The 63,313-nt window shown below is 44.1% G+C and overlaps 1 protein-coding gene across 1 annotated transcript; it reads left to right on the forward strand.

The window, feature by feature from the left end:
* The first annotated feature begins 995 nt into the window (after positions 1 to 995).
* On the forward strand, positions 996 to 35,307 carry LOC107188449 (homeobox protein abdominal-A-like). The gene is made up of 6 exons (XM_015576747.1): positions 996 to 1,461; positions 13,818 to 13,994; positions 29,579 to 29,719; positions 31,836 to 32,228; positions 34,241 to 34,425; positions 34,708 to 35,307. Exons 1-6 carry the CDS (start codon positions 996 to 998, stop codon positions 35,305 to 35,307), a joined length of 1,962 nt encoding a protein of 653 aa, XP_015432233.1.
* The last annotated feature ends 28,006 nt before the right edge of the window (positions 35,308 to 63,313 follow it).

Genomic DNA, 63,313 nt, shown 5'->3' on the forward strand with positions numbered 1-63,313 from the left:
TGATATAGGTGACGGGAACGGCGGGAGGGACGTGGAGAAGGGCACACACGTCTATAGGTAGTCACGAGCAGCATCGACGAAGCGCCTGCGCTCGCGAGCACACTCCTCTCGCCCGTCGTCGTCGCTCCGTTCGCTCGCTCGAATCGACCACGCTCCCACACGTAGGAGACGAGGAGGAGACCGACAGCCGACGTGAAAGCTCGCGGCCACGATGAATCGCGCTCGCCGTCGGCCAAACGGTGGACAGGATGTCATTCTGCTTCGCTAATCGGACGCCAGGAAGCCACGACGGACCGTGGCGTCGATTGCGCTCGCGCGCTCTTGCGCCAGCGCCGACACACCGACCGACCGAACGAAACTCCTGTTCCTTGTGACCGTTGCTGCTTCTCTCTGTGGTTGTGTGTGTGTGTGTGTATGTGTGTGCGCGCGCGCGCGTGTGTAGGTGCCACCGCCGCATTCGTGAAACGAACCCGTACCGGAAGACGTTGGTCGGGACCACAAAGTCTTTTTCTCTTTTTTTTCGACTGTTGACTCTCTTTCACGCGTGTCTGTGCCCTGGTTCTTCAATGTGAATCAAGTTCTCGCGCGCGCGTCTGTGTGGAGAAACTTTCAAGTCGTCTCGAGGGACTTCGACGACGATCCGATCGTCGCGACTTCGGATGGATCCGTAGCGAACTCTGAACGTAAAAGTGTAGAACGTATTCCTACGAGAAGAACCGCACGAGACCAGAGAAGGGTTGGTGGTAACTGTGGAGGGAGAAACGATCGGCGCGAATTTTTTTTTGCGTGAGGGCGTTACGTTGGATTGGGCCGATCGTCTGGGTGAAGCTGGATACCCTTGTGTAAGTATACGTCGGATGCGAAAGCAGGAAGAGAAACGCCTCGAGCGTACAGCAGGGTCGTAGCGTAGCTGCAGAAGTGGAGCCAGAGGGGGAGGAAGAGGAGGAGGAGCTGGTGACCGGTGTGGAGGGGGGTGGAGAGGTGATCGTCTGGTGATGATGATCGGTGGCGGCGTCGCGACCCCTCCTGGTACTGCCAAGTCGGCGGCTGCGATCGACAGCGAAATGGTGCAGGTCGACGGCATTGGCAGTGGTAGTGTCAGTGGCAGTGCTAGTGGTAGTGGCAGCCCTGCGACAGGCGCGACTACTACGCGTCTGACCGGCGGCAGCAGCAGCAGCAACAACAACAACGGGGACGTCGCGAACAATAACAATAACAACAACAATAACGATGTACATCCGGTGATGAACAGCGGCTCCACTGCGGCCACTGATAAGTTTTGCTGCCACGACGACGATCCACCGGTTAGTACCGGTGTCGCACGACCTTGGGAACCACCCTCGCCGACCTTCTCCCAGACGAGGTCGCATCTGCTGCAGGTACATCCGCCGCATCATCATCAGCATCCGGCTGCGCATCACCATCAACAGATGACCGTGCCGCCAGTGTCTTTGATCGACGGTTAGTCCTCCACGATGTCTGATTATTATCGTTTCTTTTCATATTATCATAAACAACTTTTACATGTTTGAAAGCTACTCGAGTGCAGTTGCGATTGATGTTTCCGTAGCGTCAATCTGCATCACGGTCCTTCCGTTTCTTTGGAACCGAACGCTTGTCCCATTCTGTATTTTGTAGCGGAGAAACATGGATTGAGACAGATAGTTCTATATCGTCAATTCCTTCTGTCTTTTTCCAGCCAAATGCTTCTCCAATTTTCTGTTCTTCCGCGACGGGCTTATATGACTCAAGATAGATGGTTCTATAACGTCAATTCATTCCGTTTCTTTGGAACCAAATGCTAGTCCCATTCTATATTTCGTGGCGAGGAAATTTGGCTCGAGATATGTGTTTCTACACCGTCAATTCCTTCAGTTTCTGTGGAACCAAAATCTAGTCTCATTGTGTATTTTGCAGCAGGGAAATATGGCTCGTGATAGATGGTTCTACAGCGTCAATTCCTTTCGTTTCTTTGCAAGCAACAAGATTCCGAGTATCTGCGGTTGCGGGGGAAAGGGTTGCTCGTGAGATAAACATCTCAGTCACTGTTCGACCGACGTCGTACCTGTGTTTTTAATAAAAATGCTCGCGGTTAACTGCGAACACGAGTGAGAGATAAGAGTTCAAGAGGAGACAAAGACGAGCCAATTAAGTCCGCCGTGTAACGAACATCGGGGGACATGTTGGGATACGCCTGGTGTGGTCTCTTTATTAGACGGAATTGCGCGTCTTTTAAATTCCCCGTTTAATGGACATCCGTGGAACACTTGAATACACTGTTCGCGATAATCGAGAGACGGGGTGGGTAATCGATGAAACACACCGGCGGCGATAGCGTCACGGTTCGCCACCGATCGGTGAATCTGAAAGTTTTCCATGAAACGCAAACAAACTTCGACAGCGTGCTCGCGCGAGCACGATTCGTTTCTTTTTCCTTCTATCCCTGGTCGGGCGATATCGCGTACAATTAAAATTAATTGGACAAACGCTTGTCGGTCGATGTTACGATCGGGAATCGGTAAAGCCATTCCGAGTTTTTGTTCGCCCCTTCGCGACACGTAGGTATATTCGCCATTCGGGCGAAGTGTCCAGGGACAAATGTACGGTCGCAAAAAAAAAATAAAAACGAAACGAGCTAACCGATCAGGGGCTGAAAAGAATGCGAGTCTCGACGTCGTATTAGTGTAGGAAACAGATTAGCATTTTGGTTGCTGATATGCAACCGTATTATTAATTGTGGTAGAGATCGTTAGCAAACGTAGTATTAACACTGGAGCTACCAAACCCGTCAAAATGACGGTTTGCAGGTTTCTTATTTTACGATCAGTGAGATCGTAATAGTGCTTTTCGCGGAATTCATGTTGACTGCTAACCTTTTCGCTACGGCGGAGGTGGCTGCAGGAACAGATGTTAAAATTTTTTATTCTGGTAAAGACCTTCGAATAATGAATGGAAGATAAGAAAAGTATTCCGATATTTTGAATTAATTAAACGTGGAAATTTTTATTTTATTTTTTGAGAAGAAATATAAAATATTGAATAATATTTCTTTTTAAATGTGCAGACACTTGCTAGACATTTGTTTGATCTTATTAATTGTTTAAAGGTCAGAATGACAATCGTAGATATTGATGCTTTTCACTATGTATTATTCTCTTAAATTTATCGAAACTCTGACCACCAGTATTGTGCCCCTGAACGGAACAGTTGAATCGGGGGACTACATTTTGCCGCAGAGTGTATAATGACATCAGTTTAATTAATGCATATAATTAAATTCATTAATTCATTTTAAGTATATTCTTAATTAACGCAAAATTTTGACGGGTCACTATAGTCGCCATTAGGGGACACAAGAAACGCTAAGCGGTGAATGACTATAGTCATCTTGGTACACAACGAACGCTGGTCATAGTCATCTTTAGTAAGGAAATCATAATTTACTACGCATTTTTTACTATTCTATATTATGCTGAATTATATTATACACTTTCATATATTATACAATTTAATTTAGTATAGTGTTAAAGGGTTAATCCAACGTTAAACGTTTGACGCCGTTATCGCAGATCTGCATCACGGTCCAAGAATTTTAAGGCCGTACAAGCCAAAGATATGTTGCCAACGTGTTAACACTGCTATTAACCCCTTGCCTTACAACATCCAGTCAGACCCGTGATAACGAATTCCAACTAAATTTAATAAACCTGTATATTATTCGTTTTCTTCGAGTCAATGTGAAATGCTGTTTCGCTGGTATTAACATTTAAGGTTTAGAATAAATGTAACAATTGCCATAAGAATAGAATTCCTTTTGCGTCTGGGAAAATATTAACGATAAATTAATTTTTGAGAGTGAAGTCTTAAAAAAAATCGTATGGCAAGGGCGTTAACTTCACATTTCCGGCCTTTTGTCATACAAGACTAGTATTTTTTGTCAAAAATTTCTATGTATATACATAACATACGCACTGCGTCGAATTTCAAGTTTCGTCAATATCCCAAAAGGGATACTCCCGGCAGCCTAAAGATTAATAATGCCCAAACGTGTTCGACCCACTACGACGAAGAGCATCTTCCCACCTCGTACCATTCCCTACATACCTACCCTCTCCTCTCAATTTCGATCCTCACGAGAATGGTCGATTAAATCACAATCGCGAAACCAGGAAGCGCAATTTCAATCTCCGCGCAGACCATTCCATATAACCGCTTCCTCCTCGAGCCTCGAGCAAAAACAAGACCAAAGTGGGGAGCATCGTAAATCGCGTTAAACGAGCGTAACAACGTCGTTTCATGGTTCTCCAGGTGTCGAAACCGGCGTCGGCCGGTCTCAGGGGCCGGATAGAAGGCACCGATCCTCAAGGGGATGATACGATCTTCCCCTGTCCGGACGATGACTATCTTCCCCGCGGGGCCCCATCACGGGGCCCCTTCCGTTAACTCGTTAACACCGGTCGAAAAATCACGCGCAGCCCACGGAATCACCTGGCAATTTCCCTTTCGATGTATCGCGTGGCTCTTGTCACGGGTCATTTCAGCAACAGGAACAATAACACATTCAGGTCTTGAGATGATCTCTCCACGGATTCTGTGATCAATTCGAAGGGACATTATCCAGAGGGAATAACAGATTGCGTGCGCGCAAGGCTCTCCCCAGCCTGGATATATTATTCGTCCCATGGAGATACACGTCGCGTTGTAGCACGGCTTACGACGATGTTTATTGGCCGGGACAGTTAAGTCATCGGTAGATATTACTGGCGAAAGAATTACACCGTCGTCGCCGGGCGTGGACGATTTCCATAACGCGAAACCGCCAGCGGAACGATGTGTCGCTCTCTCGAGGAACCGAACAGCCAGGTAATAAACGGGTAGAAATATAATTTTCCGTTCGTGCGTGATATACAGACGGTCTTACGGGGTGCCGCAATGTTTACCCGCGGCGTTATCGTCGCGCTGGAAGACCATGACGACGAGTCTTTTCGCTCGAGGGACAGACTGTTAATTGAGAACGTTCGAGGGGCAGAGACGAGTAGACGACGCGCGTCGAACCTCTTGTCGTGTATGGTGTACCCCATTGAACGCCTACGGTTGTCGGTCCACGGACGGATACGCGGCAGTTTCGCGGCCACGGCGGTACCTGGGACACGGGTACGGCCGAAACGACCCTCTAAACGGACCGTCGACCCTCCCACAGACACAACGACCGATAAGACCGTTGCCCCCTCGGGGGCAACCAGGCAATCAACGCCCGAAGTTGATGCCCCGCTACGTATTCCAACTACTGGGTATATAATCCGTGATCCTTTCCGTGGTTTACACTTGCCGGAGACGAAACGACGGACAGCTACCAGCTCGTACTCTCGTGTCGGGAACCGGTTTCAATACGTCGGCCAACAGTAGGTACGTCTTTTTCGCGGAGTAGCCGCCGCTGGGCTCTCGTTGGTACCGTCCGTATTGTTAGGAACGGGAGACATCAGCCATCGGGCGGTGGTTGTTTACCTTGGTGGTGTTTTTGATTACTTTGGACGGTACGGTAAATCATCGGTGAGTGTTTGAAAGCTCCTTGGCACTGATAAGGAGGGATCCTCAGGTGTAAAGAGAATTTTTTTATGAGGTGTACAGCGGTAGAGCTTGGAATTCTGAAGTCAATGATATTTGTTTCAGCCGCATATGGCCATTAGTTTATGAAATATTTAATGGTCAGAGGTGCCTCCGAACACTGATCGATGATACTGTAATGTGTCTCGGAGGTAGCTTTGACGAACTAGATATGTGGCTTGGTAGTATTGTTCAATTGACGTGGGTCATTTTCATGTGGAAATTCGATTAGTGGCTATATTGTAGAAACGAGTCATCCGTTCTGGTTAGTTGGGAAATACGTGGCGTTCCTCGTCAGGGTTCAAGATCAGCAATGAGTACTAACTTCGAACGATTAGAGGAATAATAAGACGGTTTCGTTGCACTTAAATAACTAGTGTGCAGTGATAGGACACAAGTAAGGATTAGGAAAAATTTCATACTGTAATACAACGAAAAGGGTGAGATTTGGTAGACCTAAAAAGTAGGTAAACTTAAAATTTCTTTTCTCAGGTAATTATTGAATAAAATATTGGGATCTTCTTCAGAGATGTTATGCAATAATTTAATATAATAATCAGTGTATGAAAATACAGTTAGAATGTTATCAAAAATATCGTAGAAAGGTCCCAATATTTCACTCAATACATACATACCCGAGAAAAATGATCTCAAATTTACCTATTCTTTTGAGGTTGTAAGGTAGTGTACCTCCATGAAGAATCTGACTCGTTTCGTTGTATTACAGTATGATATCTTTCCAATCCCTTCTTTCTATTTTCCATCACTACATTATTCTCCTTCTCAGATTGTCACATATCCTTAACCGGTTGTAATAAAATCAAGAAACCCTCGTTAGAATGGTCCTCTTAACAAACTGAATCACCGATCCCCAAACATCATGAAATCCATTATTTATTAAATCCGACATTCTGCTCGTAATCCATTCGTGACACTCCCATCGTCTGGCAGAAATAACCAAAGCCTCGAATCATTTCGTGATCACAGCCAAGCCGGCCAGTCGAGGCCTTGTCTCGTTCCTCCGAGAATATGAGAAAGCGAACGTTCTTGACAGAGCAATTCCGTCGGCACTTCTTCTTCCCCCCTTCTTCCCCTCGCACCCAAAAAAAGAATTCGTAAACAAGATGCGTTGTTTATGCAGGCGAGATAGGAAACGACATCACTTACGGGGACGAGAGGCCGATACTCGGCCGGCTCTATCCGGCAGATTTTACTGCCACACCCAGCAGGTATTTCGAGGCGCAGGTATATCGCGGGGCCGGTAGTTGGCGGGTATCTTCATCTGTCCACCGCCGCCGGGCCACTTTGTTTCCCCCGTTTCGCTGTGTAGCCCCGAATACGTATCCTCTATTGTGGCGTAACGAGCAGTCGACTTCGTTCATCGTCGTGATCGCTAATTAGAATTGTTTGATGGAAAATGATCGACTAATCGATCATTGAATGGAAGAACTGTTAAGACTTTACACTTTACTGACCGGTAATCTATTTTACACTGTTGGCATGTTTTCATAAAAAAAAGATGGTTTTTTGTCAAAAATTTGTGTATACTTATATAACATATAGGGTAAATATCCTAATTAGATGAATGCGACACGAACAACGGCGTTACTCCCACCACTGTGGGGGGGGTCCCCTTCTGAAACTAACAAAAACAATGAAACCAGAAGCTAAGCAGAGGCTCAACTTCGTGCAAAAAAACAAATTTATGAGGGGCTGAAAACTTTTCTGCCTTGCCACGATTGCTCCGAAGCGGACCTGAGTACGTCGCATTCATCGAGACATTAATGTATCTCATTAACATATCTCACCAATTGAAATTGAAAAATTCACAAAAATTTTGACTTGTTAAATTAGGTCTAGTTAAATTAAAAAAAAACGTCGTTCACCGCACACTTAACACCGCTGAACCATAAAAATTCTTGAATTTCCCTGAAAATTGATCAAACGTGGACACTTCGTGAATCTGGAAGCGTCCGCCTTCTTACCAGTTTCGAAGATTGTATTTCTTGAAAGAACCCTCTTTCCAAATTAACCCTCTTTAGAATAGTCTAGTCAAGTATATACAGTAAAGGTGAGCCTAGATTGAAGAATTGCACACGAGGCAGTCCCGTTAACTATCGTATATTCACATAAACATTTCGATAATTTGGAGCTATCTTCAACGAGGTTTCACAAGGACGAACTAATTTTCATTTCGCCACGCCAGACAGAGAACGTTGCACTCACCGAAGCACAGTCACATCCGCGATTCCATACCTTGCACGGTTCCTGCTCATCTAACGTTAATATCGTTCGGCGAACCGTTTCGACTAATTAAACAAGGGCAATATTTAATCGTAGTACGCGCAGGCTAATTGGATCTCGTGTCCATTCGTCTCCAAGCCGCGACGATTTATCCTCCGTTAGTCGTGGATAACCTAAGTATCTCGTTCTCCTATCCGGCTGAATTTATAGCCACAACCTGCGCGGTCTCGAGACAGGTACCCAGTGCTTCAGCGTGTTCCCTGTTTGCCGCCTGGATTGCCTACGAGAGTTCCTCGTTGATTTTCGGGACGAATCCGTGGCTGCGTTTGTTCGTATGCGCGCGTGTGAAATCCCATGTCGATCTTCCGGGGTCCTCAACTGCCTCTGTATAATCCGTTTTTTAATCGTTGCATCGATCGAACGATTTCTCGTCGATCTCGCCTAAATTTCAGTAACACCCAAGACCAAGTGGTAAAAGGCCCTTTCGATACGCCTCTTTTTTATCTTGGCGGAAGTCGAATTTGCTCGTCGGTGCGTACTCGCGATTATGCTATCTATCCTTCTCCGCGTCGTCGTTGACGATGTCGATCGGTCCTGGAGCGATTCCGTGGTGTACGAAAAAGAATCTGTTAGAGGAGGCCACGGATCCCAGAAACTCGTTCAGAACCGGTTCTATAGACCAGGCCTGGCCGTCGATGCAACGACACACGACGCGTTTCGTTCGGTTGCATCGGCTGCTACTTTCGTTTTCACGACATCCTCTCCCGGGATAGCTTTGACACGAAACGAGCGCGGAATGCGCGTCCGCGCGCCACGTCCAGAAAACGCGTAGGTTTCGCCGCGAGAAACGACACGAAACGGATTGCTCTTTCTCTTTCTCTCTTTCCCATCCGTGGGGAACAGCCTCGCCCGCTTCGGGATCATTCTGTGCCCTGTATCTCTCGAGCGGTCGATCGGAAACGAAATTGTCCTCGGGAGGCGTTCCTCGGGCCTTATACAGCCACCGAAACAGAGATATCCTTCCTCGTTACGCTACGATACGATTCTCGAGGACTTCTGGAAAATCGGTCGCATCGATTGCGCGGCGAAACGTTCGACGTGTGAGAAAACACGTTCTTATAAGCGATTAGGGCGCCGTATAGTTAAATCATTTTATGTATTAGAGCGTTCGGTAAATTCGTGACGTTTTATGTCTGGTGTATTCATTATTATTTTTAATGAATGGGACGGATAATCGTTTCATACGGTGGATATGCACTGCCTTCGAAATTCATTTCGTGTGTTTGTGGGGGAAGAACGTTATCAGTTTCGATTTGTCTTATTTTCATTAATCACTGCATGCTAAGACACGATACCAATGGCGTGATAAAAGTTTTGTTAGGTGAGATAAACACGAGTCTAGGTAATTAAAATATCGTTTATTTAATTCGTTTCCATCATTTAATTTCATCGTAGTAATTATATGAGGCCAGTCCACAAATCCGTGTGCATTTCTATATTTTTCGTCATTATCATTAACTTGTTTTGTACAATTTAACGGCGGTTATATCAAATCTATTTGTGTAGAAAGTTTTGTAGGTTGTGTGAATACCCACGAATTTATGGGCTCACGTGTTAATTCACTATGCGAGTACACGTGTTAGGAATATAGAAACTTCAGCGAATTTAATGCAATCGTTTTGTAGTTTCTGAAGTTTTAAACTGGACTGTCAGAACTGTACGAAGGCTTTGAGAACATATTATTACATTGTGCTTCCACCTTACTTTCTGCTTTATTGCTTATAACCACGTACCGACGTGGAACAGCAAAGTTCAATAGGTTGACTGCCAGGGCAATATCCATAAATTCTAGCAAACAGAAATTGTACGAGTCGATTTTATAGCGATACTTACATTGTCGACTAAAAGTTCACAATCATTCTGCGAATCAAGCGGAGTTGACTGCACAAACTTGGATTAAGTTTTCGACCAACTTACGGCTGTGTCTCGTCTTTTATTATAATTAAATATAATATTTCTTTTGTTTCCTCTGTTTCACGAAGGCCTACTAAAAACACTATAATAGCGACAATAGAAAATACGTTCACGTAGCTGTACAGAATAGCGTATATCGAAAGCAATGAAAAATTCAGAGAAAACTATATTACAAGCAGGAAAAAGGTTTAAAGGATCAATTTCATAAATTTCCTGAACATCAAAAAATTTATTTAGCGTCTCACCCCACGGAATAACGTATCATCCCGATAACAAAGATTATGTTATCCACACGTACACAATATGGAACCCGTTGCGTTAAATGCAAACATCCCCGAAAAAGAGAGAGCGTCAGAAAACGCATCGATATTTATTAATTTAAATTCGAGATCCCCGTACAAAGACTTTTATGTTAAACACGAACCATTTCTTTCATTTCTGTATCGTCTCTCGCGCTCGGTAACACCGAAACCGTAGAATTTGAATTCCAAATTAGAATCGTCAGAACTACTCCCTGCGGCGGCGTAACGGATAGAACAATACCAGTGTTACGTCCTGAAGCCTATCATTAGAGTCATGACTGTGTAAACGTTTTCGGTGACTTTACAATCGGACGTGGAAGAAAAAAAGAACGTCTTTTCAGAATTTGTCTCTACGACTCGTAAGCGAGAAGAGGTTGCAATAAATTGTGCGCTATCTGTTCTCTCCGTTAAGGGAGGATTCTCGTGTTACGACGGTAAAAGTAAATGATTTTTATGAAATTATTTGTTAGCCTAACTACTGATAATAAGGGACTAGAATTTTTTGGGATTCAAACAGAAAAACTCATTTTTTCGTTGTAATTCTTTTTATTGTTTATTGGATAGTATACAAGTCTTGTGATCCTCTTCGACGATGTAACTATTGTTGGGGTGTTGTATAGCATCTGTCTCATTAAACCGTTTAAGACAAAAGTTACACAACATTGAAAAAGACCCTTAGATAAATTGCAGTAATTTTAAATTTTTCTTGTGGACCACACACAGAGCACTGATATTCACATGGCACTTCGAGCAACGACTAGTGACGTACGGGGAGAACTATTGTAAAACGACATTACGATACAGCACCACTAATAACCACAGGGCAGCCAGGAATCTTTTACCCCAAGGGATAGTTTTAGATACTTTTCCCCTAACACTTCGATGTATCTGAAACGTGTTTGCTTTATAAGATGAAGTTAAAATAAGCTTCTTTTGTTTTTGAGTCATAGATTGGTACTGTTCCACAGTGGTCTAGGATTATGTGAAAAATATAAAAATGTATCAATCCTCCCCAGACTCCCCTACACGCACACACCGGGATGAAACATCACGGATAGCGAAAGTATCAGCGTAAAATCCCTATTCCCCACGGGGGGGGGGGGGGGAAACGAGCGGACGTGGACGCGCGCGCGCGCGCGCGCTCGCGTTCGGGCTCGCTCGTAACCAGTCGAAACAACGCGTTACAAATGAGCACTCTCGCTCTCCGGGTCCCTGTCCGGTCCGGCCGTTTCTATCTACCTCCGGAATTTAATTTCCCGTTCACGATACCCTACCCATCCTCCGACCCCCGGCGCCCATCAAGACCAACGATCGTTGTCGACGTGGTCCACACAGCATCGAGAGAGAGAGAGAGAGAGAGAGAGATCACGACGACGAGGCGACGGCTGCTATTCCCATCCGATCTGCCCCGTTCCCGCGAACGGTTTAACATCGTTTCTTTAACATCGTCGTTCCACGATCGTAAACTATCGTCCACGGGGATCGTACGAAACATCGTTAAGATTATCCGCCCGTAAAATCACGGACTGTCCGCGGACCGGACGCTAATTACGATTATTCCAGGTTGGTCGTGATTCCTCCTGGAAATTAATTCGAGATACATGGGACGAGAGACAGGAGAGGGAAAACACGCGCGAATGTGCTCGAGGTGCGAGTAGGTATACATATATACAAGTGCCACGGGAGTATCGTCTGTAAATCGCGTGATTATTTCACGCAATTACGGATTCTCCATTGGTATGAAAAAGCCCTGACGGAAAGGGGCCTTGGTGGAAACAGAGAGAACGAAAGAGAGAAAAAAGGAACAGGAAAACTGGAACGGATCGGTAAAACGCGAACTGTCGTCAGCGACACCCTTTTCGATCGTTTGGCTCTCGTGTTCGCACACCCCGCCACCGCACCCCTTCCGAGGAAAGATACGATCTGGATGTTCGAGACTTAAAGTAAAGGTCCCCCCTCCCCGCCCCTGTTTCCCCACGTTCTGGACGAAAAATGGATCGCACTCAATACACCGTGGCCCGTTCGATCGTAAATCCTCTCTCGCCACTCGAGCCCACGGAGTGGCACGAAACGGAATCGTCCTCGAGATTAGCCGCCTATAAAATCACCGAGGAAGTCGCGAACCGCTCCCGAGGTGTCCTTCGAGGAATTACGAGGGTCCTCGCACCTCCGGTGATTAATCGCCGCGATTTACACGGGCAGATGCGCGACGCCTCGTATCCGTGCTTCGATATCCCACTCCCCATTCATTCCCTTCGCCTTCAGGCACCTAAGAAAGAGATCGCATCGGGGATGAGATCGTCCGCGACTCTTACGACGATCGGCTGCCGCCGCCGCAGGCTCGAGTAATTTAAATTAATTCGCTCGATTACGCCGGCACGTCCGCGCGATCGCTTTCGACACGCTCATTATTGACTGGCCATTGTTAATGAAACGAACCGTTCGGGCCGGCTCGGTTCCGATTTTCTGCGGGAAAGATCGACAGATCGGGGCCCGATACTGCAGGTCACTATGGGATCGATTCGAGGTTTCGATGCTTCTTCGCGTGGTTATACGACGAAAAACACCAAGATCCTAGTGTATATGGTGATGGCGAGCATTTGGATTTTCGCGTCGATCAGATTTTAGTAGAGAAGGTGAGGTCTATACAGGGTGTCTCACCCGATTTTGACATCTTGATTTTTTTGCTATTGTTACTCGTAGCAAAAAATGTTTCAGCGGAGGCTTGAATCGTATCGAGTGGAGCATATTAAAGTACGACAGTAATGGTATTTTGAAATATCTCTGATTCGAACTGTTCCACAGTGGCACAAAATCAAAATTTAGTAGATCAAATGGTCGAAATCCCACGCTCTTAGCTTCCAAATGATTCACATCAATTTATTATCAGCCATGGAAGATTTGTGCCATGCATTATTGTTCTGAAACCCTTTCATATCTTCAATCTCGATTGGAAATAGAAGAAAAATTCCCTCAAAATTCATACGTTCATAAATATCTTGAGAACGCATTTAGTGAGCGATAACGTCATCGAAGAGGATACTTAAGGTTGATAAGAAAATTTTCATTCATGGGACGGGATCTAAGATCGTTCATTGGTAAATGACCAGCAGAGCTAACGAGCTACAAGCGATCGCATGGGTCCGAATCGGCAGTAGTGGGAGGTGCGCAGATCGGTCGAAAACTCGTCCGAGCGTGAGGTTATTCTTACGTGGGACAGAGTTTAGGTACCTATTATACGTTTATGGTGAAAATAAGCAAAACATTCGTATGCTAATCCCAGTTATTGCCTGGTAACTGTCTCTGTCCTTGTCCCACCTGAACGGTCATCGGTAGACTGCGGATTTTTATGCAAATTGAAATTTCCTAAAGCAATTTATACAGAAAAGAACAAACGTAGGAATTTCTTTCTATTCCCAAGTATCGTATTCGGTTTCAAATAAACCAAAAAACTTATTAGATCTGATGAAAGTTTTGTCCTTTATTGTATTTTACAGACACCTATAGGCTTTAAATGCATAAAATCCGCAGTCTAGTCATCACCTTCCTTCGTTTATAGTTACTGACTCGACTAGTTGGATGAGATATAGGTGTGTAGGCCGTGTATAAAGACGAGTCCTGTTAGGCGGCAAGGACGTGCCTCTAGCGTCAGGTCAGACACACCACTAATTAGTTACGTTGTTGCAATTCCAGGCGTGAGCTTGCAAAATTGCACCGCGGGGCCATTTGCCAGCGGTAATGGCGGCGGTGCGAGCCGACAACGATTGCTGGAACTGTCGCACGGGTTGGGAGCTCTCAGGCACTACAACGACCTGGCCAATCATGTGCTTTCGCTGAATCAACAAGGCGCAGTCGTCACGAAACTTTTGGGTGAGTGTTTTCTTTTTTCTTTTTTTTTTTGTTACGATTCTGATCGGGTAGGGATACGATTTTTTTTTTGGTACAGGCAACATACCCAGTATAAAGGCTCGTTTACAGGGTTAAATCATTTGCGCAAACTGCCTTGTGGGATTATGTTTGCGCGAACAAAACGTTGTGTCTGAACGGAAACTTAAGATGTTTCCGTTTTAGAAGTATTCAGATTCTCGTAAGCAAATCGTTGCGTTTAAATTACTTTCCTTATTATTTAATTTGTGGGAAATAATTATGATTATAGAATATTTTTTACGTGTAATAACTGTCCAAGATGGGCAAGTCAGTTATATACAGATTTATTGTACCTGATGGGACCCTATAAAAGAATCTTAGAATGTATGGATCTGATTATTCGATCGCAGTGTTAAATGCACGATTAGTGTGCCGTTTAATCCACTGGCATTGGACGTCTTGCCGCTTACTGTCGGAGGTAGGTATCGCATTAAAGATTTACAAGTGCCTGCGAAACAAAGCGAATCATGTCTTCGTCGATCCGTAATTGCATACCTATCTTGCGGTTAAAATTACGTAATTGGCATAGGGGAGAGTGGGGTAATCACGAATATCTAAGCAAAAATCAAACAGGACGAAAGCTGAGTGAAAAACGAATTTGTTTATTACTTCTAATCATACTTAAACTGTTCATCTACAAACTACAATATCCAATTCTGGAAAAATTATAATAAAATTCAAACACTAATCACGGACACTGTTTGGGGTTATTACGAACAGAGTGTTAATAAAAACTATGTATCACATAAGTCGCACAGAAAGTCCCTGGATGTGCTTTCAGCTCTGCTGCATTTTTCATTTGCCCGTAAGTTACACTTGTAACACATTATATAGTCTTCAGTAGCCTCCATTCAGTTTGTTCGCCAATACCTCACAACGTCAAAAAATAAAAAAACATTATTTTAGAGGTTAAACTCAGTCAGCAGACAACACCTTGGTTATAAAATGTTGTTTAATATGTGCTTATTTCAATTTGAATAAATACGAAATTATCATTAATGCAACAGTAACTATATGCAATAGCGGATTACCCCGCGTTCGTGTTTACCCAACTCACCTCTATTCACATTTTCAATCCGACGGTAACAATATGACGTCGAGACGAGGGAGTATTCTTTACGCAAATACAATACTAAATGTCGCGGCGCATCCGTAAGAGGGTTAAAAGAACAACGAGAGGTCCATAAACATAAACGGTGAATTAGCCACTGTATAGAGATAATCGAAGAAGAACATCGTTATCTATGTCTGTCTAACACGGTTAGGAAGAGATGTTTAGAATCTATTTTTATAAATCAAACTGAATCGTTATGACCTCTAAACTACGCTATATACGATTACCACGTTATCTTCACGAACCGTAAGTAACATAATAGAGCATAGAGTTATGTGGCTTGTTCCCTATAATGACTCCAAAGTAGAATTCCAAGTAAGAAACCATAGTGTTCGTTTGAAGGGCGGAAATATCGTGAATAAACAAAATAGACCATATTTCTAAGTTGCCTTCTAGCGACGACAGCTTGCTTCTCCTCGAACAAAGATTATTAAGGTCAGAGGATGAAGTCTAGAGCGAAGACCTTCCATCCAATAGCACAGTAAATCATCTATGAATGTTCGAAGGCTTCTGAGTGTTCAGATGTTATCCCCACCACTGGGGGAGAGGTCCTCCATAGAATTAGTCAAACGCCCAGTGGTGGGGATGACGTCTGAACACTCAGTGTCGAGGAGCCTTCGGACACTCATCGATGTTTTACTGTATTCCCAACTGAATTTATGATATTTATGTATTCCCAACAGAATTTCCCGCAAAACGGTGAGTATGCTCGAACGAACGACGAATCGAAGTGCCTTCCACCTGGTGGTCGGTCCATGAACAAACTGCTTCAAACATGTTTGATTCAAACACATGGCGCTAACGCGTTAAACAGTTCAAACCCAGTTTGATAGTGACCAGGCGTTTCAATTGCTTTCGTATCGTCCGATGACGTTTCAAACTTCAAACTCTTGAGACGTTTAAGCATTCCAAACAGTTGCAAAATCTTGGGAAAACAATTCCACAAGGATACGGCTTACAACCGAATGCCTCAACAGTGAGAACTGTCAGATGCCGCGACGTGAAAGTCTCAAATCTCTGATAGTACGAAGTTTCAAATATTATCAAACTGTTTGGAGTTTCAAATATCAAACTGTCTAGAATTTCAAATATCAAACTGTGTGGAGTTTGAAATGCCATCAAACTGTTTGGTGTCTAAAACTACTTTCGAATTTGAAACGCCATCAAACTAAAAGTGATCTCCACTTCAAACTCCTCGCCTCGATCTAACTCGGCTCGAACTTTTCGAACTCCTCATCGGATGTTCAAACACGTTCGAATGGTTTGATTACCTACTACAGTAAATCCTCGATGAGTGTTCGAAGGCTCTTCGGGACTGACAAGGAGAAGTCCCCAGGTGTAACGCTGACTTTTTAATAAGATTTACCACCTTGATAGAGCTTGGAATTCTGAATCCAATGATATTTGTTTCAGCCGTACATGGCCATTAATTCATGAAATATTTAATGTTCACTGTCGAAGAACCTCCAAACACTCATTAAGGATTCACTGTATACTATTCCCGTCGCGAGATAAATGTCCGCGCGTCGGTTACGTGCACGTCTAGGTACCGATGCGTGACGCGAATCCGCGAAGTAAGCCCGTTTTCTCGATCAAATCCGGGAAAGGTTAAATCCGCCTTTAGGTAATGATAGACATCGCGAATCCTTCTCCTCCCGTTTCTCTCTCTGTGTGTCTGTGCATGTATGCGCGTTCGAATAGCGACCGTTTAACCGAGCGAGACCGTCGGGGCGACCGAAATCAGTTACCTTCCGCTCGTGTTCCCCGCTCGCCATAAGAAAACAAAAAAAAAAGGAGAGGAACGATTTCGTACGGAGAAGCAAATAAACCACGGACAGAGCCGAATGGCTCGCGGCTATCGATTGCTATTATTTCCCTCGACGTCCAGCAATTATTTCCTCGTAATTGCGCCTCTGCCCCCTCAACCATACGCCTCGTTAGACCGTCCAACAGATTCGCGGATACCGTTCTAATCGCGTCTAATGCGCCACAACACGGAAGCTGGGGCCTGATTCGCCCATAGCTTGGTAACTAAATGCTTCTAACAGCGCGAAATTACGGTGGTTCTCGAAAATTTTCAGCGGGTTTAACCTCGTTGACGTGGATCTCGAACGATACACCGTCAGATGGCACGGATCGTTCGTCTTTTACGGACGCGTGCACAAGGTTCGACGATTAATGGATGGACTGGCCGGAAATGGGATTGTATTATGTAGATTTCGATGATTCTTGATCGGAAAGGTAATTTAGGAATGGTTTCGTTTGGCCAGATAGAGGATTATTGCCAGATACACGATTCTGTGTATTTTTGTCCTTTAGAAAGTTTGATGGCTGGAATAGTTTGGGTTACAGTTTAACCACTGCCCATGCAAGGAGTGATTATAGGAAATCTTTTGAAAAAGAACATACAAATAGTAAAAAGATGTTCTTCTTCATCCTTGAATTGTGTCTCGAAATAGTAAGCTAAACTATGACCGTCATGGAAAGGAAATTTCGTTAAAACGCTCTCACAAACAACTTGTAACTTTCAAAAAATACATTGTTTTTACTTTATAAAAATATAGCATACTTTATAAATATTATTTAGTAAACTTATGTATTATTCAAATTGATAAGTTCGATAGTTTTTCTTTAAAAAATTCCTAAAAATTGCCTTATTCTATAGCCGTCACACTAGCATAGCCCTTTAAACTATTAGATACTGAATTGCATTCATGACGGGAATCGGAATCGTCGCAAAAAGATGCCTATCGTTGGACACACCGTCGTTCAGATCGCCACGCTCCAATACTCGCCTGTAGAACTTGTTGTCGATCGCTTGCTAACTTTTCGACTCGCTCGGACTCGTTTACGAGTCAATTTTGCAGCGATTTTCCGTTTTTTTCACCCCGGTCAGCACCGGGCTCGAGCACAACGACGTTAATCGCTGCTCGTTGATGTCCGTGGTGACCAAGAAAACGCGCGGAGCGGATCGCCGCGGTATCTCGAGCGTTATCCGAAGCGTTCTACTCGGGGGAAATAAGAGGGAGACGGCTCACCGTATCGGGCGGTGCCAGCGCAAGATGTAACGACCGTCACGAAGAAATGGCTACTCTTCCGAGCTCGTTAGCCGCCTGAGATTAACTCGTAACAGCTGTTTCTTTAGACCGTAAAACCTCCGGTTGCTCGGTTTCGCGCGTTCTCCAATAATTTGTCGAATAATTGCCACGATCGCCGGCCCTCTCGGCCCTTCCGTGTTCCATGCTACTGTGGAATTTTCTCGTGTAATTCACCGGAAGTGCCGAGCAATTCCGCGGAAAACCGACGAAACAGAAGACGGTTCGGAGAAGGTTAAGAATTGGACCGTTTGATCGAACAAGCCAGTAAATAATCTAGAGGAGTCCGCGAATACAAAAAATCCTAACAATGCTCAATTAAAAGATAGTTCTGACTGTACATTCATTGATTGTGTAACAAGTCGCAGCGAGACAAACGGCACGTCATCATCTACTAGCTCTTCCAGACACCCAGAAAATTGCGGGTAATCCATTCCAGGTGACAGGTACCGCGGCACTCGCCAACTCAAACCGATTCCACCTTACAATTTCCTTCCGTGGTCGAGTGCATCAAAGTTACTTAAGGAGTTATGCTCAGTCAGGAGGCCGAAAAAAGAGTGTCCTTTGGGAATTTTTTCTCAAAAACTATAAGACCTTTTTAAAAAAATGTGTTTGTGTTTCAAAGATTGCAGTTTCTAGATTATAAGGTAATTTTTTTATTTAAAAATATTTATTAGTGAATAAATGGTGAGCGATCTCCCGGATGTCTCTTCACAAAAAGTGGTATGCCGTGATCACTGTAACTTCGTAACGGTTCATCTGAAATTAAAAATTCAGTAAGATTTATTTTAAGAACGATAAAAAATCTTTCGTTCAAGGACAAGTTTTTCTGATTTGAAATAAGGCGCAAAAGGTTTCATGTAAATCGACACAGTAGTTTTCGAGAAATATTGATCACCGATTTGAAAAATGTAGTTTCGAGCAAAACGCGTTTAAAGTTTCAAGTCAAGCTTACACTCATATAAAATGTTCATTATTTAACGCCTGTAACTCTGTCATTTATAATTGGATTACCTTGAAACTTGCACAGAAAGTGAAAAATCGATTTTATGAAAATTTCTGACTCAGCATGACCCCTGAATTATTTTCCAACGTGCGCTCTGCACTTCGTCGATCGAGAATATCTTCTTGTCTCTCGATCCACCTGGACGAACAGAATTCACGTCGATGCCCATCGAACAGTAACATTTATCGCGACTCGAGGGACTCGTAATTCCACGACAGCCAGATAAGCTATGACGCGGCTGTGGCTCTTTATATCTCCCGATATATAAAGTTCTCGCCGAGGCGTGCGCGGATCCACGAGGCGGATGGGTTTATCCGTGTTAGGCGAATTCAGTTTAGTCGCCGCAGGTGCGTGGAACGATCCACGGAAAATGCGGTCCGCGCGGACAGGAGCCGGGGCAGGTTCCTTCGAAGAGGAACGCAGAAATCTTGCGTACGGGACCAGACCGGACAGAGAGAAAGCAATAAAAAAAAGAAAAAAGAAAATAGTGGCGAGCCACCGAGAGAGGATCCAGCGGGTACGAAGCCTGGTGTTTCTCTCTTTCTCGACTCGGCTGCTGCTGCTGGCAACTCGGTCCTCGTTAACTTTACGAGCCGCTCGTAAAAATACCGTTCGGCCTGCTCTCTCAGCCCGAGCCGGTAATGTCTTCATCTCCACCGGATACGGACTCCTTAGGACGTCCCGAGGTGAATATAATGTACCATAATCGACCGGCCAATTACTTAACAGCGGCAAACAATTAATCCACGCGGCTTCTACGTGGTCATCCCCTCCGCTAGCTCGGTCCAACGATTCCTCTTGGTCCCCGGCGGAATCCGTTTCCATCGAGATCGCCCGAACACGGTGCTTCGGCTGTTCAGCGATGGGACGCGTGCAAATATCAGGCTCAGTTCTGGATCCCACCATAATCGTTCTGGTGGACGATTACGGTTTTACTGGTCATTGGCCTGCTCAGCATTCTGGACGTTCGTATTTTCGGATTGTACATGGAAGAAAAAGGAAAGCTGCGACGCAGGTTTCGCCAACCTTCCGATTGCAAACTCCTTTGGGTTCTGGGTCGATGGAGAATAGAGGCTCGTACTGGTTGCGCTGGAATTTTGTTCCTACTGATCCGCGATGACAGGCTAAAACCTGATTCGACGACTCGAACGAGTATGAACGATTTCAGTTCTGGTCTGGTTCACCCGACAAACATTCTGCTGAACGGGGGCAGTTTCACTGACTGCTCGACGAACATTTGGATGTTTGTGGTCTGATTGTGATCCCGAGAGGAAGACAGTTATTGCGAAAATTTGTCACTTTGAGTTACACTCCCGCTCATAAGGATTAGAACAATTGTGGAATATTAGGACATGTTACAAGGAATTATCTTATGCTACTATGAACTAATAAAAGTTGTCTAAATTATATCATTTTTACGAAACTGTGCATTTTCTTCATACAGGCCAGGTGTCCTAATATTTATGAGCGGTAGTGCAAATCTGCGTGATTTTGGGTCGTTGGGGAATCGATTTCTCGAGATCACAATGGAATCTGTTTCCCCAGTTGGCATAGACAGTTCATTCGTTAGTGATAAATACGTTTAAACCGTCGAGTTCGTTCCTGGTTTCCTCGACAATCATTCTATCGAAGTATTACGGTGTTAGTAACTCGTCGTCAATCGTCTTCGGATTCTAAATCCAAGAGGAACAAAGCAGCAGCACATCGTGCAACATTAGTACATTTGCTACCAGACGTCTCACATGTGCGACGCTCCAATTTCTAATTCCGCATACATTATTCCATAAAAGCAAAATGTGCTTTGCAATATTCGCCTAGATTTAATGTTATTCATTATCTCTGTTTTGTGTTCTTTATATATTTAATTAACAAGGTTAGAACATTCCACTGAAAAGAATGGTGGAGACTTAGATGGGTCTGTGACGAACGTTTTCGAAACGGTATAGTAATTTTGAAATGTTGATTTGTGCAAAAAAAGAATTAATTTTTTGAACTTCCACTAGAATACCCCCTTAAACACATAATGTTGCTATCACATGAACACCTACTGCATGATGTACTCAAATGCTCTACATATAACCAACATAAATCTATGAAATATATTATTCAAATTTTCATTAGAGTCTCAGATCAAAAAGGTTGTAAAAAGGTGATCTTTACCATTATCTTCACAATTTCCACCGATTGCAACTGTTTCAAAATTTCCTTTGTACGTCATTTAGTAAACTAATCCGTCTACCTTCACAAACACACTCAAGTTACCTGGTCAAAATTTAAAAAGTTGTTTTAAAAGGTATATGCCTTTTTCGACTGTCTATATCTTCTCGTCTTCTACATCTCCCCGGTTCCAAAGCCGCTGTAAAACAAAATCCCCCACGATCGCGTTCGAGATCTCCTTTCCTCGATCGTTGAAGTCAGACTTCTCTACTTACGAGTTGGCCGTCGTTAGCTACTCCCGGTAACCATCTCCCGGTGATCGTTACAGTTTTATTGACTCCATCGACGAGCACTCGTGCATTCATCTTCGTGGTCCAACGTCGAACAAAGCCGCCAGCGGATCCAGCCACGCTAATGCACCGTTCGCCAATGGTGTGTAGTTGTCTTACGTAGGGGCCGTGTCGACGGAACGGAGAACAATAAATTTCGCGAAAAGGTAGACGCCGAGAAGAATGTAACGCGGAACGATATCGTCTAATTTCAGCCGGCGCTATGCTGCCTCTCCCTTCGATACGATTAATTCGAGCGGTCCGCTATCGGTCTTCTTATCCTAGGCTGCGTACCAAGATCGATCGCCGCGATCGTCGCCGATGGAAATACCACAGAGCCAGGCAGCGGCGGCGAAGGGAACGGCGAGGAACGCGTAGAGGCCAGTATGTAGTCGACGGCACGCTTTTGTTGGTAACGATTGAATGGCGCGGGCTGGGGACCGTTTCCATCGCAATTACATCCATTTTCTATTATGAATTCGTAATGGCGAATGTTTCCCGTCGATGTCGGCAGCCACGGCCAATACGAGTTAACTTGGGCCACCGATGGTGGTGGCCAGGGCCGTTGCTGGATTGTTGGCTGCCTGGGTCCGATTGGAAATGTTTTTATCAGGTATAGCATGGTTTGAAGAGAGCTTTAACGTGATTATAGCAACTTTTTTGTCAACTCTTTTTTTTCATGATTTTTCAAGGTCACCTTCAATTTTCTTTCAAAAATTCAATTAAAAAAAATTTAAGATCCTTAAAAAATAAATGGTTCAATTTAAAATGAATATTGTATTCCACATATAAGTACAAAACTAACGTATAATGTTTGCAATAATGATGCTATGATTGATAAATAGTGACCATTAATTACCTACACTAATTTAATCCAATAAATGTAGATAAATGTCACATTTTAGAAAAGTAGTAATCGTACCGATTGGTTTGCGTTTTCCCTTTATCGAGTGCGGTGAACTCTTGTAGCAATGTCTACATGTCTGGGGGATAGTTGGTTTAGTTCGAGGAAAATGGAAGTCGTGATTGGGTACAGGTTTGAGACGTAATCGAACTGAGTTATTTTAGAGTAATGTCTGGATGAGTGCGACGAACTCGGGTCTGTTTCGGAGTCTCTTCTTTCTGATGTGTCGTTTGTATGAAATAGTGTTGGAAGTTCTTCAGTATTTTCTTTGCAACGGTACAATGAATACACACGAAATTCGAATTATTTTCCTTTACGAGCTTAAAGGTGGTTATTCTGCTGCCGACGGTGCACGTAATATGATGTAGCTTTTGAGGAGGATAGTGCTAATGAACTTACTGTCCATCGTCGGTTTTTGAAATTTTGTTTTGGTTACCACTTGTTACAAGTGCTATTTTGGGTCAAGATATTTGAAACAAATTGGGAAAGTGAAACGACTCAAAAGTTTACATTTACTTATGTAAATACACCTGAATGATTTGATTACGAAGAACTATTAAAAACTCTGCTAGCACCGGACATTTGCTAGAACCTAAATCACGTAACTTTGTTATAACAATATAGTTATGGAAACTTGTAGTTGGAAGACTTCCGTTGCGGAATCTATATAGTCCCTTTATATCTTATTTAAACGAATCGTCATAGTACTTCACTATTATGTCACGATAGGCAAAGTTTCTTTAACTTTGTTTTACGTAAAATTTATCAATCCAAGTTCTTGTACATTGTCTAATGCATATTTAATACAAGCCTAACCCAAATTACTGTATAATATCGATCACTGTCACTGGAAAATCAGAATACCCCTATGAAAACGTTAAGTATATTCCCAACGACAAATAAGTCGCTGTATTTGAAAGACACAAAACCTAATAGGAATTGAGAAATAACTTGTCAACGCAATGGATGTAATCGCAACCACGTGTCCAAACGTCAAACGTCATTTCCAAACAGGAAAATTACTGGCAACTGCGTTAGTTAAATAAACATTTGAATAGCTGATCGTGATCGATTGCAACGAGCACAACCTGCATTTTGATGTCCATGTCGTAACTCTTACAAACTATTTACGATTCCTTAAGTAAGTACTGAATTTCATTGTACATATAAATTACTATTAGAAGAATTATGCTACCATATTTCATGAATGTAGCAGACCATATCAGGAACAACGCAAAGTTTCGAGTGGAACAAGTCTGACCTCAAGGTATTCACAATAAAATAGACCAGTAGTCTAAATAATATTCCAAATTTCGAAGCTACGATTATCTCCAAAACGAATTACACTCGCCTAGGTTTTCTTTCTGAATTTACATTGCAGTACAAACTGTGCAGACTATTGCAACGTATACACCGATGAAACCCTCCACCGTTTCCCCTATACACGTTCAGGTCGATATGCACAAACCGATCACAGACAAACTATTGGTTCCACTGAAATATTCGAGCGACTTCTGTCGACAGTTGTCTTCGGGCGCTCCACCACACAACTAACTTTAGTTTAAATTTTAAAAACATAGTTATATGGTTATTTGGTAGCTAACATTACAAAAAATTGAAGATTTGTTTCATAATTTTGGTTTGATTCTAAAGATCCGAAAGGTGCATTTACGACATACTTTCCTGTCCTATACCACAGAAAGAAAAATACGATATTCAAACTTGTAAAAAGTTGTACAAGGTGTCCAACCAGAATGCCATCAAAGAACGCGTATGGTAGAAGCAGTCTGCGATATTTCGTTCCAAGGATTTTTTCCTTCAACATGCATCACTCTGACTGTCCAAAGAAGATTCACACCGACCACGTGAAGTGTTTACTCGACGATACACCTTATTACACAACGCATGGAAACAGCACAAATCTTCCCAGTATCGAAACCAGTCGTAGAAAACCGTTTGCATCGATCGTTACATCACAGGAGCAACTGTTTGGCTGACCCAATAGTAAAAACGTACAAACTAATCGAGCACAGCCCACTCAACATTCACGACCAGAAAGACATCGTCGATTCGTTCGAGAAACAAGGTCAAAACAAGATAAAGCAAAAAAAAAAAAACCCATCGTTCACGCACAATGCGTGCTCCCAGAGGCCGACCTTTCGGTCGGATACCTATCTGTGTTTGGACACAAGGGAATCCGCGGGAGAGTCCTCGAAACTGACGGCGACCGGCAAGGTAATGGAAACCAGAGGCGCAGGCAGACTTAAGCAATTATCGGTCGTTACGTTCCATTATTAATAACAATAATGACGGCTAAAGTCGGCAGGATATATCGCGTGCGCTCCCACGGGTGAAGTGCGTGTCGGGTATATAAGCGATGTACCCGGGCTAATAGGTATCCATGCCTCCGAGCAAATTCCTTGCCCCGACCCGGTGTATCTCTCTTCTCTCTCTCTCTCTCTCTCCCTCTCTCTCTCTCTCTCTCTCTCTCTCTATCTCCATCTCTCTGTTTCTCCTCTTCGTCCCCTGTCTCTCTCGGTTTTTCATTCTCCGTTCGTCTGCACTTTTGTTCCGTGCGCGCACACGTGTGTGTTGTACACGTCGGATCAGCTAGCGGACAGACCACACTCTTTTCTCAGAAAAAGGGTTGAAGTCCGATGAAAGGGAACCGCGTCGGGAGGTTCCTGTACCTTTGGCGATGGTCGGCAGCTAGACGAGGAGCGATCGTTTGTGTATGGGACAGTTGATGGCGCTATTGGAATAACATTGATGGAGGAAGTGGTCCAAATGCGGGCTAGGGCATACTTAGACAAGGCTATAACCCGTATATAGATAGGGGATAGTTGAAGTATACAGGGTCTTGTTAGATGGAATATCATGAAACAAACACGCTTTAGATACACTACCGCTCCTAAGTACAGTAAATCCTCGATGACTGTCCGAAGGCTCCTCGGCACTGATAAGCAGAGGTCCCCAGGTGTAATGCTGGCTTTTTAATGAGTCTTAGCATAGTGATAGAGCTTGGAATTCTGAAGCCAATGATACTTGTACGAGGACACCTTGTCTGTACGAATGAAATGTGATGTGTCGTAAGAATTACATATCTTAGCTCACGCTTTGTTACCTCATAGTAGCATATGTGTTATCCATCGAGCTTTATTATCCCTTAGGCAATATTTATTTCAGACTTTCAGCAATTTCGTAATGCCCTGCAACATATACTGCACCCATTCGATAAGTGTCCTAATACCTATAAGCGGGTGTGTAAAAAATCTTCAACAGGTTTGACAATAATTTCTGAAATAAAAATGTTGGTCCATATTTAGACCACCTCTTCTACAGATTTCTCATTGAGAATGGACGACCTTTTTGTATGTAAATGAGTGGTCCTCGTCTATGGTGTTCTTTGGAGGATCAGTTTGAGGGGACCAGGGTGCGTGCGGGTAATCGTTTCCCATCGAGTGATGCGATGCATCAAGCTGTTGTGACGGGCGATTGTGCCCGGAGTCATCGATGCGCTATGCGGAACTTCGGCTGACTTCTAGTTGCCTGGATTGTGAAAGGAAACGGATTCTTTGTTGAATCTCGTAATAGCGACTTCGGCGCCCGGGTCGAGCCGGACCTCTGGCATTTCTATTTCAACTTGCTTCTGTATTAGTGGCACGATTAACATGTTTCGTGCCCAGTGAGCCGTCGCCACAGTCTGTCTAGCGAAAGGGGTTTAGGGACAGAAATTACATTTCGGAATTGTATGATTCATTTAGGCATATTTCAACGGATTAAAGCAACCGGAGTATTTTTTTTTTACGAATGATCGATATAGTTATAGTATTACAAAATATTATTATATTAGAAATAGTGTATTATTTACAAATATTATTATATTATAAGAACAAAATTTTTCTTTCTTTCTCTACTCCGAATCTTCGTCATCGGTTGTCCTATTAATCACGCCCTTCACCAGTCAATTTTTATCGTCATGATCACCCAAATGTACAAAAATTTTCGTTCAATTTTTAGGTGTAGTCGAGGTCACCCGAAATGACGATTAAATTTACTATTTCTATTTTGATTTACAAAGTATCATTTCTGTATACTCTTTTCCATAGGATTGGAAGCTCAATTAAGTTGGACTTTAGCTAAGTTTCCATCTCTGGAATTGTTCTGGCAACTCTACATTGAAACTTCATGACATCCTGTAGGTGGCAAGAACATCAATGATAGATTTTAGCAGTTCATTACGTCTCGATTCGTGGTATAGCCTCCAGACGCGTAACACCTGCGCGTCCCCAGCCGCGTAATTGTCAGCGTTACCGTTGTCACTACCGATTGCGTGAACCATTCTATAATTAATTGGATCCTGTCACGTCCACGGGCCTGCATTATGCACTTTCGAGCTGTCCACATTGAGTGCTCGGATTCTCAAGGGACGCAGACAGCGGCGGCGCGGCTAGAACGAAGGGTGAAGTAGTAAAATCAATGATAACCGACGCGCTGCCCGCCGCGAAAGACGCATGCACGACCACTCTCGTCTCATCCCTCCCCACAAATTGCCATTGCCTAGTGTCTGGGGATAGAGTCGTGTGAATTCCAGACAACCAGCCATCGTAAAAGCAGCCGGACATCACCGCGGTAATAAATAAATCATCGAACTGCGAACAAGTCTCTGGTTAGAGAGGATAGGAAAGTTGAACTTAACGCAAGTTTAAATCTCGATTTCACTTTAGGTGGTTTGCATCGATATACTGATCTGAACGAATTCCTTCTGATTTTTATTCGTCAATTTTATTGTACCTAGATTGTAAATATAGAGTCTTCTTATAAAGGTTTCTACATTGAAATTACTGTTAAAATCGGAAGTTCGTCTCCAAATGAATGTTGATTAACGTAAATATTCGAAACACATTTTGGAGATTTATGCGGCGAAAATTATGTCGTACGAATGTTAACGATAAAAATGATACCATAAGGTGGGGTAACTTTGACTCGGTCGGGGTAACTTTGTCCCGAGTCATAAAATGATTATTTTTGATTTTGGGGCTTTGTAAACTGTTGAATTAAGTTGATTTTTAATTTAAAATCACATTGTGATTTTAATCTTCACATCTGTGATTTCGATGTTTCAAATGTTCTCGCGATCTTGTCCTCAAGAAAAAATCGTCCGAACATGAGAACTTATCAGTTTATATCGGAATGTAATTCCAAAACGTATAGGTCACTTAATTCGATCTAGATTCACGATAGATCGCAACGAAAAACAGGGGAAAATAACGTGCCGATTAATTTCGCAGGAGTTTTCGACTTTCGACGATCGAGATCCTTGGCTGATTAGCTAACCCGATGTAGCCGTATGCGCGGTGATCTCGTGCCGGGAGAGGCGAGAAACGTAAACGAGCCAGCATGGCAGCCTGTATACACGTATCGGAAACGTTACACGGGCGTCTATTCCCCGATCGAGTCATATTAGATATCTCTCTGATTATCGCAGGCTATCGCATGCCGGTATCGTTTCAAGCTTCTAATGACTGCGCCATGGGTCCGCCCAGACACGATAGGATTAGTATCCGATGTCGCGCGCAGCCTATGCTCTCCCCGAGATTTCAACAGGGGGATGAGTCGTATCGTTTCGTCTCTTCATTTTGTCAAAACACGAGTCTCACCCGCCGCTAGGATCTTCTTCCTTTCTTTCCCCTACCCTCGAAAGAACAGATCCGATACACTTCGCTACCCCACCCTTTCCTGGCGAAGTAACACGTTCGCTGACCCTATCCGGTTTGAAGATTCTCCGAAGCCACACTAAATTTTCGGCTCGTTCATTCACGTAAAGTGGATTTTTATAAGCGCGAAGTTAAGGGCGCAATAAAGAGCTCCTACGGGTTCTTAAAGTGTTTCTTCTTATTCTCGAAGTGCAAAATCGCTGGCGTTGAATACCAATTTAATTAAAATGTGAAGTTGCGTGTCCCTGGGAGGGAAAGAATTACTGGCGATATTTGTGTCCTGAGATTTTTCACGGTCATTTAGAGATTGAACCATGGGAAGATTAATAGAATGAGAATTGAAATTAATTTTAAGTAGTATAAAATTTAAAAAAATGTCTGTCGAATGGTGGTTTAATGAATGTATATTCGATATTCTCGAAATTGTCATTCGAACGTGTCTGTTCATTACGTTCCGTTTCTACTTATCGTCTACGTAGATGAATGTTCAAATTCGATTATCTCGAAAATGAAGCATCACCCGAAAAAGTTGTATTCTACATATTCGACCCATTTTTGGGTCGAATCTGGATCCCGAAGACGAATCCCGTACAACTGAACAAAATACGTGATATAGAGTCCAATAGTCCCGGTCGTGTCAAACAGCGTATTACTTGTAATTTTTACTTGTAACGACAACCACCAACCATAATACATTTTTCTGAAAACCGCAGCCATCAAAAACCATTCCTTTCCCGATCTTGTCTCAAAGATCCAAATAGTTACGCCGTTTTGCTCCGAATATCACACCATAAATAATACTAAAATCGAAGGACCAGCTACAGGTCGTACGTAGCTATTATCCCGTGAAATCAAACGTTCGAACAGTCCTTGAAGCACCATGGCGATTTCTGACGTACCGTAGAAAAATTCATTCGTATGCTCGAAGCATATTTATAAGCCCCGTTTGACAGACCGAAGTGTTCGCCGTCGGCCGCGAAGACCAGTCCCCCGGGACGTTGTCATTTGGTTTGAGATACCGTACGGACTCGCGTGATTTTCCAAAATTATGCGGGTTCAGCTTCGAAACGCGGCACGAGGCGCATAAACGCGGCCCCAGCGTCGGCCGTTTACGAGGCGATTTTATCGCCGAGCCCCACCGTGAGGAGCCTACGGTATTACCCAAAGCACCGTGTCCTTGAAGCTCGTTTTTAACCGTGTTCCAGGTACGCTACGCCCGCCCGGTTTAATCGGTGGCAGCAAGCCAAAAGTCGCGACGCCGGCCGTCGTCGCCAAGATCGAGCAGTACAAGAGGGAGAACCCGACGATCTTCGCATGGGAGATACGGGAGAGGCTGATCTCGGAAGGTAAGCACAAATGCTCGGAACGCGCGATTATTGCGTTTCCACGAATTTTATTAGGATTGATTCGATGGGGATTACTATGACGGTGATGGGTAGTTAGCGTTCGGCTTAGAAGGGAGGAATCTAACTGTCCGACTTTCGATTTCATCATTATCCCTTAATTAATGGAATTACAGGGAGCGTTAACATACTCTCCAACACGACTATATATAACAAGATCAAAATTAATTACGGAACATCGTGAATTCTCAAAGTAAAAAATTGTTAATGAGGACAGAATGTATTCCTTTGTATTGGTTGTCCAAGCACAGCTGACGGATTTACAGCGTAAGAGATACGAGAATAGGGGACTCATGGGCTGTTTTCACTTTTTATTTATTACCACTCTGTCGGTATTTACGAGTTTACGGCTTTAAATCATTTCGAAGGTTATGTGTATTACAAAATTCGAGTAGTAAATACGTCGGAGGGAATTATACAATAAACCTACAAAGCGAAACATGCCGGGTTCACACCTAGCATTTTCTATCCAACGTCCTATAAATATTTATTCGCGACGTTTCCATCATAAATCAAACTTTTCTTCAATAATAATTTTCTCTTAAACTCTATTAGATTTATTTTTCTTATTACATGGGGACAATTGATAAATTCCGCTGAATTCAGGAGCAAAATCACAGATCTGTTACAAATTTGTGTGCCTCGTAACTGAATAACGCAAGCAACGAGCAATTATGCTAGTATAGTTCGTGCAACCGCGGTGCAAATCGGTCGTAATAATAGTCGTACGTTCCGCGAACAACGTGCAATTGTTGCGCGATGGAATCAAGAAACTTCGTCTGCGGCCTTGCCCGCCGACACACATTGCATTCCATTTCAAAACGAACACACATCGCTGAAGACACGTTCTTTAATTGTCAAAAATTCACCGCGTCGGTGTCTGTCCGGGAAGACGACGGACTTTCTCCTTTGAATATTATTGAACCGTTCGAGTATCGTCACCCACATCATTTACATGAAAATCGAGAGCACGCGGAGAGACCGTAAGAAAAAAGAACCGGATGCCAGTCGTATCGTCGAGGTTTGAAAAGGAACGAAAATCTTGGAAACATTCCTTCGAGGAGTTTAAGAATGAACGGCCGTTGAATTATCTGGGACAGGAAACGCGATTTCAAGAAAATGTGGCGACGTGAATCGAATTGCATGTCTTCCGGGAACGTCGTGGAAGATGAGTAAGACAGTAATTTTCCAGAAAGATAGTTAAAATCGAGAATTTAAATTTATAGTCTAACAGAATGACGGAATTTGACTTGTGATTTCATTGACGAACTAGTACAACGGTGGTGAACAATCTTTTTATGGACGTGTCCCACAAGATTTATAAATATTTAATATTTATCGAGTTGCTGAGGTGCCGGGTAATTTTTGATAGGAGAAAAAATTTAATAAGAAATCAATCATTGCAGACTTTTCGACGATGTATGATATAAAAAACGAAATAAATCGTAGTCGGCTAAATACAACCTTTTTTCAACGTGGCAGTCATCGTGTTAAAAGACATTCTAACGAGTGTCAAGAAAAAGGGCGTGCATATGTTACAAATCTTTCGAAAGGGGTTCTCCTTTGATGTAGAGCCACTATCACGTAGAAAATTCTTTGGCAAAATTTTTAGTACACGACAATGGCACTAGAGGTCAGGATTTGCACAGAAACAATTAATTACCATTATTCCTTTATTACTACAGTGGACAATGAGTTATTTTTACGTTTCACGAAGTATACCATACGTCCTTCATCTAAACACCCATTCGTTAACACTAGAACTACCAAACAAGTCCAAATGACTTGCCAACACATTCTTCCAACGATGATTAAAATGTCTTAACAATCCATTTCCTCAGATCTTTTGTAACTATCATTACGATACAACATTAAAAAAATTAGTCAATTTATAAATTCGTAAATTTGCAAAAATTTGCCATATGTATCGATCGTTATTATCGTTGGTAGTTCTAGTGTTAATTTATCCCTGAATCGTTATGTAGTCACCGACGAAAAACACTGAACGAAAGAAATGAAAACAAGCGTTCCAGAAGAAGCACCCGTTTGTTCCTTCCAGGTGTCTGTAGCAACGCGACAGCCCCGTCGGTCAGCAGCATCAATCGTATCCTGCGGAACAGGGCGGCGGAACGCGCAGCCGCGGAGTTCGCGAGGGCGGCCGGTTACGGTTTGTACGCAGCCAGCCCGCATCCGTACTTCAACAGCGCCCATCAGCATCCGACGACCAGCCACCATTTGCCCGCCGGTTGGCCGGCGCCTGGCGCAGCCGGTCACCCATGGATGTTGCCGCCGTTGGCTACCGGAATCACCGGCGCGGCTTCCGCTCTACTGCTGCCCCCGTCGCTGAGCCCAGGAGCCGCAGCGGCTGCGGCTGCGGCCGCCTCCGCTTCGGCTGCTGGCGCCGCGGACCACTCTTTGCACGCCGACGCGATCGCTCGAGGATACTTGCAAGGTGATTATTCTCCATCGATACCCAAACAGCACAAAAACGTCCTATGTACGTCTGATGGTGTCCCACGTAGAGTGTGACAAGCTATTTTCTGTGAAATTACTGCAGATATCGAAGTGAAGTTTCTTTTAAATTGAACGGGGCTACTATTTTGAGTGCAACAATGTTGGGTTTCGTAGGAAGTGTATCCACTCCCTCCTTTTTTAAATGAAAGGGGCTATTACTTGTTTTTTATTTGGATAGCTGTTACCCAATATCATAACATTTGGTTGAAACGTTTTCTCTCTTTTTCACTTCTGAACGATAGTTTTGATGTCATTGATCACAAAGAACTGTCGTAACTTCAATAAAGTCAGATAGACATGCAAGCTAGGTCTAAACAGTTGTATTGTGACAAGTCCTTGCGAAATCGTATTCCAAAGTCAATTTGTTACTTTCGACCACGGTCTACCCTACGTTATATGAATTAGGAGAGGAAGGATCGTGGGTGACCAGTTAGTTCAGGGAAAATAACGATAAGTCTCAAATAGTGTAACGATCTGGATTCAATTCCCGACCCAGTAGCCGGATCGGACGATTCTTTTTCTCCTAGGATCTCTTTATTAGAGACACCCTTTGGCACTGTAATAATTGAGTTGAAAAAGGTCGATATAAGGTTGTACTTGAAGGTACAGAAGCTATAAAAAAGAAAAACGAAGAGGGACGTTGATTTACGAGAAGATTGCATGCTATTTTCATCGCTGGGTTCTTAAACGAGTACGGGGAACTGGAAAAAAAAGGTCGATTAAGTACTCGACGGTGTTAGCGGAGCTGTGTAGTATACTTTGCGATTGTTGGTTTCATAGTTTGCCGCGTGCCTATGTATTCGAAGTGAGGAAGTATTTCTTAATAATCCCACTGTGATATTAAATTCAAGTAGATAATTGTAAATTGTCTGGATAGTTCGTATGATTCTTTAGTATCTCCAAGGTGAACAATTAATTCATGGTCTGAATTCAACTCTAACGCCTTGACTGCTGTTTCTGAAACTAAAGATCAATATTTGTAATAATATTAATGACAATACTGTAACAATTGATAATACAAAACAGCTTGCTGGTTATTACGATGAAACTTCAGAAAGAGTATACGGTTAGACGTGGGAAATGGAAAATATTGTGTCCATCTCTTCGATTCCTAACATTTACCTTTTCAACGTATCTATGCAATGCAAAGGTATGTAATTTTGCCAACCAGTTTTGTTAAATTTCCACCAGTTTTCACCTCAGTTACAAACTCATCTGGTCAATTATTTTATCAGTTCATTGCATAATAAATGTCATTTCCCAGCGAGCTTCATTTCGTCCACCTAAGTATCGTTAAACACAGAACCAACAAGTTTCAGATACAACTGAATCTTTCCTCGATCGAAAATGATCACTCAATCATAATCGTTCAAACTCTGCAGTTAAAAACTGACATTTATCATGCAACGACACAGTATAATGCCCCTTTCACTATGATAACTGCTTCGCATTCTCAGAAAAACATTACGTATAAGACGCCTACACACGCACCTGCGCGGAACACATGTGCATAACACCGTTATTAATTTACTCGCGTCAATCAGACATTTTCACAGGCCCTAGATCGTGGCCGTCTATCATAAAATATGAATCGTCCATTAGACTGAGGAATAAAACTCGTAGAACCGCGCACGTCAGCGTGGACAGAGGATCGATCAACGTCCCTCCGTATATCATCCAGAACAATTACATCGAAAACAGCTTCAGTTTGCATTTTCCTAGTTCGAAAACGATTGAGTCAGATTCACACTGGCCTCACGGTACAGTCCAATGAGAGAAATATAGTCTAAATTCAGACTGATCGTGATCTGACCATGCCTTTGATCGTTAGCGTGAATCTGGCGTTATTGTCACGCCGTTCCGTGTCAGTTTCCCGTTGACCGGCCCAAGGTGAGATCGTTAAATACACAGGGAAGGCGGTAGCAAATACGTAGTTGTTTCTCTGCGTAGACGGGGACGGTGACGATGGCAGTCTGGACGGTTCAGAGCAGCCGAAGTTCCGCCGGAACCGCACCACCTTCAGTCCGGAACAACTGGAGGAGCTCGAGAAGGAGTTCGAGAGATCACATTATCCTTGCGTGTCCACGCGGGAACGTCTAGCCTCGAAGACTTCGCTCTCGGAGGCCCGTGTACAGGTGAGGATCAATTCCATCCCAGATATCGGAGGGCTAGCGCTCGGTGCTCCCCGCCAAGGGTCTGTTCTAGATCGCAGTTCCTTCTTTCTTTTTCTTTATCTCTCTACTAGTAGAACGAAGTTACCATCGAACGTCCCGAAGGACGTGTCCAACGTGCGAAGAGTATAATTAGGCCCTTGGTACGGCGCGTGCGCGCAGCCCTAGCCTAGCCTCACAGAACAAAAAAAAAAAAACACGATCACGAGCTAACTCGATTCTAACGACCTAACTCGTGACTCTTAGGTTTGGTTTTCCAACAGACGGGCAAAGTGGCGGCGTCATCAACGCATGAACCTTTTAAAACGTTCGCCACCGCCACCACCGCCGCCTCCGCCGCCGCCGCCGCCGCCGCCACCGCAGCCGCAGCAGCCGCCGCAACAGCATTCCGCTTCCGGTATGGAAATAAACCGTACGTCAAGCTGCTCGATCGCCGGAATGGGAGGAGAAAGTAGCGCGTTTCGGGCGGTGGTCACCAATTCATCGTCGAGAGAGACGACAGATAGGAACGAGAGGATCGACAGGATCGATCCGGTCGCGAACAAACCGGAAAGGAAGCCAAGCGCTTTTCGGATGATCAGTCAACTGGTCGGCGACGACTCGCCGAGCACGTTGAGGCCCTCGAGCCCCGCGTACGAGCAACAGAGGCACGGCGCGAACTCTGGGCCAGGGATCGGCACTGAATCGGCGAGCAAAGGGGACTTCGAGCGACCCAACGACGAGGACGAGGACGAGGAGATCGACGTGCAAGACTCGGATCAGGATGTTCCATCTTCGCCTACTGTCGCTTGGAGGGACCACTGGACGGATCAGCAACCCTTGGAACTGACCAAACACGATCGCTGAGACTTCACCAGTTTCGAACCAATCGAAGGATAATACATTCGACGTGTCTTGTGATCGAACGTTTTGTGTGTGTCCCGGAGTGTACGATACTCTTCGTCATCGAACTAGTGGAGCAGACATTGAAAGACGATTCAAAGTGTCTATCTGTTTGAACTCTCGTAATCCTTGACTAGCGAAGCAGAATAAACTCCAGTAACTCGAACGAATCGAGAGACTCGATCATGGAATTCGTATGGGCGCGTGAATATTGCTGGAACCGAAGGAACTGGACGGATACCAGCCGTTCATTTTGATCCCACTCGTGGAATCTCGTCGAGGTGCGCGACCAAACGCGGGACAGTGCCGTCCGTTCGTGCTTAAATGCCTCTCCTACTTCTTTCTTATCGCCGCTCTATCTCCCGAGTCGTCGTCGTTTGAATCGGCTAACGACCCTAGTAACCCATACAGCTACTTACTACGATTACGGTCCATTTATTACGATTAAGATTACGATAAGTGCATACGAAGAAGATCGTTGCGTAACGTTCATGCGCGATTACCACAGCGTGTGTCGTCGCACGGAACCGTGTTCCGTCACCGTGCGTACACACACCATTTCGAACCGTGGACGACTTTTAGATAGGTAAATTAATTGCTTGGTCGATACGTATCGCGCGCGCTCACCGGTTACCCTACCCTGGAACGGTTGCGCTTCTGGAAACTTACTTCGACAGATCGAACGGAGAAGGACGCGCGCGTTCTTTGTATAGGGTGTTGATAAAAATGTGGGATGTTATCACGTGTACACCCACGAGCAAACTCGGCTTCCATTAGGGGAAAAAGTGACGTAGGAGAAGGGCCACTTGGTAAATTTATTTCAAGTACTGAAACAAATGTTAAATTCAGTGATAGGTTGGCATAAATTTCAATAATTCCCAATACTATGTAGTAGGAAGCCTTTTCGCTACGTCACTTTTTCCCCTAGTGGAAGCCGAGTGTGTTTGCGAAAGTACATACGAAACTAGGACGAAAATCAGGAAGGACGATATTGCGATCAATTGCTATTTTTCGAGTTGTTAATCGTTGAAGATATGGGCGAAACACAGTAGACTCTAACTATATTGCCATGGTCAGGGCTGTAGGGGTCTAAAATGGCAATGAGTTGAGAGTTCTATTGCTATAGCCTCTGCCTCAGCGCCTGCGTAAAAGATGGTAAATATGTGTGAAAAAAAGTGCCTCGCGTGGCAATATAGTTAGTGGCAATATATTACATATCGCCGACGCAACGGGTTATTCTACTTGAGAGGTGCGCTGTTCGACTGTTTCATGAGTTGGGTTCTATTCATTTAATTGTATTTCATTTATTAGTTTCACCGTGTCATCAATTGATCCCTTGTATCAGCTGGAAATCGGCCATATATTCAACGAACTTCTAATGCAATTCGTCGTTAGTTTTACGTATAGAATCTCCAACCTGTGAAGTTGCCCCGAATTTTATTTTAACACCCTGTACAGAGAAAGAAAACCGCAATCAAGCGCCTCGAGAGCCTATTCGGAACCTAGTCCCAGCCGAATCGTTTATGCCAGCGGAATTAATGTATCGCCTATGTACGGCACTGCGTAGATAGGAGTATAGGTGTCTCAGACGATTAATAATAATTTGTAACTGAACATTGTCTGTTAAAGCGACGTTTATTTAAATGAATTCGTTTGTAAATATTCACACACACACACACACACACACACACACATACACACAGCTTGAAAAATGATCTTTTACAATCTATTCGAGACAATTACTGACCCCCCCAAACCTTCCTGCGCCGAACTCCTGAATCCAAGATGACACGCGTCTCTTGGAGCTTGATCTTACAGAATATACAGGGTGTAACAAAAGTGTTGGAGGACCCGGAAATGGAAGACTCCTGAGGTGATTTGGAATAAGTTTTTCCTTAGCAAAAATCTTATCCGAGGCTTTGTTAACGAGATATTAACGAAAAACACCGACCAATCAGAGCGCAAGTCTGCCGGCCGAGTTCACGCGGTAACTTTGGGTATGCGCTGCGATTGGTAGCCAACGTTACCGCAGGGATTCGGCCGGCAGACTCGCGCTCTGATTGGTCGGTGTTTTTCGTTAATATCTCGTTAACAAAGCCTCGGATAAAATTTTTGCTAAGGAAAAACTTATTCCAAATCACCTCACGAGTCTCCCATTTCCGGGTCCTCCAACATTTCTATTACACCCTGTACATCAACGCCAATTTCTACGACCGTTTTTCTCTTCCGTAGCTAATTCGTAATTTCGTGGCGACCATTGGAAGAGAAGTGGAGGGGGGCGGAGAAACGTAGGGACGGGCGAAGAGGCTCATCGACGATTAACTCGAATCTACGGTTTCGTCGGGCTCGCAAATAAGGAATCCGCGCCTGGAAACTGGTTTCTCGTGGCCGCGACACTCTTTTGCGGGGCCCACGGGTGTGTGGAATCGGTCGTTGGCGGAGCAGCCAACACGAAAACACCGGATCCACCCGACATTTCGGATATCGTGGTCCCCGTCAGCGGTTAACGCGACTACCAAATTTATAACCACGCCTCGGGGCCCTCGGGGATGTGAGAATCTGTTGGAGGGGCGGGAAGGGGGGAGCTTGTAGGTTGAAGAGAGATCAGACGAGAAAGTGGGGACCACTGGTGAGACGAGAAAGAAGAGAGAACGTTACGGTTGTGTTGTAATTGAAACAAAGTTGTCGCGCAGGGTTTTTCGGTAATTCTTGCGGTAAGCACTGATCGATTCCCTCGCGACACTGTTAAATACTCGGTCATCTTTAACAGTTTCTCCTACTTCTTAGCTGACAGCCTGGATCGGTAAGTCGTATTTCACGGATAATGGTAAACGCACCGATTTCACGTGATGACTGTTGAGACACAAATGCGTCCGTGGGTTCCGAAGATACACCCGAAGAACCGCGAGATTACCCCCGCAAGGAATCGGATCGCGGCTTGGTCGGGTGAAATCGTACAATCTGGGGGCTGAGGAAAGGAAAGAGAATGGGCCTGTGGCGTTACAAAAGGCTAGCCGCGAATGACGAGCGAGAGAGAAGAGGAGGAAGAAAGAGCGAGATGTCGACGTTATTGTAATGCGAACAAACTTGCCGAAGGCATTAACACCACCCGTTGGTGGGTGAGGATCGGTTCGCGGCACTCCCACCGTAAAAGAAAGAAAACAGGGGACGAACCGAGTAGCCGAGCGTACTCGGGAAACAGGGTGGTTAAGGGGGGGAGGGAACAAGCGTGGAAAGGAGGAGGTGGAGTGAAGGGAAAAAGGTGAGGAGAAGGCGAACGGAAGGTGGGATCGTCGGACACAAGTTCAGGCAGTCAGCCACGAGAAACGAGAACGTAACAATTACTATCTGAGACCGATCGGCGCGGTAAGATTAACGATCTTACTCGTACCGGGCACGTCGGGGCCCGTCTCAGCCGCGATTGCTCATGGGAAGAGCGTGGGGCCCAGCGTTAAAGTCACCTCCTCCTTTGCTCAATGAGATATTGCCTGGCCGGAGCGTAGCGCACCTTTCCGTGCACGGTAAATCGCGCGCGCGCTGCTGCTGCTGCTGCTGCATGCTCCCTTCCTATACTCGTACTTTCTTCCTTTTTCTTCGCGCCTTCCACGCTACGCGTCCACCCTCCCATTCCCGAGCGGGATAAAAGTATCCTCGATAATGCGACACCACCGTCGCGACGGTGGCGCGGACAGACCATCTAATTGCACGGTACGCGTGAACCGTAAACGGTTCGTCTCCATTTGTACACACCCCGTAGTTCTTGGTCGATTGAATCTTCGTGTGAAATAAAGTCCCGGTTTCTTTTTTGTAGTATCCTTTCAGTGGGGGTAATCTGTGCCTGGGAGCGTCTTCTTAGCCGCATCACCAGGAGTGCATGGAGTATAGACAAGGTGTTACCACAGACTAGATATAAGAATAGACCTAAGATCTTATGGGACTTGGTTTCGGGTCGAAAACAATATAAACATCGAGTCCCCTCTTCTTTCACCCCATATCAGAACCTCTGTCACAACCTACACCAACCAAAATCCTGCATTTTCCACCAATGACAGGCCCGTCCGTTGCAACAAACGTCTATGAGTGGAACCAGCAGCCAGAACGTATTCGGCCATCAATCGTAACGCATCGATCAGTCAGAAGACAATTAGTGACACGCATACAGCGCATTGTTAAATCGCGTTTATATTAAAATTTAAGTCTGTTACAAAGTTCGTGTCAAATTACTCAAGATCACGCCATATCACCGTACACCATCGTTCCAACAGCAGCTTTGCGATATTAATTTACCAACAAGCAAGCGGCAAATCTCGAGCTTATCGCGTGTACATACGTACGTCGAAAGACAAAAATGGTTTAAGAAGACCTGACCTTGCGCATAAACACAGCAGCAGCAGTGTACATAAGTATCGGTAATCGGTATTCCTCTGGGCTATCATGTCGTTCCTTCGATCATTCCCAGCCGAGGCCAACCAGAGATCGACAGTGGTATCGGTTACGCTCGGATCCAGCCACACATTCCTCGATTCCCCCCACGCCGATCCAGAAAATCCGTTATCACGAACACGTTAACGCGTAACGAAAGACGCAGTCGATCGAGGACCACGAAGAAATCCCAAAAGTGGACAGTGTTGGGTGCGGGAAGGGGAGGGGGACCTGGGAGGCAAAGGATGCCACGGTCCCCAGCAATAATACGCGAGAAATCGTGAATTAATGGGAAGGGGGGGGACCTGGGAGGCAAAGGATGCCACGGTCCCCAGCAATAATACGCGAGAAATCGTGAATTAGTGAGCGTCTTTTTGAGCGAGAGAGCGGACGGAGGAAAGGAGTGCCCGATGATTTCTCGCCCAATTAGAGTCGACCGGGCTATAAACTTCTCCCGCGGATAAGATAGGACCTCGGTTTTCTGTGTTCCGTTCACGATGGAAACCAAACGGGAGGGCGAAGACTGGCGAGGGGAAGTGGAAGGGAGAGACGGTCGTAATGTCCCGCTTCAGCCCGGAAGCCTTCCAGGTCGCATATGGGCCGGGAATCCATGTGCCCCGGGGGTGGGAAAAAGATAGACACTGACGCACCGATGTGAGAGTGACAGAGAGACACTGCGAGAGAGAAAGAACGTGAGAAGAAGCGAGGGTGTTGGGGGAAGACCGAGGTAGAAGAGTGTACCTGAGCATTGGGACGGAGCTAATTGGCTCGTCCACTGACCATTGAAACCGCCGTCCTGGTATCGTCTTCGATCCACGGGGCACATATACGTGCCAACGTTTCAGGACGATCAATTAAACGGAAATGGCCGGGAGATATCCCACAACGAGAAACAGACGTTCTCGCACGTCGTACCGACCGGGTTTCTGCCTGAGCAGCGGTCGCGCACGACCTGCCTGACAACGCTCCGCGATGACTTTTTCTTGGGTACGGGGAATCCCTTCGGACACACCCGAGATCTATCGTTCTTTGTAAACTGGAGTTAGCGTGTGGCACTTTGTTAAAAAAAAAAATAGATATATATATATATATAGTGAGAGTCAAAATTAACTCTACACGTTACAAAGGTGAGTTTCACTGTAATAGTTAGATATGATTTCTTAATATTTTCGGCATGAATAGACAGCCAAAAATCTGGGAAAAGAAATTCGAAGCTATAACCACAAAATGTGGTAAATATCGTTTAATATCGTGAATTTACTACATATTAGAGTTTGGGGCAGAATGGTAACCAATGGTGTAGGATAAGTGGTTTTTATGCATAGTATTATGAATACATAATAAAAAATACCCCTTTGTTATCTTATAATCCTACCCTGAATTAATAAGGAGTAACTGGTTACTAGAAATTGGTTCAGTTTCCTGAGAACATAAGCAATTTTACACATGGTGGATCGCGAAACGTGATCAGCTTAAATTACTCTACTGCTAGCTGTTCGATCGAAAATTTTCTTGTCTAGTATAACATGATTCAAGGGGAGCTTTAAGATGATTATACCAAATTTGTTGTCAACCTTTTGTTTTCCAGAGTTTTCAAGGTCACTTTCAGTTTTTTATAGAAAAACCTATCATTTCTGTACGCCCACATTTTATTGAATACTGAGAAGAATTGGGAAAGCATCATAACACATAATATTTTTGGGTTAAATTAAATTAAGTTAATATTTTTTTTTAAAGAAAATGTCATTTACCTTAATTAAAACGATGTTCGAAAACGGTGTCCATCCGCTGCAACACATTCGCGTAAACTGTTAAGAAACGTCTACTTAGTTCTAATTATGACGTCCGCACCGATGGTTAAGCGTGCAAAAAAATTTCAATCAAACAGCTATCAGTAGAATAATCCTGGCGATCACCTTTCGTGGTCTGCCCCCTGTATATTCAGCGAACGTGTTAAAACTCTCCCGCATATCCAACTTGAGAAGTATTTCATAAAATTTGAAAGTATGGGATTTATTCATATTTATTAATATCAATTTAAAATCCAGCATTTCGCATAGATACTCTATTATATTTAGATCTAGTGACTGTGGAGGAGGACTTGTCTGATTGACAGAGTTTTCTAGCACACAATTTTCAACTACCTTTGCTGTATATTTCGGGTTACGATCTCACTAAAAGATCCACGAATGCACTTTGAACTGAATTTGATTGTAAGAAATTTAAACGTCCAAATTTATTCATAGTACTATGCATAAAAACCAACTGATCTACACCAATGGTTACCAAGCTGCCCCAAACCCTAACATGTAGTACATTCACCATGTTAAAATATTTACCAAGCTTTGTGTTTATATCTTTATTTAAATTTCTTTTTCTCGGATTTGTGGCTGTCTATTAATCACGAATCTCACCTTTGTAAAGTGTACAATTAATTTGGACTCCAACTGTAGAGTACTTAAGAACTCCGAAACAAAATTCAACAAAGTTGTCATTTCAGATCTCGAACTCTGTCTGCACGGATCGTTACCAGATCTCTATTAGAATATTGTTTCCACCGGTGATAAAAATCCGTAGATTCCGTCAATTCCGTAGCGTCGTTTCTACGTTCGCGAAACGAGCGCAATTACCCGTTCGTAAAGCACCGTTCCCGACATAAATTCCGCTCGCATTACCGTGCCGCTGGTGTACGATTTTATTTCACGTAATCAGTTGGTCCTCGGAGGAATATGCTCCCAGGGCATAACACACATTCTACCGATCGTGTGCTCCTTCTCTCCTTCTCTTTCTCTCCTTTCCTCTATCGGTCAGCCTCGCGTGCAACCTGCGTGTATGTACGTCGCTCTCTCGCTCGCAGAGCTCTCCGGGTCCCCGGTCGTTTGCGTGTGCACGTAGGGCCGACGAGCGAAGTAATGGCGCAGAAGCCAACTCCTACTACTCTTGGCGGCCTGAAATGAGTCGACTAGGATGGTGTCGACGTGATGTACAGCGACAGGGTTGATAGCGTTACAAGAGCTACTAACCCTCCTCCCTTGCTCGCCCTGCCCCCTCCCCCAGCGTCTCGTCCCCCTCCCCACTGGCACGATTCTCCTCGCCCTTTTCACCTCCACCTTCTCTCACAACCGTGGTCGCAACCACCGCTGCCACCACCTTCTCTTCTCCCTCCCTCTTCCTCCTCCTTCGTCGCCACTTTCGCCTCTTTCTGCTTCTCCGCCTCGACGTGCTCGAACGCACCAGCGTGTAAAGCACGCTCTCGTGGTCAGACCAGACCTCTTTCTCTCGGTTCTCCCTAGGGTTCGTTCCCTCTCGCCCTTTCGTCCTGGCGCAACCGCTGACTTTCTCCGTCTTCACGATCTCCTCGTACGCTCTGTGTACACATGTATATACCCTCGTTCACGGTACCTCTCAACGAGCTCTCTCCCAATCTCTGATTCCCTCCCATTCCCTCTTCGTCTGCTCGATACCGAAGACCTTTTCTCTCTCGATCCCGTAGCCACCACCCCGTTTCCCCCAAATCGTTTCTCTCCTCCGTCGTCTGGGAGCATCCCTCCCTTCGCGTCGCACACTCTCTATCTTTCTTGCTCCCTGTTCCCCCGTTCGTCCGTGTTGTTGTCGTTTACGTAGGTATACGGAGATTTGTATAAGGAGGGGACAGAGAGTCGCGCGCAGAGGAAAGACCCCGAGGACTATCGGGGGGCCACTAACTTATTATCGGGAACCGCCATTAGCATGTTTATAGAAGTGACTGGTCGACACGCATGAGCCGACTCACGGGCCCCAAGACCTGGGTCCAGGCCCCCTCCCCCTATCTTCCCCCTCGCCATGATTCTTTTGTATTTGTGATCAATTAGACGGTGTCCCGTGTCCACCGGCGGAACACCTTCTGGGGATACGCCTAGCCCTGGAATGTCTCTCGTTCTTATGTCCCTCGGTTCGTTTTTCATCCGTGGCAAGAATCACCGGTACGATCGCTATCGCCCTCGATTTCAGTGGCCGGCATACAAATGATTGCGTTATCACCTGGAACGTGCTCCGACTCAGGGTGGAGAGGGGGCAAGACGGGAGTGCTCGAGACACAGCTCGGGCATCCGACCAGGAGGGAATAGCGGATTGCTCCCGAGCAATTGCTCCGAGGATCGTCGGTCCGGTACACTTTAGATTAGAGGCGAATCCAACCTGCCTGATCTAGGGGACCTCGTCGAGCTGTTCACTCCTGGTAACTCGATTATCCTCGATTTTCGTTTTTTTTCGTCTATCGTAGCGGAGATATTGTACTTACGTTTTATCGTATACGGGGAGATACGAGGCGAACGATAACTCGGTTCGACCGATGATCTTGAAGGAAGAATGTGTACTAGCAACCGGGATTTCGTTCCGGCAGAGAGGTTTACAGATTTAAATGGAAACGAAATGGATGTAACTTTATTGGGGTTTTTTTGACGATTGACATGGTTAAAGAGACCTTTGTACTACCTTGTTGATCCCTCGAATTAAGGGGTACGTTTATATAGGGTGTCTCACCCGATTTTGACATTTTGATTTTCTCGCTATTGTTATTCGTAGCAAAAAATGTTTCAGCGGAGGCTTTAATGGTATTGAGTGGAGCATATTCTGATGTTATTAGTTTATTCGTGAGTGGACGCGTGAAGGTCGTATAAAGGTCAACTTTGTTTTTTTAAATGCAATGAGGTATTTTTAATACATCAATCGATGTAGCTGGACATTCGTTATAGAAAAGTACTAAGCTATGTATGTCGAAAAGTTAGTAGTTCAGGAGATATTTCAATTTAAATAATTCTAAAACACCATTACTGTCGTACTAAGTCGTTAGCGTTTATTCACAGGAATAGTAATAAAGTACATAAATTATTCCCGCGCACGTCCCCCAGAACTCGAAATCCCCTTTCGAGAAACCGATCGAATAGGATCGTATTCGAGCCTCGAGAGAGATGATCGCTGCTCGAGGAGAATTCCCCGTGGCTTCCTGGAACACCATGGATCATTTGCATCGTGACGTGAACAATTTTCGCGATGCACCATGACTTCGGGAGCCGTTCCAACGGTGGTGTTCCTCCGACAAAAGAGGAAAAACGCATTGTGCGCCCCCAGGGCGAGTTAATTGCCCCCGCGCCTTTTGCCACAATGTCGATACCCCTCGGTCTCCGAGTGAATAAAAAATTAGCCAGCGGTTTTGTTTCTTCGTTTTTTTTGTTTTCGAACAGAAAGGTTACACTTATACGGGAAGAATGGCCCCGTTAAACGAACTTCGGGCGGACAATGGTCCTACAGATGCGAACAATGTTTCTTTGAAGGTTTCAGAAAATTGGCGGGGAAGTTTCAGGGAAATGAACGGTAGGACCTGCTGGTCTTTTGCTTTTACAGTCGAGAATCTATATACAGGGTGTCCCACCTACCGTGAACACCTTTAGTAGCTCGCTTGCTTTTGATTTGCAGAAAATTCATTTTAATAAATGCTCAAAGTCATGTCTATCAACTTCGTTACATTTTTCCACTAATCTTCCACTTATTATTTAAATCTAATTTCATACATTTGTGGATTTTTCGTACTCAAAGTCACACGAAGGTCACACTATTATAGGTTATTGGATTGGTCTTGTTCTTAACTATTACGCCACGCTGATAAAAATATGTAGTCCCATTTAAAACAAACATCGATGACCTTGAAATTTCGAGAAATATGATACTGAGAAAATTTTGTTGCTTGCTATAGGATTTGCCATCTGACATTTTTCCTATCATAAAAAATAAGCGAGATATTTAGGATGCTCAAGTTAAGTGGGACACACTGTACATGTATAGTAACAAATTATTTTCTTAACGATTTACTCAATATTATATTTGTAATTTTTAAGATATAAATCTCTAATTATATAAATATCCGCAATCTAATAATAAGGTTTTTATTTTACATAGAACCTAAAAGCACTCTTGATGGAATACAGACATTTCGATTTTATCCCAGTTTGTATAACTCAATCCAGAAAAGCGTATATTTGCATAAACACAAATTTCAATATTCCACTATTCGGATTCTTTTGTTGTACACAGTAATTTCCACTAATCGAGAAGAGAGTAGAATTTTCATCCGAAACCTTAATATAAATATTTCGTAATCCTCGACAACGGACACTTACAACTTTCAAATGTTTTAAACACGAGGTAAAAGAAAATGTTGAACGACGAAACGATGAATGGAAAGGGATCGTTTCGCGAGGATCGCAATTAGTTTGACACCGTCGCTTTCGATCGCGACGGATTCCAAACGTTCCTATGCATTATTCGGCGCACGGCCCCGATGCAAATCGGGTCGATAACTCACGCGGGGGTGTCGCGATTGCACGCCGATGCGATCTACCGCACACCCTCTCCAACGCTGATTGATTGCTGTCATATGTACGCGTGCTCGATGGATTATGCCGCGATCGCGTTCGTGACACGAAATCGAAAACTTTGAGGAGCTTGTTCTCGCGGGAATAATGTACGTTACATACATCGTGGGCGTGAAAGAAGTCGATAAGTGTCCTCGGGAGCGATAAAACGGGATCGTGAACAGAAGCAGTGTTGGGCTGAATTTTATTCGAATAATACACAGGGAATAGTAGCAGTATCTAAGGGCGTCGTTCTGAGCTTTAAACAGTCAATGAGATTAAATAATTGTTCGACAAATATCGATTCATTCATAAGGTAGTATTATTTTATTATAAAAATAAAAATTTCCACGTTTAAACAATTAAAAATGACGAAATACTATCTTTTGAATTACTTGATTTATTATTAAGGAATTAATCAATTACTTCGCAAATTTTTACAACCAAATTTTTTGCCCTTTATGACGAGTAAACGCCTAAATGAGTACAAATTAAGATATATTAACCTACCTTACGTATTTCAAAATTAAATTTAAAAGAATGTATTAATTATTTCTTCCGCCGGTCTTCTTACTGAAAATAAAACTTCTTAAATCGGGAAACCGGTTAAAGTCGGGGATCGGATAAAAGGGAGCTCACTCCGTAATCTTTCTGAGAAGTTAATACAGGATCAAACTTCTTGTCAACTGTCCACTGTTACATATATCCTTTCTCGCCAAGTACGATTTACGTCGGTTCACCTTTCCACTATTTATAACACCAAAAGCTTATCCACGATTATTCAACGATTCCGTAAAGAATCGCGTGAAGAAGGTTCTCCGGTTAGTTAGAGGTAGCGATCCGATGCCACGTCGTCAATTACAAGACGCCTATAACCGCCAGAACTCGCGTCGCTCCGGTTCGTGCGTTTGACGCCCGGGCAAATCGGTGTCGTCCCTCTTCAGCATCAACCAGGAGGGCCCTGGATTCATCACGCAATCGTGTTGTCGAAGATCGCTATCGGGCCGAACGAGAGACAAAGAGAGAGAACAAGAGAGAGAGTCAAACGATACCTCGAACTACCGTTAATCTCGGGCCACCGTGAGCCGAGAGGCGCGAGAAAGCAAGAGAAGGGGGTGAGGAGTGGGGAGAAAGGGGCCCGGTTAGATAGGAAATTAAAGCTTTCGAGTGGCAAAGACGGAAGAAAGACCCAATTATAGCGGGGCACGGAGTAAAGTGGCTATTAGGGATTGAGACGCGCCTCGGTCGATTTACGAATCCGTCGAGTCATCTAAATTGGATCCGACCGGCAGCGAAAGATCATTTCTTGATTGGGAACTGAAATCGGATGAAGTCTCGTAACGGCGGTGTGTACGACCAGACGCGATTCGAGGCCGTTCCTCGAGCGGTGGAGAAAATCGCGAACCACGCGGCTCGGTTCGAGCAACGTTAACTCTTTAGGGTTAGGTGGGTTAAAAACTGTCCCACCTTTTGCTTAGCTTTTTATGCATGGTGGGATATATTTTAACTCACCTCGAAATGTCGAAGTTACTCATAGTCATATAGTTTAATATTTTATTTTTATACGATATGTTTTATATTAAAAAAAAGTTTAATGTTCACGAAGTTTAATATTATAGAAGCAGGAAAGTATATCATCTACTGAATAGCTATTTATTACAATATTTAACAAACTCCAATCTTATTATCAACATAAATTTTTCATTGTTGTTAATATTTAGAAATACAACTCTTAAGAAAAAGAAACTTTCAATGTTTCGAATTTAGGATCTAAAAGAATATTTATTATTTGCTAGATTGAATTTTATTTACATTATGCTGAATCTTCTTTACATTATGGTGACATTGATTACCTAAATCTTTTTGAAAAAATGTGGTTACAACAGTTGAGAACTCGAATTACGTAGCGTCTATGAATGTAGTCTCCGATCAGCGAGTCTCAGTGACTCTTATTTACCCTTCAGTGGAGGATCCGCGGTAGGATAAGGTAGGCGAGAAAAGCGTGTCGAAGGAGCGGCTCTTCTCGTTGATACCCCGTTGTAAAATCAAAGACCGGTGAAGGGGGGATCTTTTTGTTCGTGGCGAACGACGCGGTAGTCGGGATCGCGACGTCGAATCTGCTCCTGCATTGCGTTCTCCAATATTCTCAGTCTCTCTCTCTCTCCGTCTCTCGGAGAGTTGTGTAGTCACCGTGGAGCCATTATCTCACCAGCAAGTGGGTTTATTAGGAACGCAGCGGGGGTGGCCTCCGGGTAAGATCGACACCAGCAACAACAACAACAACCAGGCCTTGTGAATCGGTCAGCCTCGTTACCGGTCTACTCTATTGGTCTCTTTTTTTGCCTGTCGAACCTCCCCTGTCGAAGGCCTCCCGTCTCCACCCTCTTTCGCCCCGCCGCCCCATTATTACGAACAATTATTAATGGCCGACGGGCTTTCGACTCGCCTCGTCAGTCTAACGCAAAACGATCGAGCCTCGAAGTGAGAAGCTGTCGGCTGCTACCGGTCAGCCTAGACGCCTCGGCCAATTTGTTCGCCAGCCTACTCTCTACCTCTCTCTTTTCCTCTGTCCTGTCTCCCTCTTTCTCATCGGGCGAACACGGCAGCCTTTAAACTTTCGCGATTCACTGCTCGGTTATTTGAGCGAATCTCCGACGGGGTTCTCGCGAGCATCGAGATCGGATAAACTGAAAACTGTTCGATGATAATGATACTGGTATTAAAGCGTTTATTATTACTAGCTGGTAGAATAGAATGTGTGGACAAGAGGAAAGGAAATAATTGTGTGATTGAGATTGTGTTAGACTAGAGATCGTAATTGTTTATTGAGTGGGGATTTTATGTATTTATTGCTTGAGGGCTCTGTGGTATATATAATGGAGAACAAAAGTTTTATCAATAAGGATATATAATGCAATAACTAAGCTTTCGAATTCTAATAGTAATATACATAAGTGGAAATGTAAGCAAATCACATGTAATTCGTACAATTTAAGAGGCCACAGGGAATTTACAAATATTTACAAATATTTTGATTCCACGAGGATACAACTGATACGAGTACGAGTAATTTTGCGAGCTTCATTTGTATTACTATGACTTTTAATGTACATTACTATGAATTGTTATTTTTCAATAAACGACACATCATTCGAAAGCTTCGTTATTGCACTACGTATCCCTATTGATAAACATTTCAGAATATATATATATTGTTACAGGATTGTTAGTCATTCGAATTCAAGAATTCCGAGGGTACGAATACTTCTGTGACTCACTGTATTTTCGACGATTTATGATTTAAAAGACGAAATAAAATGTGTCTGGCTACGTACAGCATTTTTCACTGTAGCAGTCAACGTGTTACAGGAAGAAAGGAGTTCCTGCTTTTGTTCTTGCCTTTATGAATCACAATAACCCGCGATGGACACCATAGATGGGCAAATCCGAACAACGAATAAAAAATAATAAAAAAAGTAACGTATGGGAAATTTCAATTTTCTAATAAAGTAACACTTTTTCCTGAATAAGTATACAATTGTCCCTGAATAATTTAATCTCACTAACTGTTTACAGGCCCACAGGACGATGCTCATAGACATCTCTGCGTTTTAGTATTATTCAAATAAAATTCCACCCAAACTCATAGACGGACACCGAACCGAATTCTCCAGTCTGTCGTGCAAACGATTTCTTTACGCTCGCATAGCGGAGTAACAAGAAAGAGAAAATGAGTGTCTGTACCGTTGTGGTCTCGCCACGAGTCTATCCTAACGCTGGTAACTATTTAAATAATAACCGTCGCGAGATCGATCGAATCGACGTAATCGAACGAACAATTCGTAACGCGTGTGGCGTCGCTTGGCCGCTGCGGACACGAGCTAATGTCGTTATACGCTCGTATATCACAGGACGAAAGGACAACGAGGAAAAAAAAGAGGGGGAACCTAAGAGTTGAGTGCCTGTTGGGGAGGGGGAAGACGTAAGGACAACGATTATCGCGTGCTTTTCAAACCAGTGGCGGCTGGGGCCCGTTCCACTCGCTGGAAACAATCGACCGGCGCGGTGGCAAAAGTCTGTCAGCGGCTACCGGTAAGCCTGGTCTTTAAACTTTTCTGTTACGTCAGCCAGAATCTTGGACAAGGAGTTATCGACAGGCCGATACGTGTCGACACGAGGCGGCGGTTCGAGGTGTGAGAGAGAGGAAACGGTAGCGCAAGAGGCCGCCGGGACGAACCTTCGTTCCGAACCATGGAGAAAGAGAAACGTGAGAGACACCAAGGTGGGGAAGGGAGGGAGGGCAAGGGACCCGGGTTACGGGACAGTGATAGTCGTTGGTTGGACGCATCGAGAGAGAGAGCTCTCCATGGACGAGGAGTGTTCCTCCGGGTTGATCGTTATTAGTCGTTGGAGCATGGACAAGACTGGGCAACGCGAAGAAAAGGACGACCACGAGGTGTATATATATACGGTGAGATGGTCGGTGGAAGGAGAATCGACGAAAGATGAAGGAGGCGAGAGCGAGTAGAAAGGCGAAAAACCGAAAGAGAAAGGTAGGGTAAAAAGAAGAGAATAGAAAGACAAGGCGAGAGAAGGATGCGAAGAGGGAGACTGCAAGGATAGATAAAGAGAAAGAGAGAGAAGAGAAGAAGGCATTGTTCGCCGGTTGGGCCCCGGGGTGGAGGGACCCTCCCGCTGCGCAAGTTATTTGCCACGATTCTCCTTCATGATTTTCACTCTAATTTGTAACGACAGGAACGGAGCACGCGAGCCGCATTCCTACTCTCTCGATCCTCCTTCCCGCCGTGGCGGCCATCTCCGTCCCCCCTTTGTCTCTTCTCTCGCCTCTCTCGGATCAGGGAGCATCGGATTCGAGAACAACCTCTCCTCTGCCTACTATTCCGCCTGTCCGTCCATCGGCTATGGCCTGGTCCATCGTTTCGTCGGTGGGGCCCCCGGCCGAAGGGAGCGAAACCGTGAGAGGGAGGGGGGGGATGGGCACAATGGACTCCCTATGATTTCGGTAGCGGTGTTTTTTGTCAGCGGCAAACAAGAGGCTGCCATGGTTAGCCTTGATCGATGGCTGAACTTAGCTGAGTAAGCCTCCGTTTAATTAATTCTTTAATTACTTTTCCCCGACGAACGATGGAGGCATGAGGATGGAGGGCCCACCGGCCCGATTACAGATCAACGATACGGATATACATATACATATATACAGCGTACGGTAGCGAGGCGGTGACTAGACCTCTGCTCTTTTAACGCTGCCCGTGATATTGTATCCTTTCGGCATGTATCCCATTGGCCCGACATACCGATTCCTTTCCGGGCCTTTAACGCGCTCGAGAATTCCCATTGATCGTATCCGATTAACCAACTCTGTGTAATTAACACAGGGACACGATAGGATGATTCCTTTGTTCTGATAAACTTTCCATCGAGATGGAAAAACATAGTCTTCACGATTTTCCGCAAGATTTCCTACCCTGCGTGTCATCTCGGTTCCGAAATACAATGGGTGCCTAGATCGGTGTGGAGCCCCAAATCTGCACGATACTTACCACAACACCGGGGATACCCGTAACATTCGTTATGCATGGTGTGTTCATCCGTCAAGGTGGTTAGCACGCAGGGGGCCCGTGCGGCGCGAAGAAAAGGGCCACGTCGTAAAATTCGGCAGGGTAGTCGATCATTGTTCTTGGGGCCCGGGCCATTGCACCTCGGTCCCGTGCCCTCTCTCCCTTCCCCCGCCCTTTCTTCGGGTCCTCGAGCCCACCCCAACCTCCCACCCTTTTCTCTCTTCTCATGCCAGACGCACGATCGTGGCTCACCAGAGAGCACCACGTTTTCACCCGGTTCGTTTAATAGCAGAAATTACTTATTCGAAAGGCCCCCCCCCCCCCACCGAGTAACGGGCCCAGAGATGCCGGGCGGAACGTTTCACGGCGCCGGTAACGAGCTGTAACGAGGCGACATTAATGCGGCAATAACGATAATAGACCGTCGAAACCGGGGGAACCAGGGTGTGTACATTGAATGTCGAAATCTCGACGGGGCCACGCGAGATAATCGTAACGCGAAAGACGGGGCCCGATGTCGTTCGAACGCACCGGTCTCTTCCGGGTGAAACGTATTTACCGCGGCACGCACGGCCGTACGGGCTTTTTTATCGCGTTGCACTACCGTGCGCGTCGAGACGGTCGGGCCCCGCTTCCGTTCGCCTCTTCGTGCGCGGGGCCCCAGTATGTGTGCAACGCCCTCGGTACGGTATATACTCTTCCAGACGCGACTGCATCGCCGCGATGGCTGTGCTTCGAACAGCTTCGATCGAACAGTCTCGGCCCAGAATGAAAATTTAGCAGCTGAAATGGGTGAAAATGAATTTCGTTTATCTTCCGAAAAGAATTCGCATAATCTTGTTCTGGAGTTCTATGGGGTATTGTCCATAAATAATTGTGATTTCATATTTCACGCGTATGTCCTTTGATGCCATCAGTCAAAACTAGGGAAAATTCGATAAGAGTTCATACTTTCAGGAAGATGTTGAGAACACTGTTACTGAACGAGAACATTTTCCAAGAGGGTCTATCAATTGATAAATAAAGTTTTCGTTTGTCTACTTCCACTTTGATGAAAGTATACGTTTCCAAATTTTCGGTTGCCCGAGCTAAATAAGTGTGTATGTTGCTGAATTTTTATTTGGAGCATTGTAAGTTTTACCGAATCTTTGTTGAATCGTTGGTAGTACATACAGTAAATCCTCGATGAGTGTTCGAAGATTGCTCGGCATTAACAAAGCAAGATCCCAAAGTGTAACACTGATTTTTTAATGAGGTTTAGCTTATTTATATTTAGTGGATCCGTATTTAATATTCAGTGGATCCTTAAAACACTCATCAAGGATTTACTGTACGTTCCAATCCAAAACCAGACTTCTGACAACGAAGAACCCGACGCAACGATTCAATACACCGCAACCACCGACCGAAATAGCAACCGAGCATAGATCGTACGTGTCCACAAATCGGTCACTCACCGTGTAGAACGTCCTCGTCCATTCAGAGGGGACGGTTTTCGCGTTCGGTATGAAACTGTGTCGTGGAACGCACACGGCAGCTGGTCGCAGGGCGCGCGCAATAACGTTCCGACGAACGTTCGTTTCTCTTGATCACACGGGGGCCTTAGGTAGGCCACAGGTGAGACACAAGCAAAGGAAAATCATCGACGACGGCGAAACGGGGCTGGAAATTCAGCACGAAACGGTGCGAGCCACGGGCGCGCGCGCTGGTGTTTGTGATCTCGAAGAGGGCTAAGGAGGCGTTAAGAGGGGCAGCGTCGTAAAATAAGGCGGCGACGTGCTAGATACGAACTCAACGGCGCATCGTAAAATCAGTCGGTGTCGGTGCAACGGCATAATTCTTCGGGCTACCCGGCCTGGCCGGGGCTGTGAATTTCGCGAGCGTTTAAGTACAGAGAAGGAGAGAGAGTGAGTAAGAACCGGGCGGCGTTTACAGGGACATGTAATTGTTGGGAGCAGATGTTACCATTGACGATGTTGTTGCGGTTCGTTCTCGGCGCACAAAAGGGCACACGTTGCGTAATCATGTAAACCGCGTGGTTTCCAAAAACAACCCACAATTATTTTCAATGTGAACAGGACCTGAATTTTTGCGGGCGTTTCTTTTCTCCTGCCACAACGGAGCAGGTTGGGCGCAATGGTGGATGGAGCTATTGATAAGTAATATTACAGTAAAGGGTCCATGAGAGTTTGAAAAGCGGAACCGCCTCAAAACTTTCACGGTGCAACGGGAATCGATTGAACACCTTACAAATCTATTTTTTGTCCGAAGCTAGAACTTCGATAAGAACAAAGGGAGGGGTGGGAAAATAATGTATGCGCTTAATAGCTTTACCTAGCAGGAGGAACTTTTTATCCAACTCTCATGGACAGAGTTGCCATGGATAGCTACTTTTAACCATGAACTTAGCGAATTTTTGCAAAGATCTAGGGGTATTGTACATCTTGTACACCTTGCGCCGCTTATTGGTTTTATTAATAAATATACAAATAACAACTTAATACAGATATACATATACATAATACAGAGATTCCTCGATGATTGCGACAGGAGGAACAGCGTTATTCACACCACTGGGGTGGAATCCCCCTTTGAAATCGATCAAAACAAAGTAAACAGAAGCTAAACAGAGGCTCGGCTTCGAATAAAAAACAAATTTATGAGAGGTTGAAAACCTTGCTGTCTTGCCATGAATACTCCAAAGCGACCCGAGTACTTTTCTTTCAACAATTCAATTAAAAAAGAAGAACATGTTACGTTATGATACTCACCGAATTCGTATTGAAATCCTCTAACAGACAGGCGTAAAAAAAATAATAGGTGTATTTGCAAAAAATCGAAGGTGACCTTGAAAAATCACGAAAAAAAAAGAGTTCACCAAAAATATGCTATAATCACGTTAAAGCTTTATTGAAACCATGCTATACCTGATAAAAACATTTTCGATCGGACTGCTAATAACGGAGTAATCTCTACTGATCACGATTCGTCGTTCACCCTGTATAGTAGTTAAAAGTAGCTACCCCTGGTAACTCTGCTCATGGAGCCTTTATTGTATTAATCGAAACGGACCCGTGGACCACGCTTCAACGAAGATATTGTTAGGTCACGAAAGCGAGCGAGTTCATCCAGATCGTTTCCTGAATACGTCGACGAAGTAAAAAGGCACGCGAACCGCTCAGCTATGATCACGACGAAGCGGAGAGAACGCGTTTAAAGGGACAGCCTCGTAAAATTAGTCGACTGACCGAGACCGGCCTTCGGGACACGACATTATTACGAAGGCCTCGTAAAATTAGCCGGTACACACGTCGCTCGACGAGATAAATTTCCTTACCCTTGCGACAAATTATATGCGGGCCAATCCGGTGAACAGAACGCGAGTACTCTCGTGATCGCCTCTGGAGACAAGGTGCTGTATTCGATGGCAATAGTGGAACGAATAGAGCACCAGCCTCGCCTTCCGAGGCTTACACGGATGCGCTACTTTAACGATCAACTGTATACAGGGTGATTCATGAATGCGTGTCAACATTTCTGGGTGTAAATCTACAAACTGATATAACTAGAAAAAAGGCCATATGAACATATGTCCTATATTAGTTTTCGATTTATGGATAATTAAGATGTGGACTGTCACAGTGAAAACAGCCGTACGAAGCCAGACACACTTTATTTCGTTTTTTAAGTCATAAATCCTTGAAAATAAATGTGTTCATTTAATAAAGACTGTTGGTCTTGTTTCGAATTACACAGTGATTTTAGTTTTGCGCAAAAATTTTGTAATATCATTTGAATAATCCTGTTTGGAATGTATCTATCACCAATATTTAGGTGACGTGGGCAGTCAAAGTGTTAAAGAGAATGGTCGAAGTGCCTCAACACACGCTAATACATTCCGTAGCATTGAGTTCCGTACTCGCTCGAAAATACCAGGTATCCTGTTAGTATAGCGGCCAGTGATGGGCAACTCTGCGCCCGCCAAACTCGCTATTAAAAAGTTTTAAAATTAGTTCCAATTTCCGCCATCAACTGGCGAGGGCGCCACAAATGTGCATGTTTTTCCGCCATCTTGGATTTTGCAAAAAGCGCGGGAAAAATTGGGAATTTATGGGACATTCAGTGGCGCCCCCACCACTTTGGTGGCGAAAATTAGAACTAATTCTAGAACTTCTTCGATGGTTCGAAAAGACGCCATCAGATGGCGCTGCTTAAAAGTTTTATAATTAATTATTTTATTATTATTTATTATTTCTTATTACTTTTTTGGTTAATTGAAACTATGAATAGGATTGGAGATAGTGCGGGATTAATGAATAACGCATATGTATGGTTTGACTGTTTTTTTATTGAAAAATCGTAAAAAAATATACAATTTACAATGGTATTTGTATAAATTTAATAAGAATTGCTTTAAATACTACTTATACACAATACTACTTAATATAAAGGCAGGTTTTTTACTTAGACTCGAACTACCAAAGCAGTCAAAACGACTGGTTAGTATATTCTTATATCGATGATTAAAATGTTACAACACCTATCTCAGATTCTTCACAATTTTCATTGCAATATAAAAATGAAGAAATTAGTTAATTTATAAATTTAAGTATTCTCAGAAATTTGTCATGTTTATCAATCCGATAGAAACAGATATACGTTTATCGTCGGTAGATTCTAGTGTTAAATTAGTGTGTAGATTCACCCCCTAAACTATTGACACGTATTTACAAATCACTCTGTATAAATTGGACATAAACGCAGAGCGCTCTTGCACCTACGTCGACGGAATAACGTCCTCTTTCCTATTCGCGACGGTTTCCGAAACTATCATCAACCGTCCGGTCGCTGCTAACGACACACACGGGAACACTTACAGCATCGGGTCCCGTATCTCCGAACACGCCATCTTAATTTGCACACCGTTCTGGAACGTTCCCCGGTTTCGTTTTCGTCCTCTTATTTTTCTCGGTCAGCCCGTCGATGGATGGCGTGGCGATTCGAATCGAGTTTACCTCGGACCGTGTCCCCGTCGTTTATATCTTCATCGTCCCATCGACGAGAATTCGTGTTAATCGAGTCCCCGTGATTGCCCCCGGGGGCCCCCGTTTGGCGGACTGTTAAAGACCGTCTCGGGGCCCCGGGTTGAAATGAACGGAATGACATTTAAATACGATCGAATTCACCGGGGAAACCGGCAGGCCACGGGTGGGGCGTCATAGAGAGCGGCGGTCCAGGCCAGAAAAACGAATCATATTTCACGTGTCCTACCGCGGCGGGAACGCGACGGACGGGTCCATCGGACCGGAGCGGAAGAAGGGTGGGGGGAAGAGTGAGAGGACGCAGATGCCCGTGAAAAGGTAACGAAGGAAGCGACAGTTTTGATAATCGGTGTGCGCGTTCCGTATAATGCCGACAAGAGGCGTAGCCGCCATCAGATGCAGAAAATACGACACGACGCGTTCTTGCTCCGGGAGCTCGTCGTCTTGATCTTCCTCTTATCCGGCCTCGATCTGACTTCTATCTGTGCTCATCTGCTCGCCCCCCACCCTCCTCCTTACCCACATTCGCCCATCTGTTTTCGAGCGAATGTTCCCATCTATGCGCGAGATATATGGACCGTTCCGTGACGTTCACACCGCGAGAGTCAATGAAACTCTTCGTTTCGAAAGAACGAGCTGGAAGAATGGAAGATCGGGATCTTCCATGGAAATCGAACTGGTTCGCGGATTCGGAGACCCTTCGGCTTGGTTGAGAGTCTTGGAGATTTTAAGAGTCAGGGTGCTTCGAAGTGCAGTTTGGTGAAGCAGATAGACGGTCCGTGAACAGTGAGCTACCGTAGAACAATGGCGATGACGGGATTCATCGGGGAATCTTCATCTTTGCTTAACTATTTTTTTATTCTTCTCTTTTCTGGAGTTTCATTAATTTAAGTTAATTATTGGTATAATGTATGTCTTTACTTTGCGACATTTATTGAGAAATTGTATACCTGAAATTAAACAGTGAAAAGTATTTGAATGTTAAGCAGCCTTATAGACTTTATATCCCGAATAAGATCCTTCGAGGGTTAAAGTAATGACAGGGAAGGGGAATTATGTAGATTAGTAACAATCTTCTTTTTTAGAAATATTTTAGAAGAAAGGAGAATGTACTTTGATCAAAAATTACTAGAGGTCCCTATCAATGTTACAGGAACGAAAATTAAGTAGTATGGATATTTACTCAAATGAAATATAAAGAGAAGAAGTTACTTAACCTTTTTGTCATATTAGAATATTGGGTCGTTTCATATTTCTTGATATATACGTCTGTAATATTTACATATGCATTATTTGTAACTAAATATTATGAGGAAAGTTCAAGTACTCTTTATGTCGTAAAAGAAATTCAATAGGATTACTAAAAGTAATGATGTACAAGTAAAATAGTCCAATGAAATCACTACAGATTTTTTCACTCTTTCAATATAACCTGCGACCAAGTACTACTTCTTTCACTATCTCTCATAGAAAATAAAAATTCAACTTGTGCAAGGTGTAGATCCGAACTGTGTGTTCGAAAACAGAGTACACTATTGGCCAAAAGTACGGGACCATAATTGATGGAACAGTAACTCATTACACGTTTACGATACAATAAAAGCTACGGAATCAGTAGATATACACTACCACTCATAAATTTAATTGCATCCGTTGAGATGCAGTAAAACAGAAGGTAACTGTAGTATAAAAATGAATTGTGTTGTATATCAATATATTACTGGAAATTGGGGGTAATGTAATAATTATCGATACACATATTATTCTACAATACCTTTAACGATAAAGATATTTAAATCTTTTAATAAATGCTATACACAATCGTAATGAACACTAATATAGGGAGGATATGTACCTGGTAATAATAAGGAGAGTTCCCCAGTTGCAACGCAGACATATTAATAAGTTTTAGCACAATGATAATTCCAAAACCAATGATATTTGCAATCCCAAACCAATTGTATTTCTGGAAAGAAATAAAAAATTCTGAAACCAATATTTCTTTCAGCCGTATAAGGCCATCAGTTTATGATATATTTAATATTCAGTGCCGAGAAGCCATCGAGCACTCATCGAGGATTCTCTGTATCAAGCAGTCCGTTTTTCGAAACATTTCACTCACGTTGTCCCATCTAATTACACATCTCGAAACGTCTGTACTAGAATCCAAGCGAAAACAGAGATCCGCTCGGATTCCATGGAACCGGGTGCCATTTTGTTCGATTCCCGCGAATTGCACAGGGTCCGATCGGGGCGAAACCGTTTCCAAAGGGAACGAGTACGATCGCGCGTTCGGAGATGAATCGTTCGGATGATTCCGCGGCACGGATGCTCGCATGCACGATGACGGGATCGTCGATGCTTGAAAGGAGAAGAGAAGGCACCGACGAAGCCGTTCTTCGGTTCGCGTCTCTCCTCCTCCTCTTCGCCGCCGCCGTCGCCGCATGAGCCGGCGAGCTCGCCCCATCAGCCTTCGGCGTTCGCGTTCCCTTCGAGCTTGCGTGCCAGTCAGCATTGGCAAGTAATTTCTTGCACGCAATTGCCCGCTACTGGAATTGCCTGGTATGGCGACCTCAGTCCCGTCAGTCATTTACTTTTTAAATCGAACCGTCCTACCTACCTCTACCTGCCTCGGCTGACTGGGCTGGCTGACGGACTGCCGACCAAGTCGGTGCAAGCGTGTGTGTATCCCCTTGCATCGGGAGCATTCGGCTTCGTGCCACGCGGAATTTCCCGAAACGTTAAACACCGATATACCCACCCCGTAACCACCGATAACCATCTCGCCGCCATTATCGAACTGTACCGCGACGTTTCGCCGCGTCTGGCTCCGGCTGAAAATTATTCGGACGTGCTCGCCCGCGTAATACCGGTTCGAGGGAAGCTAAAGACGAGATCCATGACTGGCCACGGTAACGGACGTGTGTATTCACTAGGGCAGACATATACAACATTTTTTTTTTCACGTGTCATATATATAGTGTCGCGTGGACGCGGTATGACTTCCGAATAAATAAGGGCAATAATAAAAAGGAAGAATTATTTATTTCGAGAGGAGGAATACTTATCTTAACACGTCTTTTCCATTCTACAGTCGTATCACGACTTTACTCTGTCTCTGTTTTGGCGTTGGTACCAAAACGACGTCGCTAACCTGAAGTCTCTCGCTTTAACATTATACAATACGTGCTACCTATCGGGTAACACGGAACAATATGTTTGGTGCGTTACGCGGACGAATCATATTATAATATACCTTATAATATAATAATTTGAAAAGAAATCTCCGAATCTAGATTTATGCAAGCGTTTAATTAATAATTAGTGTGATTTTTTACGGTGAGTCGAACTTTTTCATCGTTCGGAATATTGAGAAACGAGTAGCAACCTCCGAAATATTATGTGATGTAACCAAAGCAGGTCCGTTTCTCGGTACAGAGAAGAAAATGGTACCGGTGCCCAAGCAATATCATAAAAGTTGTATTTTAAGCGCCACTTTAATGTCCACCTTGAGACGTCCAGCGTCCTCGAACTCGCGGGAATACCAACGCGTGAAATCCGTCTCCGATCCGATTCACCGATGGGATATACAACCGAGACCAAGATGTCGGTTCGCATGTCGCGGACATCGATCGCTAATGGGGCGAAACGTTCACGTCGCGGGCATTTTCCAGGAGGAAACGGGCAGGAAAAACCGTGGCGAGTTTTATCTTGGATGTTTTATTCGTGACCATTGGAGAAGGGGCGGGGGGGGGGGAGTCTGAATCGAAGGTACCAATGATGAATAATTGTACGTCCAGCGCGCTCGGTCTCGCGTTTCGCATTCGTGCACGACATACATACAGCTTGACCGTCCAGGAAGAAGAAAGCGACGAGCAACATGACTATATCTTAATAATCTCTTGTTATATTGGACTTTCTAGACCGTGCGTGCCCCCAGCATCGTGGGAACCCCGTTTTATAACGCTCGACGAAAGAAGTTAACGCGATGTCGCGAGTAAAATTATTTTTCCGATGTTTTCCAGGGATCGATATCAACTGGGACGAGATTCGACGGTCGAATAATCTTGTGAAACAATCGATAGGGTACTTCGTAGTTAATGCTTGTATGCAGACTGAGAATTTGGTCAGTGAAGTTCACGAGCTTAATTTTAATTGAAGTCGCTCCCTCAAATTTTTAATAATTATGAATTATGTTGGAAATTTAACAGAACATTCTTAAAAGCTTCTACTTTCAAAATTATTGAAAAAGAAAGGTTATAACAATTTCTTTTAAGGAAAGAGTTTTTGTTTTTTTCCACTTGTTTGTAATTTTTGTTACATTCAAGCATTTTGAAGTAGTCTTAAAGTATTAATCGTTCAAATTAAATTGGCAAAATTGATAAAGAGTGTAAAACACCATATGGAGCCTCAGCTGGATATGACACCAAACGCGGAAGCTACCTTAATCCTTAACAATTAATGTTAACTGTGAGATACAAGTTAATTACATTTGTAATTTGTATCTATTTATCTGAAGATTCTTATCAATGGTAGATACGACACGGAGATAATTTTTCTATCGTTCGGGTTTCGCGGGGATTATCACTAACTATGCGGACGATTAAAAAACAACCTCGAGGATCACTCTACTCCAATGAAGGGACAACAAACTGTATTTCAACAGTTCATTTAAAACTCAACAAGTAACCATTTTGGTATATTCTCCCATTTATCTACTATGTCTCAATAATTTATGAAAAAAATTCAATTGTTTGAAAAGTTTGTACTGACACAAGTTACATCTTACATATTTGTGCCTTTTACAATGCAGATACATTACATTTTCTTCTATTTTCTGTAGTCGTATTTACACGGACATTAATGATAAAAAAATGCTACCCAGTTATTTATTTCTCGAGGTGTTGTAAGGTACTAACTTTGTGTCTATCGGAGATCCGGTTGCAAACTATAACTGAACAGCAGAAATAAATAATTTCGAGTCAGCCTGAATTATTTCCCTAGTTCCAGTGAATCCCCAATGTCCATATTAAAATGATCAAGTGCGAGTAACAATTTTCATAATTACACAATATGGATAAATAAAGAGTATAACGTAACCGAAAACTTACGTGTTGAAACCAAAACCTCCTCAATTTCCATTAAAAATTATTCGATCTCTGCGTTTGACAAGTGAACGTAGCTTCGAATATTTAAAAGGTCTTCTTTATCGAAGAGTCTACGTACGACTGAACGTTTGAAGGATCGTTCGTCGAGGTTTAAACGCGATTCTACGTTCAGTAAATCGATCATCGGTCGGCCAAGAAATTCCGTGCATGCAAATCGAACCCCGGATAAAATCTGACCGCGCTGCGGCGTGTAGGTACGTATGAGAAATTGGCTCTACACGATCCGCACGTAAACTGTTCCCGCACATCCATATCCCCCGGGGGAAAACTCAACCCTTGACTGAATAGGGGATAAGCTTAACAAACGCCCGAGATCTGTTTCCGTGATAATGGGAATCCACGGTTTTTTTTCCCTCGCTCGCGCCAGCCCGATTCGACCTGATTTCCCCCGTGAAAGAAGATTAAATTCAATTTACTTCAAGCTTCTTCGAAATTCATTAACTGATCGCAAACTCATTTTCCCCGTGAAAGAAGGTTAACCTTTTAAGACTTGAATTATATTATCGTTATATTTTTACCGCATTTTTATTCTGGATTCTTGAAAACTGTTCAATTATGGTTGTTTTGTTTTTTGTAGTCTTTTATTCAAATGGCTAAATGTGATGTCTTTGAGTGTTGGCACCATTTTATGGCACCTTGAAGGATTTTGAAGGCGTAATAAGTACATATATGTCCTAGTCAAGTCCTAAGCATGTTACTTCATGGCATCGTTTTATTGTAATATATGGGTTACTTTAAAGTACCGTCGGAAAATAAAGAGTTATGTTCAGTTCAGTTCAAAATTCTTTGAAATTCATTCACCGATCCCAAAGTGTGCTGGAAAAGAAATACCGTTCTTGGGATTTTCAAATAACAAATTCAGTGAACAGGTGTAATCTACTGCAAGGAAGAGTTTAGATAACAACTTTTCTAATCGAGAAATTGCTGCGCGTATCAATGGTTACCGTGGCGGAATCGCTTCGGCTAATTAATCGCGTGCTAAGAGGGAGCACAAGAGGGGAGAGGTGGGTAAAGGTGAAAAATTCTCCGTCGTTACAACGGTGCTCGCCGTTTGTAGGCCAGATAAGGAGTAAAAATTTCTAGAGGGACACAACCTCTGGTCGGCGAAACCATTTGTCACGGTCTAATGTCCTTCCGCGATAGCTGAGACGCTTATCGCCCGATAGAACCACTCCGCGACCATTTTGTCGGTCGGATGACGATCGCGGGATGGCGCCACGACCTTCAAACCATTCGCTTCCGTCCATGGACACGTTATGGAACACAGTTTTGCGAATGATCATCGTCTAATCGGGATATAAATCCTGTACGACTTCGAGTTTACGATCGATTAAGGGATCATGCTCAGTCAGGAGGCCGAAGAAAGAGTG

The sequence above is a fragment of the Dufourea novaeangliae genome, unplaced genomic scaffold (genome assembly GCF_001272555.1).
Source record: "Dufourea novaeangliae isolate 0120121106 unplaced genomic scaffold, ASM127255v1 scaffold16, whole genome shotgun sequence".
Lineage (NCBI taxonomy): Eukaryota > Metazoa > Arthropoda > Insecta > Hymenoptera > Halictidae > Dufourea > Dufourea novaeangliae.

Coding starts and splice junctions, on each gene's coding strand:
- LOC107188449 (XM_015576747.1), top strand. CDS start 996: ATGATGATCGGTGGCGGCGTCGCGACCCCTCCTGGTACTGCCAAGTCG. Junction 13,995..29,578: donor AGTCGTCACGAAACTTTTGG/GTGAGTGTTTTC, acceptor ACCGTGTTCCAG/GTACGCTACGCCCGCCCGGT. Junction 32,229..34,240: donor CGCTCGAGGATACTTGCAAG/GTGATTATTCTC, acceptor TTCTCTGCGTAG/ACGGGGACGGTGACGATGGC.